This window comes from Hermetia illucens, chromosome 2 (genome assembly GCF_905115235.1).
Source record: "Hermetia illucens chromosome 2, iHerIll2.2.curated.20191125, whole genome shotgun sequence".
Taxonomy (NCBI): Eukaryota; Metazoa; Arthropoda; class Insecta; order Diptera; family Stratiomyidae; genus Hermetia; species Hermetia illucens.
Window position 1 is genome coordinate 144,688,056 of NC_051850.1, and position 64,710 is coordinate 144,752,765.

At 39.0% G+C, this 64,710-nt stretch overlaps 3 protein-coding genes across 5 annotated transcripts; 2 read left to right on the forward strand and 1 right to left on the reverse strand.

Moving 5' to 3' along the window:
• Positions 1–36,301: 36,301 nt before the first annotated feature.
• LOC119649305 (programmed cell death protein 2) lies at positions 36,302–37,688 on the forward strand. Its single transcript, XM_038051404.1, has 4 exons — positions 36,302–36,612; positions 36,672–36,769; positions 36,825–36,906; positions 36,960–37,688. The coding sequence occupies exons 1-4, from the start codon at positions 36,433–36,435 to the stop codon at positions 37,662–37,664; spliced, it is 1,065 nt and encodes a 354-aa protein (XP_037907332.1). The 5' UTR covers positions 36,302–36,432; the 3' UTR covers positions 37,665–37,688.
• LOC119649304 (probable deoxyhypusine synthase) lies at positions 37,680–39,572 on the reverse strand. 3 transcript variants are annotated; one of them, XM_038051402.1, is made up of 4 exons: positions 39,296–39,572; positions 38,699–38,988; positions 38,406–38,643; positions 37,686–38,347 (listed from the first exon to the last, which is right to left on the reverse strand). In XM_038051402.1, exons 2-4 carry the CDS (start codon positions 38,888–38,890, stop codon positions 37,686–37,688), a joined length of 1,092 nt encoding a protein of 363 aa, XP_037907330.1. In that variant the 5' UTR covers positions 38,891–38,988; positions 39,296–39,572. The 3 variants fall into 3 exon arrangements, with proteins under 3 accessions (XP_037907331.1, XP_037907330.1, XP_037907329.1); XM_038051401.1 differs by having other exon boundaries at positions 38,699–39,193; XM_038051403.1 differs by lacking the exon at positions 39,296–39,572 and having other exon boundaries at positions 37,680–38,347; positions 38,699–38,899.
• Positions 39,573–44,381: 4,809 nt separating this feature from the next.
• On the forward strand, positions 44,382–59,989 carry LOC119648067 (glycylpeptide N-tetradecanoyltransferase). The gene is made up of 4 exons (XM_038049541.1): positions 44,382–44,534; positions 44,663–44,734; positions 53,556–54,193; positions 59,074–59,989. The coding sequence occupies exons 1-4, from the start codon at positions 44,471–44,473 to the stop codon at positions 59,638–59,640; spliced, it is 1,341 nt and encodes a 446-aa protein (XP_037905469.1). The 5' UTR covers positions 44,382–44,470; the 3' UTR covers positions 59,641–59,989.
• Positions 59,990–64,710: the final 4,721 nt, after the last annotated feature.

The window sequence follows — 64,710 nt, forward strand, 5'->3', positions numbered from 1 at the left end:
CGTGTACCCAACAAACATTCTGCACCCCTCCCCAGCCGACATATGCGGAAATGCTGCGTTTCCCTCAGCCGACAATTAGACAATCACACATTCCGATATCAACCAGCCCAACCAGCACTCCTGACACCACAACTCAAATACTATTAACACTCGCAAGCAACATCCAACAGCTAACAAATACGATGCATCAAATGCAGGTAACCTTAAACAAACAAACAGAAATACTTAGTCAACTTTTAGGTAAATGAGCAGCATCAATATCGCCCAATGGAACGCAAACGGTATTCCCAAACATCGCAACGAGCTAGAAATCTTTCTCAGAGAAAACAACATTGATGTCATGCTGTTAGTCGAAACGCACCTCTGCAGCAAAAACAACCGCTTCAAAATCAACGGTTATAATACCCATCTACAAAACAACCCAGAAGACAAGCCATGTGGAGGAACAGCTGTGCTAGTAAGAAATAGGTTAAGATATTCTCCTGTACCTAGTGTTAATTCAAAATTTATTCAAAGCTCGGTAGTTGAAATTACCGATCAAAATCAAAAAAATCATTCGATTAGCTGCTGTCTACTGTCCCCCAAAAAGCAAAATAAGTGAAAACCAATTCTCTGAATTTTTCAATACTCTAGGACCCAGATTTTTCGCGGCGGGCGATTTTAACGCCAAGTCGCCACACTGGGCTTCACGCCTAACCACCCCCAGAGGTAAACAGCTCTTAAACGCTGTATACAAAAACAATCTCCATTGCATTTCAGGGGGATTGCCCACCTACTGGCCATCCGACCCCCACAAAATCCCAGACTGTATAGATTTTGGTATCTTTAAAAGCCTAAATCCCAATCGCATTAGGGCCACTACTACGATCGACCTCTCTTCGGATCATTCACCAACCATTTTCGTGTTTAGACTTACGGCCACAAATTTCCAAGAAGAAGACAAACTAAACACTAACAAAACCAACTGGCACAAGTTTCAGAAACTTTTCAACAAAAACTTTTGCTCACAAATCAGACTTAAAACTCAAACGGACATTGACAACGCACTGCAATATCTGACTAGCACTATACTAGAATGCATCGAATTAGCTACTCCCAACCATAAATCCCCGAAAATATCCCATCCCGATACTTCTCAGAATGTCCAAGAATTGCTTAAAGCCAAACGAAAAGCAAAACGCGAATGGCAAAAGCTACGCTCCCCAAGAACAAAAGCAATCCTGAATAAAGCAACCAAAACACTTAGACAAGAACTTATCAAAGAAAGAAATGAAAACATTCAAAAATTCGTTCTTGGACTAAGCCATTTAGCAGACACAAATTACGCAGTATGGAAAACAACAAGAAGAATTAAAAAGTCAATACAAGCGGAAACTCCAATCCAAAGTCAGCAAGGCGCCTGGATCATATCTAACCAGCAAAAAGCTGAGGCCTTTGCTAAATATTTTGAAAAAGTATTCAAAACGGAAGGTGGTGATAGCACCCCACCTGATATCCCTAACCACCATACAACTAACCCATTAACACCCCTAAAATTCAATTTTTCAGATTTGCTCAAAAAAACTTAAAGTAACTAACCCTAAGAAAACCCCAGGCCATGATTGCATATCAGGGAAAATGCTAAAGGAACTTCCGCTCTCAGGAAAATCTGCAATACTATTTATCTTCAATGCAATTCTTCGTCTTAACTACTATCCTGACACCTGGAAACACGCCAGGATTACAGTCATCCCTAAGCCAGGAAAAGACATGAAAAAAATTGAATCATACCGACCAATAAGTCTGCTCCCAACCCTATCTAAATTATTCGAAAAGCTTCTATTTGACAAAATTCTAAAGGTAATAGAAAAGAAAGATATCATACCCTCTCACCAATTCGGATTTAGACAAAAACACGGAACGATCGAGCAAATCCACAAAATCGTTAACAATATTAAACAAGCCCTAGAAAGAAAAGAATATTGTGTAGGTATATTCCTAGATATTGCACAAGCCTTTGATCAAGTCTGGCATAAAGGCCTCAAGATAAAAATAACTGCCCTCCTCCCTAAAGAATTTCACGCTATACTATTTAGCTACCTAGATAGCAGAAACTTCAAAGTAAAATATAAGGATGCGCTCAGCTCAACCCACTACATAGAAGCAGGTGTACCCCAAGGTAGTGTACTTGGACCACTTCTCTATCTATTTTACACTTCAGATCTCCCTACAAATAACAAAATGCTGACCACCACCTTTGCTGATGACACCGCCATCCTATATAGCCATCCTAATCCATTAACAGCCGTCAGAGAAATCCAAGGACACATCAACACGATAATGAATTGGGCCAAAACCTGGAAAATCAGTGTAAATGTTAACAAAACACAGCAGATAACCTTCACGCTGAGAAAAAGAACATGCAGACCTGTCACCATAAACGGAAATAAAGTCAATCTTTCTAACGTAGTTAAATATCTTGGGCTGTACTTAGACAGACGGCTCACCTGGAAATCTCACATTGAACATAAACGCAACCAAATCAAAATTCAATTCCGCAAGCTATATTGGCTAATGCACAAAAAATCCAAACTCAACACTTTAACAAAAATAATGGTGTATAAATCTATATTAAAACCAATCTGGACCTATGGCTTGCAACTTTGGGGCACAGCCAAAAAGTCGAACATCAACATAATCGAGCGCGTACAAACAAAAATTATTAGGTCAATTTTAGGTGCACCCAGGTACGTTAAGAACGAAATAATTCTTCGCGACACCAATACTTTAAAGGTTGCAAAAGAAGCGAAAAAGTATAGCAAAAAATATATCAAAAGATTAGCCAACCATCCAAACACTACAGCTAAAGACATTCTTCTTTCCAACAATTACGCAAGACTAAAAAGAACTGACCCACTGCAACTAGCCAACTTGCAATAACATCTACCTTACAACATCATACAAATAATAACAAATCCACTACAAATTGCAAATAAAAAACCCGCCACACTCATCAATTTTCTTATAGTACTCTTTTCCGTTTAACCAAACCAGTAATATGGGAAATACTCAAGATAAGCACGTTGATAATACCGGGGAGGTGACGAACACAATCATAGTAGACACGGTCGACGTACAATCAGAAAGAATTGAAACTATTCTCATCATCCTCACTGCAACAGTAGGGTGCTCCTTTGCGTACCAACTGTATAAGGACTACAGACGCAGCATCAAAAAAAAAAAGATACACCGAAAAAGTCTGACTATAGACATAAACTACATAGCAATCCTTTCCTGAACCCTTCAACCTTAAGAAATTCCCTACGAATTGGTTCCAAATCTAAATCTGAGATTAGAATAAAAAGGCTAATTATATTAGTTATTAAAAAGATTAATTGTATTAGTTATAAGCGCTTAGCTATAAATTTATAATAAGACTTGAACAAAATAACTCTTTTCAAACACTGGCTTGATAGAGTGAGAATATTCTATTTTAGTATTAAGATTCGCCACACTACAGGCTAGAGACCAAAAGGTCTAATTCTTGTTGTAAAAATGTTTCTCTGTAAATAAAAAAAAAAAAAAAAAAAATAATTAAATAGAATTCATTCATTAAACTATTCATAAAAGAAACTATCCATTTCATAGTTCAAGCTAGGATTCTAATTATTTGATAACGATATTCAGAAGTACAATTTTCACAATTTTTTAAATTTTGGGAAATTGGCATTAGCGCCTCCAGCTTATAATCTCACAGCAAATTGAATCTTTTGACTTGCGTACCGAGAAGCATTTCTTGCAAAATCGGTTTGATTTCACATAGCAATCGATGAGCAGTTCCTCAAAAACTTGTGGCCTAACGCATGGCAATTGTATGATTGGTCCTCCATAGTCATTCCACTCGCTCATTATGGCCCTGAACGCGAAACTATAAACCAGAATACGTTTGTGGGCAAAGAAGAGACGACCGTCAATTACGAAGGCTACATCAAATCTTTGTTGGGCCGGATCCTGTAGAAGCAACTCCTTAATTTTGTTCCGTGTCGATTCAATTGGGGTTGACAGCCTCCGATCAATATTATGCGTATGCGTCCTGAGAACAAATCTGATTTTGAGACCTCCGTCGGGCAACAACATTCGAAGTGACGCACTTCACACACCTGTAGGGCATGCTGCAATTGACCGCAGCGTGGCCGATCCGCTGGCAGTTCTTACACTGCGTTACTTCCTTGTTCTGAACATGCTCGAATTTAACGAGCGTGTTAAGGAGTGTCTTCACACGAGCTAGCTTCGCCGTGTTGAACCCTGGTGTGAACGTTATGAGCCAGAGGTCGAGCGGACGATTCTCTCGTAGAGAGCGTCTCGTCGCATACTCCCTGACGTCTGTGGCCTCAGATAAGCCGGCCTGCGCGACGGCGGTTATAACGTCGGTTCTGGGATGGAACCGGTGCAAGCCCCGGATAACCATGTTCACCGGTTTCAAACTCTTCGGGGTGTAGGAGAAGAAGTTCTTCTCCTTTCTTGCAAGGTAGTCTCGTGTCTCGTTGAAGTCACTTTGAGTGAGTTCAAGAGCACTTTGGTTTTAGCGCCATTCTTCTTTAATGTAAACTTATCTGGGAGCGACTCGAGGTGCTCCGAGATGATGGTGGGCAGTGCTGCCTCGTCCTCACATAGGATGATCGGCGGAATTCGCACTTTCCTATTGCTGACTGCTGCTGGCTTCGTCGTGGCGGTGCTGTTGTCGGCAGTGTTCGCTGACGTAGCCTTCGAAGTGCACGGTTCGTTGGAGACGGGCTGAGAAGTGGATGGAGTAGTCCGTGCACACTCCGCTTCGTCCACCTGTTTTCGTAGTTCCAGGATCATCATATTCAGGCGCTAGATGTGCGCCATCGGGAACTGGATCCTCACTGCCGAATCGTTCCGGTCCGTAGCGCTCGTTGTTGCTTGCTCCTCGTTCTCCACGGTGTCGATGTCCTCCGTGGCATCATCTTCGAGCGGCGTGGTAGCGCGCTTCTTACGCTTCACCTTCATCCAGGTGGACCTCCTGGGGAAAAAGATAAAAAAATAATTAACGAAAAAAATTATCTGTCCGAATAACGTCGGTCGATGGTGCTGGACTTCGTAGAAGTCCAAATGATGTTTGCGGTTTCCTACCGACCGAAGTCGGCTCTGATTCCTCGGTGCTCAGCCCGTGATATTTCAATTCTCAGATCCGGAGAGCCACGGTTGCACGCGGCCGCTGCTACGACTGAACTGACTGAGAGGTCGTGTGAATTTACCGTCCATTATATGTGTCTGGATTTCTACCTACTAGCAGTTTCAGGGGAAATCTTTTGGGTGTTTCTGGTATGTAGGGCGTTCCAAGCACCGCAGTAATGTCTGGGAAAGCCCAGTGATAGTTTGTATTCTGGTGTGGATATGAGGTATGAACTTGTTAATTGGGGTGGTGATGGCGGTGTGTTTACTTAGTTTTATCGGTGTTGAATGGGTTTTTTTGAAATTTGTCTGGGAGTTTGATATGCGTTATGGTTTGTGCCATGGTTTTGGTATTTGGGTGATGTGCTCTGTCTGATGCTTGGGTTATTTTTCGGCCCTTTTTTTTTGGTGCTGAGTAGAGTTAGGGAGGAAGTTTTTATCGGATTGATGGTACGAAGAGGGTAGGTTGTGAGTATTTTGAATGAAAAAGCGATCGCGGGTTTAATCTGAACCATATTTATTTATTCGTACTGGTTGATGATAACAGAGTAGCGATAGTATTGGGTTTTTTGAATTTGAAAGGCGGTAATGTTATAGTTTACTGGTCTAGTCAGTGTTATTAGTATTTCTTGTTTGTTTCATGTTTGCATCTGCTGAGGGAGGTGAGATGCTTAGTCTGTGCTTGGGGGTGTATGGCTCCAAGTGTGCGGTCTGATCTACTATATCTGAGTCCGGTTTGGATACCTCATCGGTGGTGCTTTTCTTCTTTTTGACCAACTGTAGTCTAGACGTCGGGACGAGGTTTATGCGTTTCTTGTTGAGATGTGGGGGAAGCTTGCTCATTTCGCTTGTTCTAGGTGTTATGGGTAGTGAGATGAATTCCTCTTTGAGATGGAGGGTGTCCCCAGGGGCCTGACTCGAGGAATATATGTATTCACCTGGTCGCTGTTGTATTCTTTGTATTTGTCTAGGAAGGCTAGGACGATGTCTCTTAGCGCTTGCTCTGTCGCCTTCTTGTATTGATGTCTGCTTTTTTTAATTTTGTCTGGTGACCAGTATGATATCTCTCTCTTTGTGGAGGATGCAGAGTAGGTTTAGACATTTGTACGCTTCCCTGGGGGCTCCAATGGTTTGTCTTATATATGTATTGGACAGGAATTCTCCAAGTGGATTTCCTGGTACGTATTTCATGTTTTGGAACGCATATATCCGGTTGTTGTGTGTCGCAATAGTGTTAATCGCTAGGTGACCCATAGCCCTGTCTATTATTTTTGTTATTTTATTGTTTGAGATAGTTTTGGCTGTCTCCTCTGACTCTGTTGGGCTTGGTGGATTATTTGTGGTGTTGATGATTTCAACATCGTCATCAATCCTCGTAGTGGGAATGTTGGCATCCGCCGTTAGCAGGTTCCTCCTTTTTTCATCACTGTTTCGATTTTTGATGAAATTGAGGACTGCCTTTGTCGGTGTGTAGATTTCCGGTTTTTTCAGAGTTAACTTAGTGAATAGCAGTTGTTCTGGATGCGTTAACTCTGGTGCCGTTAATAGATAGTGTAGCGTCGTTTGTATGTTTTCGTGTGTCGTGGTTTTGTTTCTGTTCGGGTCCAAGAGGGTTACTTTGCTGTCGTCTTCTTGGCTATATTTGAGTAGGTTAATGAGTGTATGGCCTAATTTCTCAACGTCTGTCCCTTTGAGGTTTAGGCCAAGGGTTTCACCGTGTGGGGTGTTAGGGATGATGTGCATTTCCGGTAAGGTCTCTTTGTGGTTGAGGGTGGTGCCCAGGGTGTGCGCCTGTTCCTCGTTTATTTCTTTGTGTACGTTCTCTATGTGGAGCTTTAGGAAGGGGAAGTTTGGCTTGTTGCTGATTTGATGCGTCCTGATTGTATGGCATCTATGATCTTCTCTTTTACAATGCTGTGTTTTGGGAAGGCTTCCATGGCTTTCCATTTCTTGTAGTGGTTGTCCTTAGCTGGTTATGGGTCCTGGTTGTTCATGTTGATTGGAATGTACACGTGGGAACATTGTGGTGGGGTTGTGGAAGAAGTGAGGGAGTGGGGTGTTGTTAGTGGTAGGCTCTTTTGTCTATTTAGCCTTATGTTGTTCTTGTTGTTTATTCGGATTTGGCTTCCTAACTCTTGATTTCGTAATTCTTTATGTATCCTTTGAATGTTTTTAGATGGGATGTTGTGCAGTTCATGGTATTGTACTTCTGTTTTCATCTTGATGGGATGATTTGAAAGGTAGTTTATGATTCTGTCAGAGGCAATATCTTTTTTACACCAATTGGTGATGATGTGATCTTCAAGTAATCTCGTTAGTGTGACCTCTAAGTAGCTTAATGATCTGAATATGTTTTCATACTCAATTGTGAATTCAATAAGTCTGGCTCATTGTATTTGTCTTTATTTTTCTTTGCTTCTGATTCTAGGTGTGTTTTGGTTTTTTGAATACTGTCTACCGTTCCTATTAGGATGTCATCTACATATTTGTAGATACATAGGATGTCCGATGTGTCTGCAACTTATGGCATATCTCAAAAAGATGATCCATGTAGAGTCTGCCATGATGGGTGCCAGAGGGCTACCCGTTGTTAGGCCTCCATTTTGTTTATATTAGATATTGTTGATTTTGAAGATGTTTAATTCTTGCATGGTGAAAGTCATGAGGTTTATTAGCTCTTTTTCTAAGAGGGTCCATTTCCTTTGGATTGATTTACCGAATTTGTTTATTATATGTTGTGTGGCTGCCCTGGTGGGGATGTTGGTGAACATGTCTCTCACATCTAGGGACGCCAGGATCATTCTATCGGTGTGGGTGACTTTACTAAGTTTAGCGCGATTGAGCTTGTGGATTAAGTCTTCTGTGTTGAGAAGGGACCTGCTATTGTGTTTCTAGTATCTACTATGGGCCTGATTAGGTGATTTGACTTGTGTACTTTGATTGTGCCATACATTCTTGATGTGGCAAGTTGGGATTTGTTCTGTTTTTTTTTTGTAATAATGATTTTCAGATGTTTGGTTTTATTATGGATTCCCTTAATATTTGATTCTAGGGTTCTTTTTCTAAGGGTATATTGTGTGAGAGAGATTTTGTTCTGTGCCAGTGCTATCTTGTGTGTGTTCAGTTCTCTTTTGTGGTGTTCTACCGTTTGTATGGGCTCAGTGCTTTCGTTAATCACTTTGATAAGTTTGGCATTTAGTCTTTTTTCTATGTGCGTTTCCGTGCATATAGTGAATGTTCCATTTTCACATCCTTTCTGCACAAAATCATTCATTTTTTCGTCATATTGTGTTTTCCCTATTAGGATGGTGATGTTGCCTTTGTCTGCGTTCATGATATATAAGTGGGGGTTTTCTTTCAGGAACTTCTCAGTAGCTTTTTACGCTTTGTTCCATATGTGGAGGTTGTCTTTCTGGTCTAGTATTTGTTGCTTTTGGGTTTTCCAGCTTTGTTCTATGTGGGTTAGGAGTTCTTCTAGATTCTCTTTCAGTTGCTGGCACTCCCATTCTGGGATCCAATCACCTTTATCGTTACTAGAAAAAAGACTGATAATGTCGTCGTAGTTCCCTTCTTTGAAGTGTTTAGTGTGTGTTGTTTCTAATCTAGAGTTTTTACCAATGGAGGTGTGGGGATGTTTGTGAGGTTTATGAAAGCTTTGGTGATTTCAGAAAGGTATAGTTGTTTGACTTTATTTTTGTACTTGTTGGGGTTGCTGTCCATTACGGGGGTGCGAGCGGTTATATGGTTCTCATTGTTTTGTTCCATCATTTCGGCCTGTTTAAAAAGTATAGCGGGGTTTAATTTGTATTAGTTTTCAAATGTGTATGACCATGAGTTGTAAGTGATTGATATGATATGAGAGGGATGTGCATGAGGGGGTATAGTTTGTAGTAGTTGAAGTTTTCTGTGTTCTGATTAAAGTGGTGTTGTTTACGTATGTTTGTTGTGTTTTATTCTATGTGCGAGAAGTGACGTTGTGCGTGTGTTGATATGTGATGTTTCGTGGTGGAGGGTGGGTGGGTTTGTGTTTAGCCTGCCTTGTACGGAGTGTTGGTTTAGGTGTTGTGTTATATGTGAGTCTCCTTATTTGCTGGCCTGTCCTTTGAGAGGAAACAGGGAGCCGACTGTCAAGTGGATGATTTCGACGAGACTGGTTTGGAACTTTTACGGTCAGTGGCTGTTTCTATCTGCGTTTATCAAATCAGGTAACGCCCTGAGGTGTTGCAGAATGCATGTCCAGTCCCCCAGTCCTCTAGATAACCAGAAAGATTGGAGTAAGGGGATGTCTGGAGATCTTTTCTGGTCGGGTATGCCGCAAAATTTGTTGTATGTTTCGGGGTCCATGCTCCATGGATGACCCCATTCTTCTCTCCAGCTGGGCTCGTTATTAGGACACATGAGGTTTATGTTCTCGCGAAGAGCTCTTCTTCCAGGTAAGTCATCAGCTCGCATACATCTCCACAAGGCCTGATGGTTGTGGCATCTTTCAATGGATTCTAGGAATTCAATGATCGAACACATCATTCTCATCAGCCGAATGGATTGCTCCATGGCATGGTCCAAGAAATCGTCCGCCATGGATCCTGGCAACATTCTCAAGGGTGGGGCACCATGTGTGAATAATATATTGGAGGCGATAGTTGGTGTGAAGGGAGTTAGCTAAGAAGGGGTAGCGAAGTGTTGTATACTTGGTGTTGGGTGTGAGACAATCAGCTCGAGGTTCATCTTGATTGTTAATATGTGCCTCTGTTTGGGACAGACTTGAAGTTTGGAGGTGGGTTTGTTTGAGATTCAGGGTAGTTCCTGTTTCTTGCCTCTAGGGAATGCTGAAGAGATGTAAGTGGTGAACGGATTATGGGGAGGTCTGCAGTGCCGATCTTAGAGTATGAATCTCCTAGGTGGTAACCGTTTGGATTGATCTAGGAACCCTCGGGATTCAGTTTTAAACCTTACTGTCCTCGACAGCGGTCAATTTTCTCAAGACCATTGAAACTTCGTCTCGTGTTCCTAACAGGAGATTGTGAAGTTTGGTTTGGGGCTATTTTGTGCACGTGTAGTGTCTGTGTCTATCTGGTTGGCTGCATGACCCGTAATGGCGAGTTTTTATTATGAGTAAGTGGTTGTGTGTTAGTTGGTATGTCGTGGTTCGTGGTTTTTGTGGGATTACGTTATGTGTTGGGTATGTTATTTGAAGTTGTATGTTATGATGTTTTGCCTAAATTGTGTTGTCGATTATTCCTGCAGTGAATATGCAACTGCGGATCTTTTGTTTATGTGGACCCAGCCAATGCTAGAAGGACGTGTGATGGGTTTGTTGTGGTTATCATGAGTGAGGAGGTGTGATATTTAGGAGAGGAAATGTGTGGGTATAGAGGAAGGATAATGGTTGTTGGCTGGTAGCATATGGATTGGGTGACACATATTTGCCCGGTATGTTTCGAGAAAATTTTTAGGGGATGCGTTTTGTAGTGTTTATTGTGTTAGAAAAAATTGAAAAGTACAATGAGGAGCACTTATGAAAAGGAGAAGGTTCTGTGTTTTGTTCCATGCTGATGGAGTTAAAAATGCTAGCGTCTGATGCTTCATCGTTGTGTGTGTTGACAGTTAGGAAGAGCCATTTGTTTAGGGTTTTTTTGGAAGTGTATTGACAGTGGCGCTAGGTTTGTGCTAAGTGTCTACTCTCATAGGAAGGAACGATTTTATGGAAGTAGCTACATTTGGAGTGTCTACATGAACGAGGACGCCTAGATACGTATTTCGACCCCGTCCAAGCAGATCTCGTCAGTAGGCTTGTATTTTTAGAGTAAGAAAAAATATTTATGAGGCGAGTGGCTCTATGTTGTTGGTGGTTCCTAAGGTGAGTGAGAAGTTTTCATTGTTGAGTTGCCGGTGGGGCCTCTCTGATGTATATTGTGACTGGGGATTTCTTGAATCTCGAGAGTTGGTGACGTATGTTGTCTTGTTTTCTTGTTTTTCTGTGATTGTGTGTTATAGAATGGGTTGAATGAGTTTGTGGGATGGGGTGGATTTTATTTTGTTTGTTTGGGGCTCTTTGGGTTTTTCTCAGTGTGAGGAGAAAATTATGGTGCGAAGGGCATTGTATGACGATATATTAAAGGTTAGGATCACAGTTTCAAAGATTACGCTAGTCGCGTGAAAATAATGATCGACTCTTGATTATTGTGCATCGACGGGCACTGGTTTTGGGACTATATTATATGTCGGGAGGACATTACAGTTAGCACATGCTGGTTGATTGTGCCTCAACTTGTTGAAATGTTCAATGGTTATCGGAGCGGCATCTGTACTTAGGAACGACATAGTATCTGTAATTGGGAACAAGTCACGTTGGTACTGTTCCACTGAGCTAGGGTTTTTCAATGTTAGTGTTTGAGGGATTTGTATTGTGGAATCTCATGCAGACCCATGGTCAGGAAATTCCGGCCCTTTGTGTCGGGTTATATTGATGATTTGTTAAGGGAATTGATCCTAGTGTCAATCTTGATGTGGAATGTAATATTAGGTTGGGGAAAAAGTAAAGGGTCAGGCTGGATGAGGTTTTAAACCTCAATGTCCAGTACAGTGGAATGTAATATTAGGTTGGGGAAAAAGTAAAGGGTCAGGCTGGATGAGGTTTTAAACCTCAATGTCCAGTACAGCGTCCCTTTCGCAGCGGAATACTGTATACGCTTAACTAGTCCTTCAAGGACCTCATCAAGCATTCCTAAAAAGGTGTGTAGCGCAGGTTGCTAGAAGGAATTTTCAATGGAGCATTAAAATATTGAGAGATAGAGAAGAGGCATTGGATATGCGAACTGTTGGGTGTAGGGCAACTGATGTTAACTGTTGTTAAATGGGGATGATATCCTGTGGTTGAGACTCATTTTCTCTGTTGTTCTTCTGGTCAATTGGAGCACAGGGAGAGGATGTGAGTTCAACACAGAATATTTGAGTTGTCCAATAGTTGGGCATTCGAAGTAATACACCATGCTAAAGGACAGACCTACAGACCTTATGATCATTAACAGGTAACCACATACAGAGAATTTTTGCGCACATTGCAATACTCAGTAAGCACCTATTGTCAGGTAGTTTGGGGTTATTTAAAAGAAACAATAAACAGGTCGAAGATATATCGGTTACACGGAAAGGAAAAGGAGTATGTGATTTCATCCATGCCGATGGATGTCAAAAGTAAAGTCCTAATATTGACTCGATCGCTGTAATTGGGGTTTGAGAGGTATTTGAGAGCCCGTTGTTGGCTATTGGAAAGAAATAGACCATGGCACTTGTTTGTACTGAGGGTCCACTCTCCTAAAAAGCGGTATAGATGAGTAGCTCAATTTGGGGAAGGCTACAAAGAAGAAGGACGCCTATATACATATTTCGACCCCATCCATAAGGTCTCATCAGTAGGCTTGAAAAATTTAAAGAGTTTTTGTTCAAAAATGAAAGATATTCCTATGTAACCTCCAATGTTGGTGGTTCCTATATCATGTTCTATAAACATATCGAGTGTTCCTGAGGCTGTCCTGAGGCTCATTCTTTGTATAAGTGGGGAATGTTTTTTCCCGAAAAACAAAAGAGAATCGTGTCCTCTTTTCAGAGGACTGTTAATTTCAAAGTTACATATCATCTACGGACATGTGTAAGACGGCATGCGCCATCTCGAGAAACAGACAGGTGCTCGGGAACATTGAGGAAAAAAAGTGTTTGGTAGGCATGTAAATAAAGATCAATGTGAAAAGATTGTAAGCATTAGAGGAGAAATTGCGCATAAAAAGATCAATGTGAAAACATGTGGAAGAATATGCAAAAATTTAAGAATTGTAAGATAAATTGCGCAGAAAATCAATGTGAGAGAATGTGAAACTTATGGAAAAATGTATGAATGTAAGAAATATAAGATAGAGAGAGAGAGAGAGAATTACGCATATACATATAAATGTCAAAAAGATAAATGTAAGAAAATTGTGAAGTATGAAAAAATGTGAGAATAGTAAGAGTAATGCGCAAAAATTAAGTAAAGATTGTACTGAGAATAAAACGTAAATTTAATCAGAAAATTGTGAAAAGTTGCATATTACTGTGAGAGATTGAGGTAATTGTGGAATGAAAAAAACGTAAAATTGAAATCAGATAATTGTGAAAATTTATAAGCAAAGAGAATCAGATTACTGTGAGTGATTATAAGCACAAAGGAAACAAGTCGGGAAATCGGAAGCTAAACGCTTCAGGTACGAAAGGTTTTGTGTATTTCTTAGTACGTAGCACGTAATATATCCATATATTATGTGAGAGTATCCACTTTCGGGTGATATTGACATTCATAGTCTTCAATTTTCAAAGAAGCAACAAATTTGAGGTATTATAACTTTGTTATTAATAGTGCGATTTCCACCAAACTTGGTAAGATCATGCTCTATATTATAGCCTATATCACTGCAAAATTTCTTGATACTAGGATGAACTTAAGGGGGGTTTCTAGCCAATTACAAAAAAATTGTAGTAATATACTATTATTAACTTCATTTAAACAGATATCGGCATGGAAGGTATTTCGGAGCCCAGGCACCATATAGTGGCAGCCTCCTGATTTTTTTCAGATTTTTCGGTTGAGTAGTTTCTGAGAATGGCCCCCTTAAAGAAGTGATCACTTTCAACCCCCGCGCTCCCCACCCTTCCAACGAATGTCAAAACTAAGATCGGCTTTGAAAAGTACTAATCGAGACCTTTAATTTGATACCCCACATGACTATATTTGATGAAAAAAAATTTTATATCCCCCCCTTTTGCATGTATGGGGACCCCCCTTAAATTCGACGTAAAAGATGTATGTGTATGCGTGAGCGTTCACAGTTCCCACCTTTCTACCAAATTTGGTGTCAATCGCTATAACCGTCTCCGAGAAAAATGCGTGTGACGGACAGACAGACAGACAGTAAACCGATTTTAATAAGATTTTGTGTTTACACAAAACCTTAAAACTGATTGTGATCTGTACATTTATTGGAGACATAAGGTTTAAGGAAATATAAGTGTCTTTTGGGTAGTAACACTGAAAATAAGGGGAGTAACACTGTAACAATTTTTTCAACACCATGCTCAGGTCAAGAAAACTTTAAGGACGTTTTTAACTGAAAATCTTAACTCATCTCCTTACCGGCGAGATGATGTCGCGAGCGCGGTTGAAACAAGACTTTTAGATATCGAGAGGTAAAGAGAGCTTGTGCTAAATCTGATACGTTTAGGAGGGGATGCACAGATTAGCGTAACCGGTTATGAGGGTAGGGTGCATATGCATATGGTGCTTTTCAGGTAGATGTTTTTGTAAGTGGTTAATTAGGGGCGGAGTTAGCCTGTTCATATCCTGGGCAACAATCACTAGGGAGTGTTGCGTACCAGTTTGGATCCAGAGCTTGGACGAGGTTGGAACTTGAGGGCTGCTGTTACTTCCAACAGCCTGTTTAAGGTTTGGTTTGTAAAACAAAACCTTATAAAAATCGGTTCAATGTCTGTTTTTTTTTTTATACATTGGAAGGTGGAAAGGTTCAAAACCTACCGCTGGCTCCTGGCATACGGTTATGTGAGACTTTTACTCACTAAAACCACCTCCTTCTCCTTCGCTTACCCCGCGGGGCTGCCATTTCGGTATTACATCGCGGGGCAGGATCAGTTATCAACTGCGGCTTCTGTCGTTATTTGTCACTTTCCTCCGAAGCTCCACCCTCCTCAGCAGATTGTGGATCGCCTTCATTAATTTTTCAACCGCCCTCCAAGATGTTTCAGAGGCTAGCATGTGGTCCACGATATTCTCGGGTATCAACCGTGCCTCGGCGTTAATTTCCGCCTCCGCTCTGTGTGCAGCGAACCGCGGGCAGTTAAAAACAACATGCTCCGCATCTTCCGGAATCATCACGCATGTTGGGCAATACGGGGAGTCGTCACGCCCGAAGCGATAAAGGTATGCACGGTACTCTCCGTATCCGCTTAGGAATTGAGTTAGGTGGTAACTAACCTCACCGTGTCTTCGCTTGATCCATTTAGAGACATCTGGAATAATCCTGTGTGTCCAGCGTCCTTTAGGTTAATCATCCCACCTTTTCTGCCATTCCAAAATAGAATCACTTCGTGCCAATTGCCGACGATTGGTATAAGACTCACCGATTGCATATAATGGGTCATAGAGGCGTCGACCCTCATTCGCCAAGATGTCGATGGGGATCATGCCGGCTATCACACAAGCTGCTTCATCTGAAATTGTACGGTAAGTGCATGACGTACGTAATGCGCTCAATCGGTATGGGGCTGCGATTTTTCTTCTGTTTGCTTCCACCTTGAAAGACGATGCCCAGACTGGAGCTGCATAAAGCAAAATGGAGCTAACAACTCTCGAGATCAGGAGCCGACGACTAGGACCACCTATATTTGGCAACATTCTTGCCAACAATGTGGCCACTCCGGAAGCCTTGGTTGCTAAATTTTCAAGATGAGACTTGAATTTCAGTCTTTGGTCAACCATAACTCCTGGGTATTTAAGCATTGGCTGCGACTGTATTATGTGTTCTCCAATCCTGACCTTTACCGACGTCTGCTTCCTTCGCTTTGTAATCAAAACTACCTCGGTTTTATGCTCCGCGAGTGTCAGACCAGCTTCCTCTCTCTCCTCTCTCCTGATTTCAAAAATTGCCTCGTTTGTGAGTACCTCGATCTCATCAATGTCTTGTGCGACGATAGTTACTCCGATATCGTCTGCGAAGCCAATGATTGTCACTCCTTTGGGTAGTTGCAACTTTAGAATTCCGTCATACATTATTATCCACAGGAGAGGACCGAGGACTGATCCTTGTGGAACCCCACAGGTTGTTGTATACTTTTTAGGTCCATCGTCCGAATCGTAACACAATATCCTCTCCCGGAGAAATTCCATGACTATGTACACCAGATATTTAGGAGCGCCCAATTTGGTTAAAGCCGCAATTATTTTGTTCCATTTTGCCGTATTAAAGGCATTCTTCACATCGAGAGTAACTACCGCACAAGTTTTATTGGCCTCCATTGCTTTTTCCGCAATTTCCGTCACCGTGTTGATGGCATTGACAGTAGATCTTGCCTTTCGGAATCCGAACTGCCTGTCTGAGATTCCACCCTCCCTTTCTGTGATTGGTACAAGCCTATTGAAGATGACCCGTTCGAAAAGTTTACCGATGCCGTTTAGCAGGCATATAGGTCTATAAGACGAAGGATCACCCAAAGGTTTATTTGGCTTCGAGATTAGCACAAGCTTCTGTTTCCGCCACTCTTCCGGGAAAATCCCATCTTTGAGGCACGTGGTAAAAGTTTCAGAGAACCACCTTGGAACTATCTTCACGGCCACTGTCAGTGCTTTATTCGGAATGCCGTCTAAACCTAGGGCTTTATTTTCGGCAATCTTCTTCGCGGCTTCCAGGACTTCTTTCGTGGTTACCTCGGGAATTTCACCGGGATCTACCTGGACAGTGGGTAGGTTCGACTCACTTGAAACGTATGGGAAGAGAGTGCTAATGATTTCCCGCAGCAAATCAGAGTTGGTGATCGGCAGTGAGCGCTTTCCCCTTGATTGTTGCCATAACTGCCTTGTATGCACCTCCCCATGGGTCGAAGTCCGCTTCCTTGCATAATCTCTTGAAGTGTACAGTTTTACTTCTAGAGATGGCTGCTTGCAATGCTTTCCTCGCCTTCTTATATTGGTTATGCAACTCTTCAGACTCAGACCGGTTTTTGCTACATTGGCTGTGTCTTCTGGCTTTTAAGGGAAACTTTACGAAGTTCTTCGATTTCGGCATTCGTTTTGAGTACCGTGCGGCGAGGCATGGAAGCGTCACAAGCTTTTTGTAATTTTTCAAGGACCTGCGCCACCTTTTCTCGTGCATTTCCCACCGGCATCGCTTCCTGCGGAAGTATTTCCTCGAACATTTCCTCATCAAGTTTTTTGGAGGTCCAACCCGATATTGCAGTGTTCTTGATTCGCTTGGTTCCTGTCGTACGCTCCATCTGGAAGATGATAGCCTGATGGTCACTGTGCGTATATTCCTCGCTCACATGCCATTGGAGGTCCTTTGATAATGAATCGCTAACAAAGGTGAGGTCTATTACCGATCCCATATCCCGTCTCCGAAAAGTATTGACGCCACCAGTATTTTCCAGAACAACGTTCAAACGTGAAAACACTTCGAGCAATATGCGGCCTCTAGCATTTGTTTCGCGACTTCCCCTATCTTCGGCCCAAGCGTTAAAATCGCCAGCTATTATTATTGGGTTGTGGCAGCTTGCTTCGGAAGCAAATTTTTCCAACATCAATGCGAATTCATCTAGCGTGAGGCCCGGCGCAGCTTAGCAGTTGAATACGTGAATGCCGCCTACCTTAGCTCGTGTGAATCCGTCTTCTATCCTATTGCTCGTATTTTCGATCGCTCGGTTCCCGCAAGTCCAGATTGCCGCTTTGTCGCTTCTGTCTGATACAAAGACACCACTGTGGAAGACTTTGTAATATTCGCATATAATGGCAACGTCAATATCATGTTCCAGCACGCTTTGAGAAAGCAGCTCCTGAGCTGCCTGACAATGGTTTAAATTCAGCTATAGGAATTTAATTTGCGAAAAGCTGAAATCGCCTTTTTAAACGCCAGACATCGGTAACTGCCTGTGACATGATCGACGTTACCCTCCTGTGTTTCTCTGCATAGCAGGCATTTAGGATTCGCATTGCACTCTTTGGCAATATGCCCTTCTTCTCCACATCTTCGGCACAACTTAGATCTATCGTATTTGCTTGCAGTTTCTCGAGATGTGTCCAAATTCCAGGCATTTGAAACACCTCTTTGGCGATATCTGTTCTCGCAGTCGACAGCTGACCCAGCCGACGCGTATTTTGCCAACAGTAACAGCCTTTTTTGCTGCTTCCAATGGTAGGGCTATTGTGGCCGTCTGAGTACCACCATATGCTTTTCGGAACCTTATCACATTGGACTCAAAGATTGAATCTAGCCCGAGTTGAGTCTTTAAGGCCTCGCAGATCTCCGCTTTTGTGGTGATCTCATCCAGGTCCTTGCATTCAATTAGCATTGAGTCCTGGCTCACCTTTACCTCAGCTACTTTGCCCAGTGATGACTCGATCTTCTTGTGTAAATCGTGGGACTTACTCTCTCCTGGCCTAAGCTCAAGGAGCAAATCCCCTTTCTGCGTGCGTCTTATACGGTTCACGTGTTCACCCAAGTCCAGGAGGGAACTGTCTGTTTTTACTTTCCGTAAGATTTCTGCATATGTCAGGTCGCTTGTTGATTTTATAATAAGCGCATCGGGCCGTGACCTCAATGTCTGTCTGTCTGTCACAGGCACTTTTCTCAGAAACGGCTATACCGATTGACACGAAATTTGGTGAGAAGGTGGGAACTGTGGACTCCTAGACATGCAGTGAGTGATATCCTTCTACGTTGAGATTTAGGGGGGGGTCCTCATACGTGTAAAAGGGGGGTGTAAAATTTTTTTTTCACACAAGAAGCGAACAAAACCTTTCATACCTGAAGCGCCCAGCTTCCGGCTTCCCGACTTGTTTTAATCAAGTTCTAGTCAATTAAAGAACAGGGAGAGGATGTGAGTTTCACGCAGAATATTTGGGCTGTCCAGTAGCTGGACATTCAACGAAGTACACCACGCTATGGGACAAGCCAACACTCACTTGATAATCATTAACTTGTACAAATTGGAATACTCAGTAAGCATTTAGTGCGAGGTAATTTGGTGTTTTTCGCATTACGATCAACAGCTAGAAGAGCTTAGAGATTGATTGCTTACGAGTTATACGCGAAGTATGAAGGGTGAGCATGTACCGAAGTTTAAATGAGGCTTCGGGTTTTCCAGAGTAAGTCTGGTACGGGTCTTTGATTAGAAGACCGGTTGCCTGGTTGAGGGTCTATAAATTGGGGAACAGAGAAGAAAGTTAGGTAACAGTGTTTTAGAGACGAGTAAAAGATACATTATTTTTCCTCTTCTACATGTGGTTGTTTTATGATATTTTGTGATGTTTATTTACAATTGTAATGCGATATGAAGAGGCTTTATAATATTAATTGAAAATTAAAACTCGATATGAATGGGGTTTGTTATGTCAGCGCGTTATTAGGTATATAAGAAGATTAATTATTTAGAGAAATAGATCCATAAAATATCTATTACATGTAGAGAAGGTTATTGACATATACCAGCCGCAAAGGCAGGGGGTTCAGTGTTGCAGTGTAGAAACTATGTTTTCGTACAAGGTATTGTACATAGAGTAGTTGGTGGGTGTATTGCAGTGCTATTATCATGGTTGTGATAATGGGGGTGCACTGTGGAAGAATTGTTATTAGTTTTTATCCATGCTGATGGATGTTGAGAAAATAAGAGTCCTAATTATCATGCTCGATCGCTATTGTTCGAAATTCTGAGGTATTTGTAGGACCTGTTATGGGCTGTTGGAACAAAGTTTGACCATGGCACTTGTTTGTCCTGGGGGTCCACTCTCATGAAAAGCGATATATTATAGTTGAGTAGCTTAGCGAGGAAAAGACTAAATGGAAAAGGACGCCTATATACGTATTTCGACCCCGTCCAAAAGGTCTCATCAGTAGCCTTGAAATTATATTGTTTAAGATTTTTTTGAATAGCCGTGAGGCTCATTTTATATTATATGAGTGGAGAATGTTTGATCCCGCAGAATAAAATGCAATTTTGTGGTTAGGGTGCGTCATCTATTCAGAGGACGATAGTATATGATAAGGTTCAAAGTACATATCATCTATTGATATGTGGAAAACAGATAGGTAACATCTTGGACAAATGGGTGTTTGTTAAGTGTATCGTGTGTGAGTCTAGAAGATTAAGTAAGATAGGATTGAAGTAAGAATATGAGTCAAAAATGATTGAATTGAAATCAATAACAAAAAATGTAGATCATTTTGGTAAAGAAAACATTGTTCCGATCTGGGTACATACTATGTTGTTTGGTGGATCATATAGATGTTTGGTGCCACAAAACTATATGCATTTGCGTGTTTATCACTATTTTGCACTATTGTACTTTAAGAAACTGATGGAAGAACGTGTTGACACAAGGCTATCGTACGGAATGTCGCGGTTCAAATCTCACTGGTGGCAGTGGGATTTGTATCGTGATTTGACGTCGGATACCAGTCGACTCAGCTGTGAATGAGTACCTGAGTCAAATCAGGGTAATAATCTCGGGCAAGCGTAATGCTGACCACATTGCCTCCTACAGTATACTGTAGTGTACCGTTACGGTCTTGAATGAAGTGCTCTAACACACTAAGGCCCTGATCCAATATGGATTGTTGCGCCGACGATTATTATTATTATTAATTTGTTTATTCACTTTGAAATTACATCAGTAAGGGCAGGTCCATTCCCCCACGGGACCTCTTGATAAGACTTCTTTTTACTTCTATATCGAATATGTGTTAAATTTACGTGGAGTTAAATCTTTTCCGAGCGGCCAACATCTTATCGACCGTAATTTTGCGTTCCATTAGACTTTGATAACAAAAATGATTTTTTTTTTCGAAGAACTCTCTTCTGTCGGCCAAACCAAAACCAAGTGGCCGAGGAGAACCTCCATAGTGGTGGCACCGGGAGACGCTGTACTCACTTTAGTTTGCCGGCCGTGATGCAGTAGGCGAATGCTCCAAAGGCCTAATTAGGGCGATTAGACCCGTTTGCACAGGGACTCATCTGAAGTGGTAATTGGCCACGAAACCGTACCAGGGGTATACTGGTACCATGGGAATCGGGATAGCTCCTGGACTCGCATACTTCGGGTGAACTCCCGTTGTATGTGAGGACAGCTCAGTTATTTGCAGTTGGCCCCCTAGTGGGAGCTTCAGGGGGCTGTGGTTATGCTCAAGCGAGAAAAGACCTACAGGCCTCGGCGTGGTGTTGCATTTCAACACGGGTGCCGTACTCCTTAGTTCGGTAGAGATTTAGGTATGCCTTGTATCCACCAGTATGAATGCTAAGCCATGCACTTGGTATAGACTGGTACCATTGTTGCTTGTCTCAGCGGGGCTCTGATTGTGGTCACAAAATCAATTCGTGTCTTAAAAAGACCATGGGATTAAGTCGCAAGGCAGGTGCTCACGTAAAACCCTCAAGGACTTAACTGTCGAACTATCTGATTCTTCAGCTATACTAATATTTATGTGTAATATATGATTGCCACTCATTGTAAAGAGCCCCTAGAGTCTCCTAGACTATGGTATAAGATATACCATAGAGTCATAACATAGTGACATAGTATTATTACAAGCTGTTCAGCACAATTAAGAAAGATTTCAGGAATCCGAATGGTTGCCTTTTACTTTCTTCCACTACTATTATTGGGAGGAAGAGCACACACCCCAATAGGAGAACAGCCTCTCTACATCTGATGACCTCATGACTACAATTCCTTTGCTATGAGTGAAAGCTTCGTCATGATTCTCAGTTAAATCTCAATTGTGGGGTGTGTGAGATTGCCGCTAAAGCATGAACTCAAAAGGCAGACGTTTAGCTAACATGGCCCGGATCTACGATGCTACAATGGAGAAAGTCATTGTCATAAAAAGACAATAAGGGGAGTACCACTGGGAGACAAGTCCCAGCTATAAGCTCAGCAAGATGCTCTCATTGATCGTGTAAGTCAATCATCGTATACTGTGTTTGCGGAGATAATATCATTTCTCGAATCTGACTGACAGACAGCTCCAAGCGGAATGATTCGGAAAATCACATTATCATCTTACCCCACAAGACATTACGAGCAAAGAACTATACCTATACTGGTATAGTATTACTAAGACCACAGAGGTAGTCGGTAAGATCCGCATTGATGACAAAACCATCAGCTAACTAATTCATTGTGAATGGTAAGTCAACTCATCATTGAGAGATGATTAATCATCAATTCAATAACTAGCAGAGAGAGTGGTGGTGGTAAGAGTAGGTTGAGTGTATAGTATGGAAAATTGGTTAATTCATAATTCCCTTTGTTCTTCAATTATACTTCCTAATTGTCTAGCAAACAATTCATGAATGAAGGCTAAGATTATCGTAGTTTTTAATTGGCAGAGCGTCTTTTTCTGCCGTTTTGATCTGTCTTTTAGCACAAAATCTACCTATGACAACTTGAAATGTGTTAACTATTATTTCATGGTTACTCGGTTCGCAGTGCATTAGGAACCCGCATGTCTTCCGGCGATGGATTGATTCCTTTCGTTTCGAATGAAGTAACCCTTTTAGGATTCCTACCCCAGAGCCGCGTCACTTAACATGTTTTCCATGTTACTAGCACGCTTTACACTATCTTCTTTTAAAGGATTTTTTTCACGATTATTGGTACGTATTGATCATTGTCCTCAATTAGATTTTATTCACTCTGGAATTGAATAAATAGGAACTAGCACCTTCCCCCCGGGGTCTGGATAATATTTCTCTTTTCTATATTGAATCTGTGTTAAATTTGTGTTGTTTCTCGAGCGGCCAGCATCATATCGACCGTAATTTTTTTTGCGTTTCATAAGATTTTGATAGCAAAAATGATTTTTTTATAAAATAACTATTCTGTGACAGCCGAACTATCTAACATTGAACCTTCAGCTATACTGATGCTTATGTCCTTGCTCACCATTCCATGTGTCATGGTATTGTAGGCCGCCTTTATCGAACTCTGTTGTTGAAGTAACTGGGATAGCGTGTTATTTTCCTAAAGACATCGCTTTTCTTATATCCGTCTTTCCTAATTACATTAAGGTCATGTGAAGGTACATAGTTCCCCATCTTGTTCGATCTCCATATGAAATGATTTGCTTTTGTGTACCTTGTTTATTTCCTTTAGTACTGTTCCCATTTCCTCTTAGGGAGTTCCCCGCGCATCCTTTTATGTCGTCATAAGTTTTCATATAAATTTCTAGTTTCGCTTTGCAGTTTCTCAGTACTTTTTATTTGCACAATCGTCAGGAGCACAAGTCGGTATACTGGTTCGTAGGATTGGTCTGATTAGAAAGGCACCACTCTTAGATTACAATGAAAGATGTACACGAATCCAAACCATTCATGAAAATGATAACAGATTCATGTGTCGAAATGTAAATTTCCAAAAAAACAACACTTTCAAGTGAATAATGTGATATATTATTTACAAAACTAGTAATGTGATTGAAACCGTAGCAAATGTAAGATGTAGGTGAAATGAAAGCCATTAATATAAAAGAAATATTTACAAACGTATTTCATGTACAAACTTGAATTAACGTCGCCTTTCATATTATAAGCTCGAATTTTATTATTAAGAGAATTTTATTTTAAATCTATAGTAAAATTTTAAATAGGTTTTTATTGTACATCTCCTGTGTTATAACACTCACAAAAGCGAATAAATAATGTTAAGTTACGCACGTATTTCTATTCATCATTTCAATATTTAGTTTTTGAACTTTCGGAAAAAGAATTGAACTGATCGTCGGTTTGGAGAAAGAAAGAACCGAAGATGGTAAGAAAAAAACTTAAGCGTTTAAAAAATATACCACACAGAGATTCGTGGTCGCTACGAAATTAAACTAAAACGATACACAAATTAGGGATCGAACGTAGAGAAAAAGTGGTCCAAAGTGAGGAAATCATGGATTATAAGAAGTCGATATCACTATTGCGTTCAAAAACAGGAAGATCATATAAAATTCTCGAACCGCGAATAATCTCCATCATAACCAGTAAAATTTGTGGGGCAGAAGTTTCTAAACCCCGATATCAAAAAATTATCTAAACGAATGTACCAGGAAAACAAGTCGCAAACCAGAAGCTTGGCGCTTCAGGTCTGAAAGTTTTTATTTGTTTCTTATGTAACTGCACTTGTACGTAACCGGTAATATATGCCTAGCTGCCCTCTTTAGGGTGATATTGACCGTTGCTATTTGGGGTTGCAGTAAGATTACAAGAAAAAGACAACTTTGATTTACTGTAACTTTGTCAGTGATAGTAGAGGGTGTTTCTAACCGATTTCTCAAAAAACAGCAACATACTATTATTAACTTAATTTGAGTAGATATCGATTTGGAGAGTATTTTGTGGCCTGGGCATCGTATAGAGCAGCTTCATGATTTTTTTTTCAGATTTTTCGACTGGGTAGTTTTTGAGAAATGGGTCCGCTAAAGAAATCACTTTCGACTCCCCGCCTTTTCAAAATATGTCAAAATTAAAACTGGCTTCGAAAAGATCTTATATTTGATACCCAACAAAACTATGTCTGGTGAAAAAAAACTTGCGCTCCTCTTTTGCATGTGTGAAGACATTCCTCTCCCTTAACTCAACATAGAAAAATGTGACTTAATATGTGTGGGTGTTCACAGTTCCCACCTTCTCACCAAATTTCGATTTCGATGCGTGCGTGTGACAGACATTGAACCGATTTTAATAGACTAATAACGTCAGAAAATCTTGGGAATCTGTAATTTTTCATATATGTTCTAATTAAGGAGGTTTTTCTATGTGACGGTTTCATGAAATTGTTTTTTTTTTCTTTTACATATATTTTGAAAGCAGAATATACCAATATTTTCGCTTTCTTTTTTGTAGGTAGCGCAGAGAAATGTTGATAGACCAGTAGCTTACTGACAGTAGCTTTGTACTGATGAAGGGAGTAAGTTGCTCCCGAAATATATATATACATAATAAAATAAAATTGTAGTTTGGAGTAAGCTACTGGTCTATCAATTTTAGACTTAACTACAAACAGAAGGCAATATCTAACATTGCAGCGAAATGTGTTTACGCTTACTTTAACCGTAAGCTGTGAAGCTACCAATTGAATACCTCCGCTTGACACATTAACTTTTGAGCCAGGCTCACCTTAGGGAGTCTGCAAGTCAGGGAATTGCTTTCACCACAGGGAGAGCAGAGTAGCTCAAGGAACTACCTACCATTCAGTTTCACACCGGCCGAGTTCTACCTCTTTCGCAACAAGATCTTGAACATAATACGCAAAACTGTTCCATCTGTCAACGTTTCTCAGCTTCATTCTGACAATAGTTGTCCGTAAAAAACTCCTCTATATCTGAATAAACTTGCCGATAAATCCCATCCCACCTTCCATAAGAAAAAAAATGAAGTGGACGGATTCCACTATTGCAATCAGGGAATATTACCTCCCGAACCTTATGTCGGTAATACTGAAAACCTCCTCCAAGAAATAATCAACAATGCTTTCGGTTCAACCGCAGCCTTAAGGGGGTCATCCCGTGTGTCGGATCCGAGGAATCGATTTTTTGACATTAATTGTATCTAGATATAGTGTAGAATATATAGGCAAAGTGATTTTTTAATGTTCGGAGTCGTTCGGAAATTACAGTGTTAAACAGGTAAAATATCACATGCCAGGTTTATGTCGTTTGCGGTAATAAAACGCGTATTTATCGGTCCGAATGACGTTAGAATGACTTCGGTAAAATCATAATAATTGAAGCCAAGGCTTTACTTGTGTTTCTTCAAGAAACCTAAAGTTTATGGACTAGATATAGTAGCTTAACGGTGTAATTAAGATTTTATGGTTAAAAATCTTCTACTTCTAAATCCGTTTTTCTCGAAACTGCATGTTGAAAATATGCTACCACCATAGCCCAAAATCTATCCAACGAAATTCTTTGAAATGTTAACGACTTATTCAGAACATATTTCTACGGTCCGCAAACTAGGATAATTGCGATTCGTTGGATTTTTTTTTATTCATTAAAAACACCAAAAGTTACAAAAGAAAAGTTTAGCAAGGCACCAAAAATTTGCCCATTTAATATTTTCTAATAATCCTAGTTTGCAGACTGTGGTTAAGTCCATACGTTAAAATGCCGTTCACATTTTCTCTTTCAAATAGTCACAGCGCCCTCTAGCGTGGCAGCAGAAAAACATTTTTGTTGGAGTTGCGTGTAAAACTTACTCTGTATTTTCTATAATGAACTAAGCTATCAGGCTGAAAAAAATACTATGAATGCTAAAGATATTAATAAATTTATGGTGAAAAATTCGTATTTGTACCTATCCAGTTTTTCACAAAAAATTTCTAAAAAAACGGCCTTCACGCGGCATGACCCCCTTAAGTTTTTGATAAGCAATCTATCTCCTGAGTGTATGTTGCCGTCCTTCGCGAGTAACTATCACCTTCGAGTCTCTTCCTTTGCACTTGTAAATCGTTTTACGTTCCGTGGAAGGGAGGGTAACGTAGGTCGCTCCCGCAATCCCCGTCACAACCAAATCTGAGACAACACGATAGGGAGACACCACTCTCAAATCTCCCCCTCCTCTGTACTTGCACAAAGCAATTGCTATACACCTCTTTTAAATTAAGGAGATTGTTTCAGTCAATTTCCAAAATTTGGTAATACACTATTAGTAAGTTTATTTGATCAGATATCGGAATGGGGCATATTTTGAGACCTAGATTTCATTTAAGTACTTCGCCCTGAATTTTTTCAAACAACAAATTTATTTCGAACTGGTGCAGCCATTTTGCAAAACAAAATGTACTTATAGGGATGAAAATGAAGATCATCACGAAGAATTCTTCTCACAGAACGATCGGATAGTCCAAAGGCAGATGCGTGTTTGCGCGCAGAACGCCGTGGCGATCGCAACATTTACGCTCTCACTGTTTCAATGTTCTCAGGTGATCTAACGAGTCGAGGGACTCCAGTTCTTCTTTTTGTCGCACTTGCAGTTTGTCTGAATGTAGTGACCTGTGTAACAATTGCTTTGCGGTCTGGGACGGGAGGCAACGGGGCTAAATTAAAGCGATTCCGAAATGCACGCTGTGTTGCAATAACCGAACATCCGCTTGAAAAGTAAACCTCAACAGCAAAGGCACGCTCCTCACTATTCCAACGCATAATGGCGACTGAACCGTGTCGGGACAAAACTTTACAGTATCCCCTCTTGAACGAGACCACTAGCGCTCCGTTATGACATCAACTGAGTGGCGCGCATTTTAAAAAAGGAAGTTATGCTGCCGCACCCTGTATATGACAGACAGAGTGAATCGATTTTACTAAAGTTTGGTTTTACACAAAATCTCAAAAATGTTAACTTTTGAAATGAGTTAAAAAGAAAATGGTGAAAAAAGTGACGACCAATTTCCAGAGGATTTTTTTCTATGAGAGGCCATATAAGAAAACAAGGAAAAATGCAACAAAAATTACAAAGTCATAAGAGTAATAATTTACAGTAGACTCCCGATTTGGTACGAAATGTAGGTGTACAAAATAAAGAAAATTAGCTGTAGGCATCCGCAACTTTGCACGAATTAACCGAAAATACGCATAATCAATGTACGAACTGTCGGGATCCCACTGTATTAACCAAAAACCATGAGAAAACTGAATGTGATATTAAACGCAATAAATACATCACCAGACGATGTCCTGTCAATTCTTATTTGATCAATAGAAATTGGAAGACCCAAAAACTCCAATTGTAATTTCTTTCGGAGACAAAGTAATAAACACTTTTTCAAAGTCGCAGGCGGATATCAGGATTTTTAATGTCTTTAAATGCAAAGACGCAATCGTATAAATTGGAAACATAAACGAGGTAAACTTAATGGCTTCTTCGCACAATGAAATATAAGTTGTACAAATAAAAAGTTTTGTAAATAAACTCATGTATATATGTTTCCGGGTTGCAAGTTACTTACCACCTAACTAAATATGTTGTGTTACTTATACTAAAAATTTTTTGCCTTAGGTCATACTCTTACAATTAGTGCATTTTCTTTCTTGAATGCAACTATACTTCGGGTTATTTCTAATTACATTGATAAGAATAACATATTTAATGCTATACTCGTTCTTATTGTCAAAATACTTTCAGTTATCATTAATCTTATCTTGTAAGCCATTGTTGTGGCCCTGTCGTATGATCATATAGAGGGCATACGGATATAATTAATGGTCTGGTATAAGCCACTATAATCTACGCCATCACCGCCAGTATCATTATGACCAACCCCGGAACCATCTACGCCTACCCACACAATGGCCGATAATGAGTCATTCAAACGGCTATAATGGCTCGTAATTGCAAATGGTCATATAATGATGGGTTCGGATAGGGCTGAACTGATGGCACAAGATAACCCATTGTGCGGACACACGACGCTAGGAACCTGTTGGCCATATTTGACTCCCGTTGATTGGTTAAACAACCTCGCAGGCTATACCTCTCTATTATTGGCCGCTGGGTTAATTTGTCGTCCACACAGTTAAAATAACTTGTAATGGCGCATATTGAATCATTATGTGGAATATCATAAGACTTGCACATTTAAGTTGTGCAGAACCCCAAATTCTCTCCAAAACAGAATTCTTGTAAAAAAATGTGTTTATTATTGATTTTGGTTGAAAATACATTTGAAAATATGTAGTAAGAGTATGAAAGTAATATTCGATTTTAAAAATGAGTAACCAGGGTATATAGTGCGGCAGGTCAAAGGCGTTTCTCTTCAAAATGTCTGCTTTATATGGGCATGTTACACATTTTCGTTTCTTTGGAAACTGGTTTTGCCGGTTATCATTCGGAGTGTGTACTGAAAAGTCACTACTGTGAATACTATAATAAATTTTTGAACACGTTTTTTCTCAAAAGAACGTTTTTTGGGTTGGCGTGGGTGAACTCCAGGCATCAGGGTTTTGCGCCGAAGTCCACGAATTCGATATCCCTAAAAGCTGTCTGACTCCATCTTAGGCAGGGTCTGCCTCGTCTTCTTTTTCTACCATAGATATTGCCCTTATAGGCTTTCCGAGCTGGATCATCATCATTCATACGGGTTAAGTGACCCGTCCACCGTAACCTCTTGAGCCGGATTTTATCCACGACATGACGGCCATGGCGTCGCTCACAGATTTCGCCGTTATGTAGGCTACGGAATCGTCCATCCTCATGTAAGGGGCCAAAAATTCTTCTCTCGAACGCGGCCAAGAGTTCACAATTCTTCTTGCTAAGAACAAGAACCCAAGTCTCCGAGGAATACATGAGCACTGGCAAGAACATTGTCTTGTACAGTGAGAGCTTTGACCCTATGGTGAAACGTTTCGAACGGAACAGTTTTTGTAAGCTGAAATAGGCTCTGTTGGCTGCCAACAACCGTACGCGGATTTCTTCGTTGTAGCTGTTATCGGTTTTGATTTTCGACCCTAGGTAGGAGAAATTATTTCATTGTTCATTGATGTGCAGCCCAAGATCTCGCGCCGCCTGCTTGATCTGGGTGAAGGCAGTTTGTAAGTCTCGGGTCGTTCTTCTCATAATGTCGATATCGTCAGCATAGGCCAGTAGTTGCGTGGACTTAAAGAGGATCGTACCTCTTACATTTACCTTTGAATCACGATCACTTTCTCGAGGGCCACGTTAAAGAGGACGCATGATAGGGAATCCCCTTGTCTTAGATCGTTGTTAATGTCGAATGGTCTTGAGAATGATCCTACTGCTTTTATCTGGCTTCGCACATTGGTCAGGGTCAGCCTAGTCAGTCTTATTAATTTCGTCGGGATACCGAATTCTCTCATGGCCGTGTACAGTTTTACCCTGGCAACTGGTGTCCATATTCCAACAGTTTTTCCATCGCTTGCCGCAGAGAGAAAATCTGATCTATTGTTGATTTGCCTGGAGTGAAGCCTCTTTGGTATGGGCCAATGATGTTCTGAGCATATGGGTCTATCCGGCCTAGCAAGATAATATCTTATAGATGGTACTCAGCAACGTGATACCTCTATGATTGCTGCACTGTGTGATATCTCCATTTTTTTTTTTTATGTAAGAGACAGCTAGGGAAGCTAGGAATATCTACGGACACTACCTGCAGGTTTTGTGAGGAGGAGGACGAAACCTCTATACACTTGCTGGGACAGTGTCCGGCACTTGTGCAAAGTAGGTCGAGACATCTGGGAGAACACTTAATACCACATGCAAAGCTGAAAAATCTGGAAGTAGGGAACATACTAAAGTTCCTAACGGTTACAGGCCTACTTGAGATATTATGATCAATAGGTACACTATAACCAGTAAAAGGGCACAACAGTTCTTCAAGTTCGCGGTGCGACTTTCCCTTAACAGAATAATAATAATAATGTAAGAAACAGATAGTGCCTCTTTGCCAATCGTCAGGCATTGATTCGCTGTCCCATACCTTGAGCACAAGTTGATGAACCACTTGGTGTAACTGGTCGCCTCCATATTTAACCAATTCGACTGTAGTTCCATCGGCTCCTGGCGACTTATGATTTTTTAGCCAATGAATTGCACGGACTGTTTCTCCTATACTTGGTGGTGGCAGTATTTGTCCGTCGTCTTGATTTGGCGGGACCTTTAACTCGCCGATGTTCTGGTTGTTTAGTAGCTCATTAAAGTCCTCAACTCATCGCTCTAATATGCCCATTCTGCCGGAAATCAGATTTCCCTCTTTGTCTCGGCAGGATAAGCATCGAGGTGTAAAAGGCTTCATCCTACTCACTTGTTGGTAAAACTTCCGCGCCTGGTGCGGTTGTTCTCTGTACTTTTCTAGTTCACAGACTTGTTAGTTCTCCCAGGCTTCCTTTTTCCGTCTGTGAAGTCGCTTCTCCGCTCGACGTTCTTTGAGAATGCTTTGTTGATGCTTCATCTGCAGGATTTCTGTTGACTGCGATTATTGCGGCATCCATTTCCCTCTTATAGGTGTCGCGGAGGACTGTGTTATGGATGACTTCAGTGTTAAAATTCAATTTAAAGAAACTTTTATGCAGTTTCCAAAAATGGCATCAAATCTGGGATTAAATCATTAAGAGAGTGGAAGATTGTGATTTTTTGGGGAAGGTCAAGCTTTTTGACACTAGTCACGAAAAACGCTATAACTCTATAATGGTAAAAGATAGAGTGCCCATTCCATGGACCAATTTTTCTCAATCGAGTGATACTATCCACCATTCAAATTTGTACCATCATAAACGGGACGTCCTATATATTATCCATCTTTATTTTTTTTAAATTTTCATTTTTATTTTATTCAATTATTTATATTTCTATTATACTGCTTTTAATTTTAATCTGTTACCTAATCTTTCTTTAATTTATGTCTTTTCCGAGGGTCATTCAAATATAAACGGAAATTTGATTATCAAGCGTAGGAGAGTCGGAAGGCTCCAGATTATTTTCGTACAAATTCCGTCTGTGTCTCCCTACTCCACTTCCGCACCCACTGCCAATATTATTCTTATTCAGTCTATATTAGAGTAATGAGTGAGCAACGGGTTTCGATTTCTGTTATGCAACGGATCATTATTAGGTTTTAAACAAGAAGGAGTGAAACTGTCAGAAAGAACCCGCGTATAGTAAAGATGAAATAGTTTTTCCGAAGGACTCGAAATCAGAGTCACGATCGGCGTCTTCGAACTTCAGCGTCTCACCGCCGACGAAATTGCTTCATCAATAGGTCTAAGTGATGGAAGTGTACATTCCACCATCGAAGAGGAAGTTGGATTCTCAAAGATCTTAGCGTGATGAGTTCCCCGACTCGTTCCTCCTGATAAAAAAACGCCCGTTTCGAAATTTGCCAGAGGTTCTTCAACCATTATGCTGAATAAGAAGAGGGGTTTCTCAGTCGTATAGTCACCTGTGATCAGACATAAATTCAACACTACACGCCTGACTCAAAACAAGCGAGCAAAGCGGTTCAGTTTCGATGAAGAGATTGAATTCTTTGTGCACAATTGATCAACGACTCAGCTTTCAACTTTATATGACTACGGAATCAGGAAACTTACAAAGCGCTGGAAAAAAATGTCTTTTAGTACAAGGAAACTGTGTAGACAAATAAAACAAGTCGGGAAACCGGAAGCTGGACGCTTCAAGTACGAAAGGTTTTGTGTATTTCTTCGTACGTAGCATGTAATATATCCATACATTATGTGAGAGATCCAATTTCGGGTGATATTGACATTTATAGTCTTCAATTTTCAAAGAAGCAACAATTTTGACGTATTATAACTTTGTTAGTAATAGTGCGATTTCCACCAAACTTGATAAGATCATGCTCTACATCATAGCCTATATCGCTGCAAAAACTTAAGGAAGGTTCCCAGCCAATTACAATTTTTTTTAGTAATATACTATTATTAACTTTATTTGGACAAATATCGGTATGGAAGGTATTTCGGAGCCCAGGCACCGTCTAGTGGCAGCCTCCTGATTTTTTTCAAATTTTTCGGTTGGGTAGTTCCTGAGAATGACCCATTAAAGAAATGATCACTTTCAGCCCCCCGCACTCCCCACCTTTCCAACAAATGTCAAAACTAAGACCGGCTTTGAAAAGTACTAATCGAGACCTTTAATTCGATATCCCACATGCCTATATTTGATGAAAAAAAAAATTTTACACCCCCTTTTCCATGTATGGAGACCTCCCCTTAAATTCAACGTAGAAGGATGTAACTCACTGTATGTGTGAGCGTTCACAGTTCCCACCTTTTTACCAAAATGCGTGTGACGGACAGTCAGTAAACCGATTTTAATAAGGTTTTGTGTTTACACAAAACCTAAAAAAATGTTTATGAATTATACAGAAATGAATCAGAGCTAATTCTTTTCGATTTAAAGAATTTCTCTTCCCAACCTCCTATCTCGCCCGCAAGATTCACAACCATCTAAGGAGCATCCGCCAATTTTATAGCCTGAGAATGCGAAGGAAGGATCGGCAGGTCAAAGATCGCGCCTCAATGAACATGTGAAGCAGAAGAAACATCGATTAATAAAGCGAGCCGTCGTCGATCTTCCCCCTCGATTACGGCACTCAGGTCCGGATCGTTATTTTTTTTATTTTCAATTTCCAGGTTTACCTCGTGTGCTGATCTTTCGGTAGGATGGGGCGAATTACCATTTTTATTCCCATGTCATCTCCGGCCAGTCAGGATGTTCATGTGGCCATCACCCAATCCCATTAGGTCATTACAACCTGGTTACCTGAACATTTGTCATCTAATTATAATCTGATCTGATTATGGTTATGATCATGATTATTTAAGTAAATTCGAATCTATTATTAAAATAAATGTAACATAATTGAAAAATTGAGATACACACATACATATTAGTGAACAGAATCAGGAAGTGAATTGAAGTGGAGGAACATACCCAACAACACTAAATACAGCTTTAGGAAAGAGCTATCGTTGCACAAATTAGTTTTGGCAGTACATTACTTAGCTAATCTAGTTAAGCGGTTAGACTCGTTCAAAGACCATGTCTTTAAGGACTTATAACGATAGGAAAAATGAAGTTTCTACCAGCAGCTTCACCAATAGTACAGAATACTCTACGTTTGAAAAATAACTAACCATAAGGCAAAGTAGTTGGCTAATATAATAGCAATCGTTTACGAGAAAATACAAAAAGTAGGGAAATTAACTGCTGGAAATTAATTAAAAAGCAGCTTACATTACGACGAACCATCTGAAATATAAAGAAAAATAAGTAATCTTAAAACAAATTTTGCAAAGGGTAGAAAAAGTTCAAAGTGATGATGATCAGATTGATTTGAGGAATGCATAATCATTCGATCCCTAAATAAAAATAGAGTCATTCTAATGACTTTTATTGACCGATTAAAAAGAATACCTAACAAGTCGGGAAACCGGAAGCTAGACGCTTCAGGTATAAAAGATTTTGTATTTTCCTATGTGAGGAACGATGCATGCATGAGAGTTCTCATTTTTTAAAAAGCCATTTACAAAAATTATTTGATGTGGAAAGCACTGTATTCATAGCAGTCAATTTCATACGCTTCACACTAGAAGTTCAATATTATTAGCAAATGTGAAGAAGTCAACCTCCAACAGATACAAACAAGTCGGGAAACCGGAAGCTGGAGGCTTCAGGTATGAAAGGGTTTGTGCTACTCTATGTGACGAACTTTGAGTGCATGGCAGTTGCACATGCATGATAATTTAAATTTGCACATCATTTTTCAATAGCCTATTGCTACCGATTATTCTTAATTCCAAATGCTTCATATTAAGAGCCGAACTTTATTAGAAAATGTAGAGAAGATCACTTCAAACAGATGCAAACAAATCTACAACCGAAAGCTAGGCGCTTCAGGTATGAAATATTCATTTATTAGAAATTCAGTTGTATTAAAATTTGAAGAGAAATGCACACATAACATTTAAGAGAATATAGCACTATATGTGGTTCGTCATAAACGCGCTCGTTGTATGATCTTTCAAAATATTAGAACTTCATCGTTACAATGAGGAACCGTGCGACCGCGAAAATGAAATCAGCGTTAAGTTATACTTCAACATTAACCGCGGGGATGGTATAACCATCAATTGGGTGGGAGGAGGTTTGCAATAAGTTATAGCAATAGCTCATCAGGCATGATTTCATAGCTAATTGGCAATTGAACTTAAAAATTTATATTTAACTATGTTGTAAAAGAAGTCAGAGAAGTAGGCGCTGCTTATAATCTTTCACTATTTTTGGACTACAAGTGTCGATGTTGACTTCACTGGTAAATGCATGCACGTGACAAGTCTTTTCATCGAGAAGTTGCCAGAAGGCATCTTTCTCGGCATCAGGTCGACCTGTCTGTGGTGCGTACGCGGTGAAGAAGTGAATAGTGCGACCAGCTGATATAATGATGAGCTTCATCAATCGATCATCAAAATGTTCGACTTCTTTAATGGCATCACGGAAACCCTCTGAAATGGCAATGTTAACACCATATTCATTGTGTGGGCTACCAAAATAGAGAAGTTTATAGGCATTTTTAGCGCGTTCGCGTTCAATGTCGCAGCTTTTGGTACCAGACCATCGGGTTTCTTGCAGAACGCAGATATCAATGCGCCTTTTCCTAAGGGCTCTTCCTGTTCCTCGGTCTTTCCAATTAGGGTACCAACATTTAGCGTGCTGACACGTATCTGTTTTGTTCATTTTGTTCAGACTAACTTGTTGTCCTGACCACAGTTAGATACTAGACAGCTACCTCACTCTCCCTTGCCCCTCAAGGGGGGAAATCAGTGCGAGTACACACGATTTCAAATTGTTTTGCTCTTGAGCATGAGCGAGATGTACCGAAAACCCGTTCAGCTGTGTTTGACATACCGCCTGGACTTGCCAATGTATTGGTGAGATTGGCAAGTTTTTGCTTATGATAAGTGAATACGTGAAACAACTTTTTGCTATATGGGTGAGCACGCCGTAGTACCAGAATAGCAAAAGCTCACCGATCTCTCTCTTACCAATACGATTTGACGAAGATTATGCCTTTTCCTTGTTTAGCATATCTGATGTGTACAGATAAGCTTCTGCAAGCACATTTGCAAGTGGGGTCATTTTTGTAAGGGTACTGCCCATAGTAGATCTACTGTGGTCCTGACGTCGTCCATGCGTCAAGAACCCTTGCCCATTTCTCAACAAGACCGGGGCCCGTCCTTCTGCGTCAAGTGAGGTGGACGCTCTAGCATTTCTCCCAGGCTTGTGACTCAATCCGATCATTATGTTTGTAACGACATTGTATGCAGTTTCTTGGTCGGCCTGTCGCGAGATCTGTCACCAAGAGAGGTCAGGTAGAATTTAGCATAATGGAATAACTGCAACTATACTCTCAGAGTGAAATTATGCGGTGTTTCCAACGATTAATTAATTGAAATAATAAAAACTTGTTGTTCCTTTTTCGTTGGTGTGTTTTCCGAAGATTTGTTTGCACTGATGAAGGGAACAAGTGGTTCCCGAAATATCGGTATTTGCAAGAATAAATACCGACACCAACGAAAAAGAAACAACAAGTTTTTATTATTTCAATTAACTTTACTCTGTTTATCTCTTTCCCTGATTTCAGCATTTTATTTTTGTTTTACTGAGGATAGTACAGAGCACGTTGCCTCAAACCCTCCTCCTTTACCTGGGCTTGGCAGCAGCATACTATGTTAATAGCATGGCGGAGTTAAATACCCAAACAGGCAAATGAAATAATCAACTGCTTGACCATGAACACTTTCCACTGCAAGTCATTGCATTCCCCATAAAACATGTAAAGTGAATAAGTCGGCGCGTGCCGTCTCGTAAACACAATTTGAAAATTGCGCTTTATAACCTTAAAACTGTCACGCGAACGAATCTTTGTTTATGCAGTTTTGCATTGTCAAAATTTGTTGAAAGTGAGGTTTGATAACAACTGCGATGGAAGCAGCCGGCGTAGACTTAGGATTCGCGGAGGAATGTGATCCCTATCTCCTCACCAATCGCTACTTCCCCAGTAAAGTTGGTGGGAAGCCTGCTTGGTTGGACTTGAAGAACATACCGAAACCGGAGGATCTCCAGTGCCGCCTTTGCAATGAACCCATGAACTTCCTTTGCCAGGTGGGTTTCAAAAACTTCTTCACTGTGTTAATGGATCTAAAATTATTTTCGCTCCACAGGTTTATGCACCAATCGAGAGTGACCCTGATGCATTTCACCGCACAATATTCCTTTTCATCTGTAAATCTAGTGCATGTAATAAACCAAATTCTGCACAGTGAGTGTCAGAGCCTTCGTTTTGAACTAACTTTAACGCAAAGCATTTATTTCAGAAATCTAAAAGCTTTCCGCAGTCAACTCAAAAGGCAAAATGATTTTTATTCTCCTATCGCTCCCGACGAGGAAGAGGAATTGGTATGAATGATGAAAAGCAATCATTTTCTCTTCTAATTACAATTATTTTTCAGCCCGCCATCGAATGTCCCTCAAGTCTGTGCAAGGTGTGCGGCTGTCTAGGTCCAATGAAGTGCTCGCTATGCAAAAATGCCTTCTATTGCTCAAAATCTCATCAGCGGGAGGACTGGAGAAATGGCCACAAGATGATTTGCAAGGAGAACTCTCAATCAACTGAGCCGACGACGTCAACGATTCCATTCCCTGAATTCGATATTGAAATTGAACCAGAACACGAAAACGCACAAACTCAGAGTGAAGATGACGAGGAAGCAGAAGCCCGCCGACAGAAGGAGTACGAGGAGTTGGTAAAAGAAGGGAAAACAGGAAATTTGAGTGAAATCTCTGAGACGGAATTAGCGAAATATGCATCAGCGGATGACGGTGACAAAGTATTCGGACAGTTTAAGAAAAGAATAGCTGCTAGTCCTGAGCAGATTTTACGATACCATCGCAACGGGGAACCACTTCTCATTACCAAGCCATGTACTGATGATTTTCTTGTGGCACCCGATTGTGAGAACTGCGGTAGCAAAAGAATATTTGAATTCCAGATCATGCCACAGCTCCTGAACTACCTGAAGGAAGAAATCCTCGACTGGGGGACAATCGGTGTATATACGTGCAGTGAAAGTTGCAGTACTAGCTCCAAATACGTTGAGGAGCATGTTATCAAGCAAGATATTGTAAGTGAGCCAGCGAATGAGCAGTCATTGTAGTGAATAAACAAGAAATTGTATTTATACCTTATTTTTATTTTGTTTCTGAAAATGTCGTTTTGCAAATGTTTCACCTACTAAAAGTGGTAATACTAAGGTAGCCTCGGAGTAGATCTTGACTGGATCCGCTTCCTTCTTTATCTTCCCCCAGGACACGGCTTCGTCGGGGCGCGCCCCACTGTCGCTTCCATCGAACTCTGACGCAGAATTTACGAAGACAGCATAATCTGCTCCATTTCTCATCAGGTTCGCATTGCAAATGTGGTGTTTTATCAGACCACCACCCACAATGATCATTCCAGTATTTTTTGCTTTCACAGCCATCGAGTTCAAGCGCCTCAAATCAGAAAGAATATCAACTACCAATCCCGGATTTCGATACGAATGGAAGTACATCATGTCGCCCAGGCTGCCATCTGTCAACGCTGGACTAAAAACAGGAATTTTGTTTTTCGCCGCCCAATAATAAATGGACGATGTGTCGTTAATACGTTCGCCTAACCGTTGAATGATTCTCGACGGGGTCCATAGAATGTTTTTCGTTTGTTGATCAACCAACATCTCGTCCAAGAGCGGCATGAGCCAGTTCTCGAACTTGCAATAGTTGTCGTTAGGTACGAGAAGATTGCCTATGCGATTGATGCCCTGCTCCCTCAATCGCTTCCCGGGTAATTCAAACGATCCTGAAACAATCGAAACGTCCTAGAGATTCGTAGAACTGTGGTTAAGACTTCACCGTACCTATATATGTTGGCGCTAAGCACTTAATGATGTCCTCCTCGACTCCACCAGCCGTCGTTACTATGCAGTCAACCATTTTATGCTCCACAAGGAAGCGGATGGTCTCCCTCGCGCCGCACGATGCCATATTTGATGTGTACCCCAAAAATATGGTGCAATTCGATTTTCTTCTTATGAAGTCGTCTTCCTCGAATGACTCAGACGACTCCTCGTCCAGTGGTTTCTCTCGGCAGTCCAACTTGGATGATTATTATTAACAACAGAGACTTCGGCGACGATAGCAAGGATCTTACCATTCTATTGATCTCCAATATCGCTTTTCCAAAATTCGTTGCCTGGAAGCCGCAGTTGATGTAGCCATTCAATAAAGCGGAATAATCGATGCCATTATTCCATTCATAACCGGACACGATGGGAGTGTTTTCCGGAAGCTTTTCGCTGTGTACCAAAACAGCATTATTCGCTGAGAGTGGCTCACTAGACATAACGACAATTTAACGCGGTACTCGCACAATTAACCAATAAACTACGCATCCGCGTTCTAGTAAACACACACAGTTGAGGTTATGGTTATTGTCGTCAGCTGATGGAGAAGTGCCGGATCAATGAATACAGTGTGCACGCCAAGAAAGCCCATCATTTTTGATGAATATTATACTCTCAAATATTTCAAGAAAGGCTAAATAATTTTTGAAGACTTCAAACGATTCAGGGAAATTATATATATCTATATTAGATAATCCTGTATAATTGCGCTCGAAAGTAAGGGAAGAAAATTGTAAGCTGAACTGAACAAACGACAATTAACATATCAAAAATGCATTAGGATATGGCGGGAAAGTAGTCAATTATTTTAAATCCAAAGTGGGGTTGATTAGCCCGCCACTTACCTAAGTTTACGAAATTTGCCCTTCATTTTCAACTTTAACACTGAACACGAAGCAGAGTCAGTTCATAAGATATTCGGATGCTCCTCGACGTACACGATTTGAAATTAACATTTCACTTACAATTATACTACCGAACATCAATAAAATTTAATTCGTTACTAAGATATTTACACATTTTCCAATAATTAATTCGAAGATGCCTAGCACACGAGTAACTAGAGCGAAGCTTCCAGAGATACAACTAGAAAATCTAGGTTTGAGTGTGCCACATGCTCAATTGCACCGTTATCCCCATTCTAGATAGCAAGCCATTCAAGCAAAGAACTGATTGTAAAATTAGTCGGATTTCAACTTCCTGGCGGCGAATTTAAAATTTGTTTGATCAAATTTAAATTTGGCGGTATACTTAAAAGTCCCCTTTCTAATATGCGCAATGAAATAATCATGGGCCTGTGTTCGAGCTGCCCAACTGTTGCTCAAAAGCAGAGGAAAATAAAGCCTTTATTTGAAATTCATTCCACACCTTGTTTTTATGATACACTTGATAGTATACATTTTATTTCTACTAATTAAATTGAATTAAATTTCTACTAATATTTGTTTCATTATTCATAATGTTTTGACTCAATGTTGAGCCATTATCAAGCGAATGACGTCCTCACCCAGGTGCTGCAGTGTTGCCAGGGTTGACTGGCAAATTGAGCTGTTCAAGATATCCGCCGTTCATATAAGAGGTAAAGGGTCGTTGGATGGTTCCCGGGGCAGCATACCAGGTAATATGTTAAAGGGAAAGTGCCTGAAAGCTACCTCCTTAAGGTGCCACCGGAAAGGCTAACCAGAATAAGTAGACAAAAACTCTGAAGTACGATCGTGTCATGGAAATATCAGCTTCAATTGTTGTTCTTATCTTTCTTAATCGGTGTACTTTGGGACACGAATTAACAGATAAGTTTACAACAGCAAATATAAGGTGCCATTGTCCCCCAGGTAGCATTATCACCGTTCTTTTGGTGTGCACATGCAAAAGACAACTCCTAAATCTATTACTGACCGTGCTGAGATACATATGATTAGCAATTCATTACCTATTAGCCCATACCCAAAAAGCCGAAAAGCCCATACTAACCCGTTTACCAGGTATACCGGTTAATAATATCACTTATTTGTAATTAACTTCACACATATGGTTTTGGCATATTTTTTGTCAGAGACTTTTGCCACGTGTAAAATTACTGTAACTGAAGTGAACATTTTCAAATGTTTTACTTTATCGAAAAAGTGACAATACGAACCATCAAAGGAACGTTTACGGGAAAGGTAACTATACCTTTTTTAACATAAGAGGAATTTCAACCGAAAGCCGTCGTTTACTCTCCGAACCTTATGTTGTAAGCGCTCTATTGGTTAGAACGTTTTTTGTATCGTATTATTACTGGCGACGATAAAAAAAAACTTGCGTTAGCCAGACCATACACATCAAGCTTTTTTCCAATGTGGCATCTGCATGCTGCTAGCAAAATGGGAAGAATAGTTAGTAATAGACAATATTTTGTTATATTTGACATATTTAGTTAAAAATTAAGTTCAATATAATTAAAAAACAAGTCGGGAAACCGGAAGCTCGCGTTTCAGGTATGAAATGTTTTGTTTGCTTCTTCTGTGAGTATATTTGAGTGCAGAACTATTCCATTTATACGTAGCCCGTTATGTACATGCATTTAGCATGTCAGACTACTCACTTTAGTGTGATATTGATGTTTAGTTGCAGTAAATTTACACGGTAATGTCAAATTTGAGCTACTGTAACTTTGTTACTAATAGTACGATTTTGATCAAATAACATGATGACATGCTTCATATTGAGTTGTTACTCATTTTCTCCAAAAATATGGAGAGTATTTTGAGGCCTGGACACCACATAGGTGCAGCTTCATGATTTTTTTTTAGATTTTTCGGTTGGGTAGTTTCTGAGAACAAGTCCCTTAAAGAAATCATCACTTTCCACTCCCCGTTTTTGTAACAAGTCTCAAAACTAAGACCGGCTTCGAAAAGTACTATCGAGACCTTTCATTTGATACCTAACATGACTATATTCAGTGAAAAAAAAAAAAATTACATACCCCTTTTACATGTATGGGGACACCCCTTAATCTCAACGTAGAAGGATATTACTCACTGCATGTTTGGGCATTCACAGTTCCCACCTTTTGCAAACAAAACCTTAAAAAAATACGCGGTTTTTAAGTTGCGCACCTAATTGTTTAGGATTTTGAGATGACGATGGAAGACAACGAGAGAGAAGCTTTCTGAGTGTTGTTTTCGATTGAACGTTGGCTCGCGAGCACCGTATTTTTTCTACATGCAAAAACCTTGACTTTGAAGTCAACCAGGGAAGGCTCGCTGCACATGTTGTTCTTCCTGTTCAATCACGAAAAGAACGTCAGTAAAAGCCATCGGATGCTCGTGCTCCACATGAATTCAACAAAAACTAGCGAACAAGCTCAGTGTCGGGCAGCAAATTATGTTCAATCATTAACGTACCATGGGGAAGGCTCGCAAGGCATATCCCCCTTATTCTCCGAAACTCCCCTTAGTGACCTTGTTTACTTACATACAATGCAATGTTTACTATTATTTTATGTAGGTAAAATTGATTCATTGATTGAAAGCAATATTTACAGTAACATTTTTTTCATTTTTCATTTTCAAAATTATTTTTATTTAGAACAAATATCAAACAGTAGTAATGTAGATTGAGGAAAATTAATGAAACTTATAATCTAACAAGAAAAAATGGAACAAACTTTATGGCCACTGTGAACACTCAAAGTTTTTTGCTAATAAATAACAAACTATAATTCATATAACGAAATACATTAAATTGAAAAATAATTTGTAAATTGTCGGGAAATGGTCAAAAATCCGACAAAGTTAACTGTGTCTTGTTGACGAAGAACAAAGAAAAATAAATATTCTAACCCAATACTGCACTTTATATAATATCTTTAAAAAAACTAGTTCGGAAATTCAAATTTATTCTTAACTACTATAAAAAAATATACAATTTATTTATCTGAATTGAATAATATATGTATTTAAAGACATGATTATTCTTATATTTTACAATTTTTGTTTTGATGAGCCAAATGAACACATTGCAATATAATAAAATATCTAATTCATAACGACTGGAGGTTAAAGCAACACCCGTATTATATTTATGTTATTTACATAGTTGCACCATGGGACAAATGATAGAACTGAGCGCGGCCGCCCCTAGTTGGCATCCCGAAGCCACCAGTACCAGGATTTCTCCTTTTCTTCCAGCTTAACATCAATTGTTCCCGCTTTGGAGTATCTCCAGTTGAACCCCGGAGACCCCGTAGGCAAGCTCCGGAGATATTCTATCTTCTTGTCGGCGATTCGTCTATATACATATATGTTATATAACCGGGTCACAGGCAGAATCAAGAAAACATTGATTTTATTTTGTATATACACCTAAGTTTTTTAATAACAAGAAATTAACAGACGAAAAACGAGATGTTAAAATAAAATAGAAAATTCTCCCTTAAATGTCGGCGTTTCTAAATTGTCAGTGGCTGAAATAGCAAGAAAATTCAGTATTTTTCCTGATTTCAGAGTAATCGGAAAAACTGCAACGAACAACCGAAAGCTACTCACAAGGAAGAGAAGGAAAGTTTTTTGCGAAAATCTCAGGAGTCTTGGTTTTTATTGCTGCTTGAAGTTGAAATGTTGCATATTTACTTTACTTTAAGTCATGAACAACACCAGGCTTAAAAGTCTTCCAAGACAACCGCCTTTATGCGGAGATAGTGTAGGCCACAGTTAGATACTAGCCAGCTACCACACTCCCCCTTGCCCCTCAAGAGGGGAAATCAGTGCGAGTACGCACGATTTCAAATTGTTTTGCCCTTGAGCATGAGCAAGATGTAACGAAACTCCGATCAGCTATGTTTGACATACCGGCCGGACTTGTCAATATATTGGTGAGATCGGCAAATATTTGCTTCTGTATAAGTGAATACGTGAAACAACTTTTTGCTAGATGGGTGAGCACGGCAGTAGTACCAGAATAGCAAAAACTCACCGATCTCTCTCTTACCAATACGATTTGACGAAGATTATGCCTTTTCCTTGTTTAGCGTCTATGATGTGTACAGACAGGCTTCTGCAGCGCATTCGCAAGTCGGGTCACTTTAGTATGGGTACTGCCTATAGTAGATCTACTGTGGTGTAGGCGATTTGAGGCTCAAGTTTGTACTGATGCATCATTCAGAAAATTCAAGGGCCTTGAAAAAAATATAACGAAAACCAAGCTGTTGTGCGGAACTATCTAAATTAATGTCCAGCAGATAAAGAATATTATAGGAAAGCAACTTATCGCAAGCGTATTCGTTATTAGTCGACAATATTTCCCATCATCTTTCAGCTCGCAAACGTAAAAGTGCGATCGTTGCCGCCAAGCACTGCTACGTTGTTGCAATCATTAGATCAATGGAAGCTGCTTCTAAAGCATAGTCTGTATTGGCAAGTAGTGGAACGCTTGGTCAGTACCTTTTTGAGAAAGAGTAATTATTTGAACCATGGATAAAACCAAGCCAGAATGTGTTATCTTTTCATAATATTAACACTGATAGCATTCGGAAAAGACTAGTTGTGAAATTCTTCAGAAGCAGAAGACTGTTGAGAGTAACTGTATAGAAAAACTTTATATCTACAATATTCAATCCTAGCAGAAAGAAAAAACTTTTTTCTAATGCGGAATTGTTAAATATTTTAGTAGAAATAAATAAGACAAGATTACTGTAAGCAAATTTAGACAAAGCAAAAAAACAATTTAACAACCAAACATCCCAACGTTTTTGACTTACATTGGAAGGGACGCATTAGGGCGCATTCTCTTGATTCCAATTACTGTTTTAATTCGAGGTATTCCTACATTGTGAATCTAAGGATGGTACCTTTTTCCGATATTTGGTTTACTATTCCCGCTAACTATATATCTTATCGTCTAAAGAAGCACCTCTGAAACTGGCATAGCTCGGACCTTCCGACGTGAAGAAGAACAAGCATGCGTATTCGCCATATTGTGCTTGTCATTGTGAAATTTATCGACAGCGAGTGATAAATTTGAAGTACTAATCTAACACGATGGGTCACGAAAAGAACGAGAAAGAAACCAATAACACGGATACTAATGAGAATAAAATCTCGGGTAATATTACACATTCAAGCAATGTCAAAATTTAGCCGGCAATTGAACATTCGCCGGCTCCTGCTCCCATCAAGTTATCACCGCATACCAAGTGTTATATTTAATCAAAGCATTTTCACCTTTTTTAGAGATAACATCGCCAGCCGGTCCGTCGAAAACACCAGGCAAAAGTCCAGAGGAAATGATCGACAATGTGAAAGGTATAGGCTTTGAAGAAATCATAGAAAAGGAATGAAACAATCACGAAGTGGAATATCGATTTTATCGAGCATTTCGTGGTCAAATTTTTCGGGGTTTGGTAGTTCAAAATCTGATTGAATCAGCAGATTGGAATTTGGGTGTTCTAATTGGCAGAGCCTGTTTTTTAAGTTCTTATGGTTTTTCTCTCCGTGAACTGGGCCAGGATGGATATTGATAAAAATGTGGTGAATTTCAGATAAAATAGCCTTTCCCTACAATTTTAGGTTAGTGCTTTATGAAGTATTAATTTGGAAACTCTAAACAGGCAGAGCTTAAGCTGTGGTGAAAGTCCTTTGTTGGAGTTTTACTACTAAGGACACCAGACAATGGAACCAAATGCCATAAAGTGAATATCTATAAAGTTTTGTTGTTTCCGCTGAAAATATGGTGGAGTTTTCCATAGAATTGATCTAAAAGTGATAGAATGATGTGCCTAAAAAGTGGCAGATTCAAATAAAACTTCCAACTGAAATTATGCAATGGAATGTTTAACACGAATAATTACACGTCGGTAAATGCATACCAGATAAAATGATTGCATACGCAGCCAAAGCTAGCTATAGAAAGCAGTTTGACGGCTGGGGCAAAAAATCTGCTCCGTGAATGTGGATGCCCTCTTATGTCACCAACGCATTTTCAAAGACACTGGATTTGTTTGTGGCTTTTGAATTGCAAACGGCGGCTCAAATATTGAAAGCAAAATATGGACTATATAACATTCGTTGCCAAAGTTACAAGTGGAGGATATTGTGCTCTTGTCGTGTTGGTGCTTCATCTGAATCTCCTTTCTAGATTAGCCGGACCAAGGCAACTAGGGAAATATAACATATCCACATTCAAAGTGGAAAGCGTATAAAGAACAGCACCGTTCATACTGGCTGATGCTCGTAATAGGCACATCTTGTGAACAAAATTAGAAGAAAATACGTAGGTGCAGCGCGTTGATAATTCGGCACGCCTACTGATTAGAGTGAAGCAACTTTGAAACGATCTTGTCATAATGAAGTCACACGGCATCTTTACGCGATGCATAAGTCATATCGGTTTGACTGGCATTCAACCGTGGAGAAATCGGTCGTCATTATGGTGAAGCCGCCATCATAATAAATTATTGTAGGTTATTAGTTGATTCGACTTCTTTTTTTTATCAGAACATACGATTCCAATGATAAAGACGGTCATGCGAAAAATAATAAAATCGAAAATGTCATATTATAAATAGATTAGATTTGCCACTGTTTTAAAACAAAGGTCAGCAGAATACAAGTCGCTCAAATTTCCATTTTTCAATTAAAATATGGCAAGAAAAATATAATTAAAGAGGGCATATAATGGCATTAAAGCTGTTAGACGAATATGATTGCCGTCGTTTCCCTCTAGTACTTTGCTGAACCAACTTGCTGTTCTATAACTGCTTTAATCTGCGTCGCATGCAAAATAGAGGAGAGAAGTGCGACCGTGTTCCTCTACTGGTTAGGTAGTTTTTTCCCTCAACTGCAATTTCTCGATTTTGGTCTCCTTTTGTTAAGTTTTGGGTAAAACAAAACCTTATTGAAATCGGGTTACTGCCTGTCTGTGACACGCATTTTTATTGGAGACAGTTATAGCGATTGACATCAAATTTTTTGAAAGGGTGGGAACTGTGAACGCTCATGCATACAGTTACATCATTCTACATCAAATTTAAGGAGGGGTTCCCATACGTGCAAAAGAGAGGGTGTAAATTTTTTTCACCAGATGTAGTCATGTAGGGTATCAAATGATAGGTCTCGGTTAGTACTTTCCGAAGCCGGTCTTGGTTTTGACATTTGTTGTAAAGGTGAGGAGTGCAGGGGGTCGAAAGTGATCATTTCTTTCACAGACCCTTTCTTAGAAACTATAAAACCGGAAAATCTGAAAAAAATCAAGAGGCAGCCACTATATGGTGTCCAAACTTCCAAATATCCTCCATATTGACATCTGTTCAAATAGAACTAATTGATTGCAGCAATATAGGCTATCATATAGAGCATGATCTTACTAAGTTTGGTGGAAATCGCACTATTACTAACAAAGTTACAAAAGGTTGAAATTGTCGCTTCTATGCAAATTCAAGACTAAATGCCAGTCTCAGTTGCCAGCTTGCGGTTTCCCGACTTGTTTACGTTTGTGAAGCCACTTCCCTACTCGACGGAGTTAGTGATAGGTCTTCGCGAGTGCCCGCCTTCTTCGAGAATGCAGCATTGCCCGGTATGCAGCATTCTTCCGTTCTATTCCTAGCTTACATCCATCACAGTACTAATCGGTCCAAGTCTTTTTGCCAGTGGGGCCAAGTGTGAATGCGGCCTTATCAATGACAACGTAAACTGAAAGTAATTTGATTTAAAACCATTGTTTGCACAGCTGTGGTGAATTCCAGGTAGAGGACCTGGTATAATGACATTATTGACATAGACTTGCCACACTTGCTCCAAAGTCGGCTCTCTTGCCCTTGTAGCCCTCGAATGATAAACACTATTCATTCGTGTATCGTTCTTGCTCTTATATTTTGCCAATTTTCTTCTTTTTAATATCTCCATGAATATTCCAGAAAGTTCGTTAGAGACCTTCTTCCTGGCACTCGAGTCCTGTCATCAAGTTGTGTTTAACCCATGGCTTGAATGGATTCAATGTCTATCACGAAATTTGATGTGATTTGTGAATACTTTTACATATAGCCAGTCGCGTCATTTTGTGTTGAGTTTGAGGGTGGCTCCCAATATATATGAAGGGGGAGTGTAAATTTTATTTCATAAAATTTGGACATGTGGGGTATCAAATGAAAGGGCTCAATTAGTACTTTTCGAAAATGTGTCTAATATTGAGAGCTCAAAATATGTGCCGCAAAAAGTGTTCTCAGAACCTATCCAACATCTCTACGAAATCTAGGCGTCAAAGTACATCCGGTTCCGATATCTGTATAAATAAAGTTAATGATAGTATATTTCGAGATTCGAGAAATCTACCCGGCAACCCCCCTTAAGATCATCCTAGAAATACAAAATTTGGCATTGATGTAAGGATAGCATAAGGCACAAGTTCGGAAAAAATCCCACTATTATTGAAAAAGTTATAGAAGGTGAAACTTTGGATTTTTTTGTGAAATTCATGCATTTTTCATCATTCATGCATGACGTCATCATTCCATATCAATTCGTCAATATCACAACGAAGTAAACTCATGAATGAATGATGGGTCGCAAAGCTTTCGTTTTTTAGTCATTTGTATATGAATATCGATTACTCAAGGTAAAAATATGTGTGTATATAGGTATATATACGTGCTAATAAAGTTTACGGGTAGTGTCTAATTTAGTTAGATATATTTGTAACATTATACCAGCGGTATTCAACATACGTACTATATATGCACATATGTATGCTTTTATGCGCGAAGTAAATCGCAAATATGGGTACGATCAATTGTACGTGCATGCCTATGTACAGTATTCTGTAATAGGCAGTTTATTTGTTTTTGGGTGAGAATAATATCTATGGAAAAATATGAAGGAATATGTTGGATTTGTAGCTATATACGAATGGAAGAATGGGCGTTGAAGTTTCTCACATAATATGAACACAAAATCTTTATACGTGAGGCGCGAGCTTGCAGTATTCTGACCTGTTTTGTCTACATCGACATGATAGATTTCATTGATTCTTCTTGGATGATTTTGTATTTGTACCTTGCTGTTTTACGAAGGGTTCATTCTATTTATTGGAATCAATTCAACATGCGCCTGTTAAATTCGATTTATTTGGAAACGGATACGACTGTTGTCATGAAATTTGGTGAGAACATGTGGTTTGTGGACGTACAGCAAGTGGCGCCATTTTCTGTTTAGTATAAGATGGGGAACCCCCATACATGCGAAAGGGGGTGTATATTTTTTTCCACAGAATATGATCATGTGGAATATCATATGAAAGGACTTGCTTAGAAATTGATCTAATTAGTGAGGGCTCAAAATTTATGCCCCGAAAAGTGGAACACCTCTCGGGCTCAGAATTTTATCCAAACGAAAAATCTGAAAAAAATCACAATGATGCATCTACAATGGGTGGCCAAATTATTAGGGCCACATTTGAAAAAATGCATAACTTCAGTTTATATCCAAGGAAAGGTAATAAACGTGTTATCAATTTTTGCAAGTTATTTACAATATGTTGTCGACCAGTATTGAGTAGACATTTGAAATTTATTTAAAACAATCCTATAGCGTTAAAAATAAAATAAAAATTTAATCAACTAATTTTCTGCTGGAATCATAACTCTTATTCTTCATGGAATACTTTCAATATATTTAATGCAGTTTTTTTTATTTCTTCGCTTCTATGCTTAACCACAATAGTTCTGTCAACTATATTTTATTCATTATATTTTTCTTGAAAATTTTGTGGTTTTTATTGATCCTTATAAGTCTTTAGTGGGGTTAAGTTCCGGTGAATTACCAGGTCTATCAAAAGCCCTCGTCTGGCTTTTTCTAAGAAAATCTCTGTTCTCTTTCCCATTTGCCATGGAGCAGAGTCGTACACAAATATAAAATTGCCTTTTGATGACCATTCGTGTGCTTGTTTCCAACACCTTTATATATTGGTCTTACCTCATTGTCTTTTCGACAATCTCTAGGTGCCCTGTAGTGTTGTTGTCAATCATTGACCAGGCTATTATACTGAATAAATGTTTGGCCTATTATACTGAATAAATGATGGAATCTTCCTTTGATTTTTAACCAGGTCTTTTCACAAAACATTATCTGTCAGACGAAGCGTAGACCGATGATTCGTCAAAAAGGCAAACTCGGAAAAAATTGTTGAGTTTAGACTTTGCAAAACAGAGGCTATATGACTGACTATTTTTATTAAAAAGAAGTTATTTGCATCTATTGAGCCACTTTATCAGCATTGCAGGAATAAGAAGTTTCTTTAATGGACGTCGAGATGAAAAACAGCTCTTTTATGCGACGTCGAACTGACCTTAGTGTTATTGAACTGTTTTCATCCTGGGTCTGCTCCATTTTGGTCATTAAAGGAACCTTTCTATTTTGGATACAAATATCCCTAATTTTCATCTCTACGCGAGGTTAACCTTCTACGACCAATTTGCCATCCAATGTGGTGTTAATTGTAATTTTGCACTAACTTTTTATTTGATTCTGTTTATACCGAGGCGCGAAACGTTTGATGTCAACGCAATTGAGTTGTCAGTATGGGTTATCGACTTTTTTCCCAAATTTTCCGCGGGAAAGATTAATTTTTTTTATAATAAAAACTTATAAGATCAATTGAAAAAAATAACTAATAAATAAATAGGTACTTAAAAATCATACGTAAAAATCACAAAACTTAAATAAAATCAACCTAAATAATCTCAAAATCAACCTAGAACTCGTGTAAGTCCAAACGACTATTATACCGCAAATGTTCACTATAAATTACGTTCAAAAATGCATTGTTACCACAACATTGTAAAAAATATAACGAAGTATAGTAAAAAGACATATTTTCCAAAAACAATAACAATAGCAACTAAATAATACATAATATGCAAAAATATGTTCTTAGAATTAGATGAAAAATGTCAGTGGCTCTAATAATTTTGCCACCCTTTTATACAAAATCTAGACTCTAAAATACATCCCATCCCCAATTTACCCGAAAACCTCCTTAAGTTCATCCTAAAAGTGCAATTTTAATTACATAATTTTGGAAAGTTTGGGGGAAATTCAACCATTATTTACAAAGTTATAGAAGGTCGAAATTTCACATTTCACGTTGATTTATCGTAATCTAAGACATGTATGACTTCATCATTTTATAACTTGAACTCACGGCAGAGTTGAATATATGAAGGAATTGAATTTTTAACTATGTACGAATAGACGACCAGATTCGAAATAAGTATCTTGAAACACCAAAGGCTGTAGCCAATCACTCAGGTATAAAAGGCTTTGAAAACTTGCATCGGTGGTCTCTCAGCAAGTTTTCCTACTTGCAGTGACTCACAAAATTGATGACACTTTCGTTGTAAATGGGATCGGACATTAAAAACACTTAAACATTTTGATATTTGCTTAGAATATTTATTTTATTGAAACTATAAAAAAGTTCTTCAGTACAAGATAAAAAATAAATATGTACTTCTGTAATACTCCAACGTGATCAATTTTGTGACTTTACATAACTATGTGGGGAAAATAAAGCTCATATTTTGTAAAAACGCGTCTGGCATCTAGAACGTGCTGAATTCTTATAATCATACTAAAAACTAGGTTTTCACAAATTTCCTGTTTTATTGCGTTCCATGCATCCTGCACATTCGGACATGATTCTGGTCTATTTTACTGTGCGCTGCCGATCATTGTCCTATTGAAAGACAATGTCCGACGCATTAATGCTCAAACCTTCAATGCTGCCAAACAAATGATCCTATAGAACCTTAATATAAGAGTCTGCTGTCCAACTTCTCCAATCTCCCAGGTCCTTTTCTTATCATACAGTCCCAATCATATTTTTTACTTTTTTTGGGCATGAATTCAGTCAATGCGAACACGCCGAGCGCAATAATAATGATATGATTGTATTTTACCTCAGCGATTCCACTATACCCATTCGCGACCATAAACGCTTTATTTTGGTTTCATCTCACCATATAACCTTCTCCCAATCATCTGCAACCAGGGATTTTTATTTTTTGGAAACGTCTATTACAATTTCTGGCGTCTCTCTGTTAGCAAGGATTTCTTTTTTTTGCGCCCTTTAAAACAAGCATTTCGCAGTGTTCGTCGAACAGTTTTTAGAATATTTCCAATTTGTCACATGTGTCCAAGGCTATGCCATAATTTCTAGTGCATTTACCGCTTACACAATCCCAAATTAATATACCGTTAGTTCTGCCTGGACCCAGAAATATGTTGATAACGAAAATTTAAACACTAAGCAACAAACATATGAAATGCTATTTGTAAATTTGTACACATTATAACTCCAGCATTAAATAACAAGCGTAACTAATTCGAGCTAGATCCATTTTGTTTCAGTTCAAAGTATACTGAAGGCAACCATTATGTTTATCTCAAACAAACAAACTTTACACGTTACCGCTTACTGCGTATGTATACGCATATTGTATATGCATTTAAATAGAACTTCACAACTTTCTATTGAAATCGAAAAAAACCTAGTTTTTTTTATTTATTGTCATATCTTGAGGAAGCACCATTGTATTTTATCTAATCCGTAGTCTTTCAAGTTGATTAAATTATCTTTCAGAAGCAGTATTAGTTATGAATCTATCATTTGTCAAAAAAGTAGAAATATCGCAATTTGCCTATATTGCAAAACAGTGTGGCTTTTTAAGGTTTTGTGTGAACCACAACCTTATTCAAATCGATTCAATAATTGTCTGTCCCTCTGTCATACGAGCTTTATTCCGAAACGACTGGAGCTATCGTCAGAAAATTTCGTAAGGATATCCACCCCTGGTTCATGCGAGTTTACTTTATATAATAATGACGTCACACACGTCTTGGAATGCGATGAATTCACGTGGAATACAAAACTTTGAACTTCTATAATTAGTAATATTTGCCTTCAGACTTTCTGGTCTCTTATATTATCACTTATACTGGTGAAACTTTCTGAAAGGGCCACGCAGACCACATCGACTCACAGCAATTGAAAAACTTTGTTTTGCTTCAGACAAAATTTTAAAAATCCAAATCGCATAGTATTATCTAGTAATCATGGTAGAAGTTCGATTATGGTATGAATCTATTTTGAATCTGCTAGTATTGGAGACGCGTTCTAACACGCCCGATTTGAATCCAATTAAGCTGTTAAAGGAGGATTTCAATTGCCAAGTGAGTTACTTGAGATAATGTAACTAACGAGGAACTTCAAAAATTAGTCAACAGAATGCAAAGAATTTGCCGGGTTGTGATCAAAGTGAAGCGGGTTCACTTTGATGAAAATCCTCGTTTCGACTCATTATGATTTTTTATTATCTTTTCGACATTTTTATACTAGGAAATGTACGTTAAACATATAGATTAAATAGATATTTGTAAATTTTGGTAAAATAAACTGGTACATGTCCTCAAAATATAATAATAAATACGAAAAAATGTTTTCGCTGTCAGCGTGCATCTAAATAATATTCTATAATTCCCGCTGTTCAAATGTATGACTCCTGCTGTATGATCTGACTGATCCGGGGGAATCTGGGGACTAATTATTCCCTACTTGACCTTAAAGGGTGCTCCCTGTCCCGTTGTCATTTTCCATAATTCCCGGGGTAATTTATGACGTTACATCTTCTACCAATGCTTTGTTTGGAAGTTCGATTAATACCTTAATTTAAACAATTTCCTCGCCACTTTCCTTAAAACTTTTTTAGTAAAATCAATTGTTCAAGTAACTTGAAATTGAATTGCTGCGTTTCGTTACTCTTAACACTCGTGATCACTTGAATTAATTGAAGTGAGGTTAAAAAATTGTATAATAGCATTTTAAATGTTTAATTAACCAAAAAAAAGTGTTGGGCATTTTTCTTTAAGCAAAATTGAAATAAAATTAATAATTGCATCCACAATAGCTTGGAAGTTATTCAGATAAACACATAAAATTAGCTTAGGTATCGAGAATTAACGAATCATAAAAAATGGAAAGGGTTAAATAGTTGTCGCGAAGAATATTCTGCAAGATATAAAAAAAAATAGTCAAGTATCTCTAAATAAAATCATATTTTCATCTTTATTACAGTTCTTGTGGATAAACTAACTCTCGAAAAGAATATTCTACGTGACAAAGTGCAAAAGTTTGCATTTTGGTCCACGCAACCTGTACCAAAAATGAATGAGGTGGTGGAAACAAATGAATCGATTGAACCCAACAAAGATGTCTCCGAAATACGGCAGGAACCGTACACATTACCAGATGGCTTTAAGTGGGATACGCTCGATTTAAACGATCCCAAAGTACTAAATGAACTTTATATTCTTCTTTACGAGAACTACGTCGAAGACGATGATGAAATGTTTCGATTTGATTACCAACCTGCCTTTTTGAAATGGTCACTACAGCCACCTGGCTGGATTCAAGACTGGCATGTGGGAGTGCGTATAGTGAAGTCGGGCCGTTTAGTCGGATTCATATCAGCAATACCTGGAAACTTGAGAAGTTACGATCAAGTATTGAAAATTGTCGAAATCAATTTTCTGTGTGTACATAAAAAGTTACGAAGTAAACGTGTGGCGCCGGTGCTCATTCGTGAAATAACAAGGCGAGTTAATTTGACGGGGATTTTCCAAGCGGCATATACAGCTGGTGTAGTGCTGCCCAAACCTATTGCCACTTGTAGGTATTGGCATCGGTCGTTAAACCCAAAGAAATTGATTGAGGTAAGTTTTTCATTGCAATTTTCTAGAGGATCTTAGTTTCGTTTTGCAAATGGTATATTATTGTCTCTCTCTCTATGTTGAACAACACGGTCTGTATGGATCAGGCTTTTTCCGTAGTCTTCGGGGACAGCCAACGGATTTCTTACCATTTTCCTGTTCCGCTTAAACTTTTTTGCGATATTTTAAATGGTCCATCTTTCCTTGCGGGAATTTATTATAATATAACTGTTTTTTTTTCACTTTTACTGAATCTTGTTTTGCGCGGCATCTTCAAAAAATTCTCCCAATATATTCCTTTTAGATTTTACTATAAAAACAGGTCACTGATTACCCTCGAAGGTAAATGTGACTATACTTTTGCTTGCCTGATAAATGGATTTTTCCATTATTTGTATTCTACCCGAAAATTATAGTCTTTAAAAGCGAAAATTTTATTATCGCTCCTATCCGCTCTGTAAACATTGCATTGTGGTAGACAGCCATACTGAAGTCAAATTTGTCTAGTAACGGCTCAGTTGCACAGAAAATAAATTCCTTTTCATTTGAGTTTTTGATATGAGCATGGATTTCTGTGTGAAGATTGTCTCCGTTAATTATACTTCCTGACTGAAACGTTTCATCGAATTTTCATTGACTATTTCATCAGATGCCGCGAAAATCGTGAACGCAAGGATAAAGAAATAACGTTCATTAGAAATAAGATTATACCGATCATCATTACCTTTTGAAAAATATTTTTCCTCCAGAGACCAAATTGTTGATTCAATTCTCCATTCCAAAAGTTTGGATAGTGAATGATGGGAGAATTCAAATTCAATAAACGCTCGCTCGCTGTTATGCATTTCCTCCGAACAAATCTTTTCAATAGCTTTTTTCAATGCCATGTTTTTCTCAATATGGATCTCATTAGCGACGTTTACGCTAAAGCGATATTGATTTCACTAGCGACTTCTACCTTGAAAATTGAATTCTAATTCTCTCATGTCGCTGCCAGTTCACAGCAAGAACTCTTCCATTATTGCCGCACTGTTGAATAATCTGGATCAGCTTATGAATACTATCAGCACCATGGTGCAGGACTTAATAAAGAACGAAAATATGATGTTGCAGATTCTTTTAAATAAAAAATAAATACGATCAAAATTACTCTTTGGAATGCTAATGTCATAAGCCAACACAGAGCTGCAGTTATCTTCTTCTTGAAAACTCATGACATTGATCTCTTTCTAATATCGGAAACTGACTTCGCAGAAAAAAATAAATAAATTCAGTGTTCCCGGCTATATTTCTTATGATGGTAAACACCATGGAGAGAAGGCGGGTCAACGATTTTATTTAAACGTCAGCGATATAAAGTAACTCGGGAGCAGTTTCCTCAGTTCCGCTCGAAACGTCTCACCATAGGGCCAAAGTTCTTACGGAGACTTGGGTTCTTAGCAAGAAAAATTGCGAAATCTTGGCCGCGTCCAAGAGAAGAATCCTCCGAAGAATTTTTGGCCCCCTACATGAGGATGGACGATTCCGTAGCCTACATAACCACGAAATCTATGAGCGATACCATGACGGCCAAGTTGTGGATAAAATGTGGCTCAATAGGTTACTGATCCAGCCCGGAAAGTCTATAAGGGCAATTATCTATGGTAGAAAAAGAAGACGATGCAGACCCTGCCTGATATGGAGCGATGGGGTAGATCAGGACGCCAGATAGCTTTTAGGGATATCGAATTGATGGATCTCGGCGCAAAACCGGGATGTCTAGAGTTCCTTATTAAGGCAGGCCTAGACCGGATACCGGTTATTGCGCCGTTGATGATGATGACACCCACTGGTTCAAAGTTAGTCTCTCCTAAAGGTTAAGAACTATATGAGGCGGTCTCTCATATCAATAAAATTCCAGACCTTATCGATTTTGGGGTCTCAAAAGGAATCACACGCAAATGTTCAATAGCGCAAACAGTTTATAAGCTATCGTCTGACCACTCTCCCGTAATTATCACGGTGCGAAATAAGCTTAAGCATAATAACTTTCAACCTGTACTGACGAACAAATCTACAAATTGGAGAACATTCAAAATGGAAATCAACGGTAAATCTATTCATCGACAATTTTAAAGCTTTTGCGGGATAAAAGACGAGCACGAAGGGAATGGCAACTACCTAGGTCTCAAAAAAGAGAAGCGATGACGGCTTTATGGTTTCTTACCAGGGCAGAGGCAAATCGTCAAACGCTGCCTCACCTCTGCTCTGGGAGCAGCGTGGCCGTAGCGGACTTAGGACCCCATCATTCTCAAAACGAATACCTAGGTCTCCCCAAGCAAAAAACAAACTCAATGAGATCAAAAATAGCGTCAATCGGCGCTTTTAGATCAGGAGAGTCTGATATTCAACGATTCCTGGGCGCGCTCTCTGCTTCTAAATCCAGTGACTATTCGTTGAGGAAAGCAGCCAAAAAGATTAATAGACCAACGTTCAGAAATGTACAATTAGCACCAAGCTAAGCCACCTGCAAACTTCCCTAAAAGATGCTGAAAGCATCATTAAAGAAACAGTAGAACCTAAAAAAGTCGCAAGCTGTGAAATTCAATCGTTAGAATCGGATATTTTCCAAATTGTTGGAAGAATGCAATCGTAACAATGATTCCAAAAACCTGGAAAGGATGCCACGCAAATTAAATCGTACAGACCGATAAGGCTTCCTCCGTCAGTATCGAAAGTATTCGAAAAATTACTACTCCAGAAGGTGTTCTAGCCAATTCTAGCAGAAAGCAACGTTATACCTGATTACCAATTCGAATTTAGAAAACAGCACGTTACAATAGAACAAGTCCACCGAATTGTATCAGAAATGAGCAGCACTCTAGAAGGTAGAAGATATTGCACAGCAATATTTCCAGATGTTGCGCAAGCATTCGACAAGGTTTAGCATGCAGCTGTTATTAATAAGCTCAAACGACTACTCCCTGGTTGTTTCCATAATATATTAAAATTTATTTTTAACGAAACCCCGATTCCAGGTGAAATACAAAGATATTCTCAGTGAACAGCATAAGATCAGAGCAGGAGTTCCTCAGGGGCAGATCTTCCTGTTAGCCACCACAGCTACCTTTGCTGATACCACCGACAATCTTATGTTAACATGCAGATCCAAAACTAGCTTAATTAATGTAATTGGAATGGCATCTAAGGGAAGTAGAAAACTGGCTTCAAAGATGAAGGATGAAAGTTAACGAGTTCAAATGTGTACAAGTAACTTTCACTTTGTGAAAAGGAAATTGTCCTCAAGTGAAGATCAAATGGGGATACACCTCAATAGAAAATTCACATGGAAAAAGCACAAAGAGGCGAAAAATCAACAAGTTAAACTTAAGTTCAAAGATCGGTGCTTAAACCTGTGTGAACTTTGGGATTTAACTATCTAACTATAGCTATCTGCTAAACCATCCAATATTAATCTGCTTCAGTGGTCTCAGTCTAAAATTCTGAGATGTATATCCGGTCTTGCCTGGTAATTCCGTAACATCGATCTCCATAAAGACTTGAAGACCAGGACAATAGTAAAAGGATTGAGTGTTCTAAACACTTAGCCAGACTGAAGAGTCAGCCCAACACATTGGCTAAAAAAATTTTATCTCATAGAAAATTCAAGCACACAGCTCCCTAAAAAAAATGTGCGCTCTAACTTAATTCAAATTTAGGGAAAAAACGTAAAAATAAATATATAGTTTAATGCTAACACAGAAAATTCTCAGTAGTGGCATGGGATTATGTTAATAACTTACTGGTTTTAAGATTTATTTGAAGCTTCCAATGTACGCTTAGAATCAAATAATAAACATTTATTAAAAAAAAAGTCCTGAATAGTTTAGACGATTGACTTGATAAAATTTCTTGAAAATTGGAATCAAGAAATGGAGAAAAAGATCCGGCGAATACCCAACTTTTCGTCGATGTCTACTCTCGTAAATCTTATACAACAGTTTTTCCAATCAACAATCAACTATCATCGATCTCCATGGAAAGCCTATCTCACTCAAACCGTTATCGTCTGGAAAATTTAAAAAAAATAACTTTGGGTATTAGCCCAAAAAGAGGGGCCCATGAGCCAAAACACTGGGAGGCAGTTTCTCTCCAATTGGTCCGGCCCGCCAAATAGATAACGGACCCAGGCGTCCTCAATTCAAAACAAAAAAACCTAATTCAAAGGTATCCTGTAAATCGATCAGCTGCCCCTGCCGACCCATTGTTTCCCACTTACGCCAAAATAATTTTGTGTGACAGTACCGAGTGTACCTAAAGTTGTTCCAGTGGAGTGAGTAAGTAAGAAGTTTTAAAACGTTTATTATTTTAGGGGAGAAAACATAGTAGATTTGAGCAAATAAAGATGTAGTTATAGAGGCTAGAAGCTGAGGAAAAAGGGTATCTGAAAAACGTTATGCTATGGTAAAAGAAAAAGATGGAAACAATTTTGTGTACTTTTTAAGCGACACCGAAGAAGGCAGAACAAGTAACGACGAACTTCGAATGGTCGTAAAAACTGGCGAACACCTACATATATACCATATTGCTATTGGCATTCTTCACTCCCATGTGTGCACATTTCTCTTCAGTTTGCCTGCTGGAATACAGTGTAACGCACCCAAAAAAAGCTCCATTTTACAAAACCTGAAAGAAATCTTTAAATTTAATTCGGATATAGGCGTTAGAGCATGAATGGATGAACATAATGACTATTACAAGACGGCCGGTATTCACCTCCAGGAAATAGAAAAATTCTATCCCTCTTTATTTACCTTTTGCATTCGAGACAAATTCTCCATAATAATGATTTTATTTTGCTTCGATACATATGCTATAATCAAAGTTCTGAATTCTACTTGCAGGTGAAATTCTCGCAACTATCACGTAACATGACAATGCAGCGAACTATCAAACTCTTCAAACTGCCGGATGCGCCTAAAACCAAGGGTTTTCGCAAAATAGAACCCCGTGATATGGATGCTGCCCATAAATTACTAGATAATTATCTAAAAAAGTTCAAACTATGTCCGGTATTCTCGAAAGAAGAGTTTCAACATTGGTTCACGCCAATTGAAGGCATTATCGATTGTTTTGTCGTTGAGAATGAAAATGGCAAGATAACCGATATGGTAAGTTACTACAGTTTACCGTCAACGGTAATGCATCATCCAATTCACAAAACGGTACGTGCTGCATATTCATTTTACAACGTTTCGACAAAAACGCCATGGGTTGAACTGATGAACGATGCCCTAATATCAGCGAAAAATATCAAAATGGATGTTTTCAACGCTCTTGACGTAATGGAAAACGAATCGTTTTTAGTACCGTTGAAATTCGGCTCGGGCGATGGGAATTTGCAATATTATTTGTACAATTGGAAGTGCCCAAGTATGAAACCGGCCGAAGTAGCTTTAATTCTTATGTAGTTTGTTGATTGTTTTTAGGAGAATAATTTTTATCAATAATAATTTTTTATGATCACTATGAGTTATCAACAGTGCTATTTTTCCTCTTTCGTATAAGCAAGTTTCCTGTGTGGAAAGTAAAATGTCGCTGAATCAATCCGTATACAAATAAATAATGACATTTTGTGGGAAAAACGTTTTCTCCTCTAGAAATTGCCATCTAGCTTCGATCAGCATGATATTAAAATTGTATTTATAATGTGAATAGAAAATAAACGGTGACAAGATGGAACAATATAATCAGTGGTTCCACTGACGGAAATATCTCGGTTCTTTACTTTAATCTTGTCATCATCCTGTTAGCATAGAATTTATTTATTTTATTTTGCGCATTTAATCTTTTGGTAATTTGTATAGCGAATCAGTTTAGCTAGTGTCAGTTCACAGAGTTTTTTATGTATTTATGGATTCAAATTTAGAAAGTGGGACACTTTCAATAAAGATAAATATGAATTATAAACTCCTAATCAAAATTATCTTTTCGCTCGACTTGAATATTGTTTGCTTGTGCTAAAACCTAAGCAGGCCTTCAGAAGTTTCTGCAATTCGAATCAGCAAACGAAACTAATTTATGGCTCCCACTAGTTATGTCGCACAAAACTGCACATTGAGTGTAATCAATTTATATCCGTTAATCGATGTTTCATCCATGGCAATTGAGTTATAAATGAGTTCCTGAAAATGGCAATTTAAAATCAGTTTCATTCTTTATAGTAAATTCTGAATTGATGACGAATCAACAGTTTAAACATTTTTTATTTGGAACCTTAATCGGCTAACGTTGACGGGGGTGTGTGATTAATCAATCAAAACATGTAAGGGAATATTTTCTTGAATTTAAGATGTTCAATAAAACTTCTAACGGAGTCAGTATAAACTATTAGATTCTGCTGCCATTATCTATTAGCTGTGATTTGGCAGGAACCGAATGAACGATTCCTAATCTATATATTATTCGTAAATTTACCACGTTACTGTCTGTCACACAACTGAATGGAATATAATATGCTTAGCAATGGTATAATTAAAGGGTTATATCTGTTTGGAGCCATTATAGGCTACAACCAATATGCCAACCGATTAAATCACTCTTTTGGGAGTAAGAAAAAAATTTATTATTGACACTTTTTTACAAAATGGCGACTCTAGGACCTTATAAACAAGCCAATAGCCAGCAGAACTCCCTTGGTTTATCATCCGGAAACATAATAATTTTTTTTTCATTAACTAGATAAGTGTAGCTAATGAAGTACAGACATGGCGGTGCTAGAAAAAAATTCGCTTTTTCGACGAAAAAACCAAACCAAATGAAAAAGTTATTATTAATTTTTCACGTTGATTGAATGAAAACTTCGAGTTCTACTGCTTGCCGATTTCGAGAAAAACGCGTTTGAAGTTTAAAAACGTTATAAATTTTCGAAATCATAATATGGTTCATCATTTTTTTTTTTAACTTCACTCTGTTATCCCAACAATCGTCCTCCACAATCATATTTTGCTCTTACAGCTCTTTTCTGCTTGTGTAATGTTGCGCCGAGTTTCTTTGCCATATTGAAAATTGAGTGTTTTGTGGCTTTAATGTGGTTTTCTTCCTAGGAGTTATTCCAGAGAAATTAATTTCTAAGTTTTTATATATCTAGGGATGTTTTAGCGTATTTTGAGCAAATAAAAAGAAGATTGCTGGTTACATTGAAGTAGTTAAAACATGTTCGGAATTTTTGATATGATCACAGGAGGTTCCTGTCTTGGTTTTTAACAGCGATAGTGTTGAGAAGGGATAGAGGACTTGGCTAAGAATTCTTTTAATGATAGAAAACTAAGGGGAAGTGGACTTTAATTTCGTTTGTCAGTTAAGGGGCAGCTGATTGAAGCTCATGCTAATCCTAAATTTTGGCAACATTGTTTCCTCTCAGAACTTTCTTGACATTTTGCTGATTGTTTTTGAAGTTCCTTTAGAGCCTTTTCTGGATAGGATAGGAGAATTTTTTTCATACGTCTCCTCCGTTCTGAGCAAGTCATAAAAATTCCTGTGTATTTGATTCGCTTCTGTAACACTGACATTTTTGATAGGAACCATCTAACAAACTTGATATCCCGATGGTTTTACTTGAGTATTCGCCGTGTCGGCCTAACCGGACGGTCCTCCTCGGACAGGGATTGATTTAGAGACCACAAACAGGTCCCCGCTGTAAATATCACAGCGGTACCAGTTTATATATAGGATACAAGCTTAGCATTCATACTAGTGGATGCAAAGTCTACCTAAATCCTTTACTACAAATAAGGAGAATGACATGGGGCCTCGAGAATTCTCTTGAAACATATGAACGGAAGGGCTATTCCGATGGTACCAGATGACTTTTGATGAAGCTTCGTGGCCAGAGCCACTTCTGATGAATGCCCGTGCAGACTCGGGTCTGATCGCCCCAGCTAGGGAGTGGAGCATTCGCCTATTGCTTCACGGCCACCAAGTCAATGTGAACCCAGCGTTTGCCCAAGCCACCACTTGGAAGTTCTCCTTAGCCATTTGGTGTTGATTCAGCCGACAGGATTGCTGTTCTATCTGCCTCCTCGTCACCTTTGAACACCACAACGACCTGGAGCAGGAGCGATTCGTTGCATTTCGAGATTCACTACTACAAAGTAGACATGATAGGTTGATGTATTTCCTCATCACACTCATTTCCAGTGCCACACTTTAGACATTAGAAATGGCTAAACAGCCACTTTTGAAACACTGCTCTGGCTTAGGGATAATAGTCCACATGAAATTTGGTACAACCAAATATAATATGTTCTAGAATTTTTTACTCGAAAAAAGAAAACAAAGTTAATGTAAAGAATCCAGTTAGGTTCCTCAGGGTATGTCGATTTAGTCTTTTCATCTTCGCTGTTGCGATCGCGGATTTGGTTTCTTTGCGTCTCTCCTCTACAAATTTTGAATAATTTCAAACATATAAACAAAATGAATGGGATGAAAAGCTTCAAAAGTAATGCTTTGACTTGTGTTTTTTGAACGAAATGATTAAAATGATAAATGATAACTTTTGCCTTTGCCTTTGATTTCGGGATTTTTGATTGATTCAAAAAAATGTGGGGCCATCCAAAATCAAGTTTCTACGCTAAAAGTTAACCTGTCCACCTGGACTGGCTATAGGCTCATAGAGTAAATTTTGGAGTTGAACAGTCGGGTTTTTACTGGATTATTCTTTTAATTGTGTGGAATTGGCTTGGTCTGTCCAGAGCATAAAAATTTCGGGATCGGGGAAGTCGATAAGGTTACTTGGATCCATTTATACTTCCCAGGCAATCTGTTAGTAGCCTTGTTTTGCTTGTTTAGGTTTATAGCGTAATAGGCATCTGAAAGAAGTAAACCCAAATATAAAAGGCAATTTATATTGGAGAGTAAGAAGCACTTTCGCGTGATGACCGACTTAACCACCTAAACTTCCCGTTAGCATGGCCTATGATTTTGTATTCCAGTTGATTAATGTTTCCAGTCAGCAATCATTCAATTCAAATATTCTTGAGCGGATTGAAGCCAATTTCAAAAATTCAAATTTGATCACCTTTTTTCCTGGAACACCACGAACCAAGTGGGGTTAAGCTGTTCTTGAACTGATTTTCAAATTGAGCTTCAATTTATCTTGCAGCGTAGACGTGTAATGTGAATTTTCCGTTGATAAAGATGCAAATCTTAAACTTACCTGAAGCTTATTTCATGAAATTCGTCAAAAGTCAGCAATTTCAATTGCCAGTACTATACAGTTTTCCTTTGATTCTTACAAATTTTGTAGGTTACGTCCAATGTAACGGATGATATAATATTCAGCCCTTTCGATATTTCGAAAATTCGTTAAATCGAATGTTGATTTATGTGCAACGTTTCGAAAGAACGAAATATTTTTTCGACATTATATATTAGCTTTATTTATTTGTAAATCCATATACTTACGTGATTTTAATTCGATGCGTTTAGATGGTATATGTGTTTTGAATCGCCTATGATATTCCTAGCCTTATTGATAATGAGAGTGGTTGAAGATTAGTATCTTTCGTTTTAAAGAATCTCATCGAATTTTACTATCGATACCGCGGACGGCGTACAGTTCCTACTCCCAGACGATTGAGCCAATGGAGATCTTGCATATGTTCTAATCCATAGAGTGGCAACAGGGAATATTCAGATGTTGAAAAGATTGGGTGTCTAACATTTCGGATCAGCACTTTTCTCCTGGATGGGACGAAGTAATTTCCTTGTGTTTGGGGATATTTATTGGAATGACGCAGTTCAAATCTCACTGGTGAGACTGGAATTTGTATCGTGACTTAACGTCGGATACCAGTCGACTCCGCTATAAATGAGTACCTGAGTCAAATCGGGGTAATAATCGCGGGTGATCGTCATGCTGATAACATTGCCTCCTACAGAGGGCTGTCATCCTGTAGTGTACCGTTATGGTTTTGAATGAAGTGCTCTAACAAAGCCCCGATCCTATTGGATTGTTGTGTCAACGATTATTATTATTATTATTCTAATAGCTGGTATAGGGCAAACCTCTTTCTAGGATGTGGTACCTCATGATAAGCGCTACTTTAATTTTAAGTTAACTTGGCCTCTTGGAATTAGCGATTATAAGTAGAATAATCCGCATACATTATTTAAGCAAATTTTGCTTTTTTATGTACTAAGGTCAAAGAATGTTTGGCTAAACTTTTTTTATTGCTAGCCGTTGGCAATTTAATCTAACTTTAACTCTTATAGGGTGGTGACGAAAAGGTTACCTAACCTTTTTTGTATAAAATTGAAATGAAAACAGGAAAGGTAATTTTAATATGGAAATAAGTGTGCTTTCCATTATTTCTTTATGCAATCCAAAATTCGCTGCCAGAAACTTTCGCACATTTTTTTCAGATCCACCGCTAAAATTGTATCCCACCGATCCTGTATTTGTTCAATCAATTGCTACCTATTTTTGCGTCTGCCCTTTTATGTGAGATTTCAATCAGGAGAATTTGTCAGGCCAATTT

Bases quoted from the DNA above. Each gene is read 5' to 3' on its own strand.
- LOC119649304 (XM_038051403.1), bottom strand. From the start codon at position 38,890: ATGTCTAGTGAGCCACTCTCAGCGAATAATGCTGTTTTGGTACACAGC. The intron at 38,644-38,698 runs GTAAGATCCTTG...TAATCATCCAAG, and splicing joins TATTGGAGATCAATAGAATG to TTGGACTGCCGAGAGAAACC. The intron at 38,348-38,405 runs GTACGGTGAAGT...CGATTGTTTCAG, and splicing joins CTTAGCGCCAACATATATAG to GATCGTTTGAATTACCCGGG.
- LOC119648067 (XM_038049541.1), top strand. From the start codon at position 44,471: ATGGGTCACGAAAAGAACGAGAAAGAAACCAATAACACGGATACTAAT. The intron at 44,735-53,555 runs GTATAGGCTTTG...TCTTTATTACAG, and splicing joins AATGATCGACAATGTGAAAG to TTCTTGTGGATAAACTAACT. The intron at 54,194-59,073 runs GTAAGTTTTTCA...TTCTACTTGCAG, and splicing joins ACCCAAAGAAATTGATTGAG to GTGAAATTCTCGCAACTATC.
- LOC119649305 (XM_038051404.1), top strand. From the start codon at position 36,433: ATGGAAGCAGCCGGCGTAGACTTAGGATTCGCGGAGGAATGTGATCCC. The intron at 36,770-36,824 runs GTGAGTGTCAGA...CATTTATTTCAG, and splicing joins AATAAACCAAATTCTGCACA to AAATCTAAAAGCTTTCCGCA. The intron at 36,907-36,959 runs GTATGAATGATG...ATTATTTTTCAG, and splicing joins CCGACGAGGAAGAGGAATTG to CCCGCCATCGAATGTCCCTC.